This window comes from Salmo salar, chromosome 04 (assembly GCF_965601325.2).
Source record: "Salmo salar chromosome 04, fSalSal1, whole genome shotgun sequence".
NCBI classification, from domain to species: Eukaryota; Metazoa; Chordata; class Actinopteri; order Salmoniformes; family Salmonidae; genus Salmo; species Salmo salar.
In genome coordinates, this window is record NC_138294.1 from 41,851,054 (window position 1) to 41,923,142 (window position 72,089).

At 42.0% G+C, this 72,089-nt stretch overlaps 1 protein-coding gene across 1 annotated transcript; it reads right to left on the reverse strand.

Moving 5' to 3' along the window:
- Positions 1-3,034: 3,034 nt before the first annotated feature.
- On the reverse strand, positions 3,035-55,176 carry LOC106602896 (eukaryotic initiation factor 4A-I). The gene is made up of 11 exons (XM_014195878.3): positions 55,041-55,176; positions 41,831-41,888; positions 41,457-41,589; positions 40,696-40,835; positions 39,835-40,003; positions 37,872-37,981; positions 14,089-14,232; positions 10,127-10,264; positions 8,335-8,424; positions 7,883-7,962; positions 3,035-3,811 (listed from the first exon to the last, which is right to left on the reverse strand). Exons 1-11 carry the CDS (start codon positions 55,061-55,063, stop codon positions 3,667-3,669), a joined length of 1,230 nt encoding a protein of 409 aa, XP_014051353.1. The 5' UTR covers positions 55,064-55,176; the 3' UTR covers positions 3,035-3,666.
- Between the last annotated feature and the right edge of the window lie 16,913 nt (positions 55,177-72,089).

Genomic DNA, 72,089 nt, shown 5'->3' on the forward strand with positions numbered 1-72,089 from the left:
ACTTTGAAAGTTTCTTCAAGTGCAGTCACAAAAAACATCAAGCGCTATGATGAAACTGGCTCTCATGAGGACCGCCACAGTAAAGGAAGACCCAGAGTTACCTTTGCTGCAGAGGATAAGTTCATTAGAGTTACCAGCCTCAGAAATTGCAGCCCAAAGAAATGCTTCACAGAGTTCAAGTAACAGACACATCTCAACATCAACTGTTCAGAGGAGCCTGCGTGAATCAGGCCTTCATGGTCAAATTGCTGCAAAGAAACCACTACTAAAGGACACCAATAAGAAGAAGAGACTTGCTTGGGCCAAGAAACACGAGCTATGGGCATTAGACCGGTGGAAATCTGTACTTTGGTCAGATGAGTCCAAATGAGATTTTTAGATCCAACCACCGTGTCTTTGTGAGACGCAGAATAGATGAACGGGTGAACTCCGCATGTGTGGTTCCCACCGTGAAGCATGGAGGAGGTGGTGTGATTGTGTGGGGGTGCTTTGCTGGTGACACTGTCTGATTTATTTAGAATTCAAGGCACACTTATCCAACATGGCTACCACAACATTCTGCAGCGATACGCCATCCCATCTGGTTTGCGCTTAGTGGGACTTTGTTTTTCAACAGGACAATGACCCAAAACACCTCCAGGCTGTGTAAGGGCTATTTGACCAAGAAGGAGAGTGATGGAGTGCTGCATTATATGACCTGGCCTCCACAATCACCTGACCTCAACCCAATTGAGATGGTTTGGGATAAGTTGGACCGCAGAGTGAAGGAAAAGCAGCCAACAAGTGCTCAGCATATGTGGGAACTCCTTCAAGGCTGTTGGAAAAGCATTCCAGGTGAAGCTGGTTGAGAGAATTCCAAGTGTGCAAAGCTGCTATTAGGTCAAAGAGTGGTTACTACATGATTCCACATGTATTATTTCATAGTTTTGATGTCTTCACTATTATTCTACAATGTAGAAAATAGTAAAAATAAAGAAAAACCCTTGAATGAGTAGGTGTCCAAATTCTTTGACTGGTACAATATAAGAAAATGTTTGAGCTTTGCCGATATGAGTGTGTGTGTGATACTTGTTACCGCTCCATCCCTTCGCACCTTACCTTGCGTTCGTCTCTGTGTGGGTGTGGGTGGCTGTGTGTTGTGAGCGGAAGAGAAGGCCTTTCATTACCAGGCCATCCCTTGTGTACTCCCTTCGGCCTGCACAATCGTCAGAGTGCCCCCTTGCTCTGACGACCGCCAAAGTGATCTCCCAATCGTGGTTGGGGTTTTCGTTGTCAGGAGTACCAAGGAATGTCAAACCCACTTGACCTGATGTAGCCCCGGGTGGTTTAAGCACCCTCGTCACTCAAAGCCTTTTCCTCGAGCAGATCTATGGAGTACAGCAGGACTCTCTGGCTTACCAGCTTTGCGAAGGCTGCCCTTCGGGACTGCTATACTCCCATGGGTCGCAGCACTTGGTTGTTACGAGTGGGCCACATGGCCCTGGTCCCTACCGGGAAGCCAAATGTTTCCTTGTTGACTCCCGGAAGCTTCTCTAGGATTTCTGGGGCAGTATGGAGATGTGCGTGATCTTTTTAGATCTAGCCAACTCAAGAGTGTCAAAGGCGAATTCGTATGGCACTGTAACATTGACCACCAAAGCTGCAGCTTTTTTCACGAGTCTGGTTTCCTCAGTTTCCCATTCTGGGAAAAGAAACGTATCTCCTTGATAACGTTCCATCCGTTGCTTTCGGCTTCGGTTACTAATAGGTCAATTACCTTGTTGTGCCTATTTATGCAGGCTCCTTGGATCGATGGGCATCGACCCAAGATGTGTGAACAAGATTCGTGTCTGGACAGCGCCTGCATGAGGAATCCATCTCTGGCCTTCCTCTTGCAAGCATCTCCGGGGTGGGATAAATGTTGGCCCTCAACTTAAGCCCTTTGATGTACTGTCCTTGCTTGAATCCCACTGAGGAAGGATTAGCCAGCCAAGTATTGCTGGTCTGCCATTACCAAAGGCCCTATACCTTGAGTTGCCAGGCTGATCCATTTCCGCATTTCCTCTTACTTCCAATCGCACGGTATTAGGCGCCGTGTCGTCACTAAGCCGGTTAAGTTGTCTTCGAGGGAGGCCCTCCCCGTGTCACTCCCACCGGCTTTCAGCCATGTTCCCTTGAACACTGATTCCTCAACCGTGCTGCGAGTTATCCTCCGGGTGCACTCATCAGAAGAGTTCCACAGCCGGTGGATCCTTCTGGCCTGGATCGATGGAATCTGGCAGACCAATATTATTTTTATTTGTCAAACGGCAGCCAAGCATCAATGATCATGTCACCATGAAGACCTTCGATATTGGAGAGGAGCATCAAGCTCATCACATTGCACTTTTACCACCCTGTGAAGTTCATCGTCATTTATTTCATATGTAGCCTAATAAACGGCACGCTTTCACGATGAGTCGTTGTGGGAGGACAACACGTCATCACGTGACACCCAAGTTTACTTCAATATGATGGTTATTTGGTAGACACAAAACGATCCCACCTTGTCTAGCGTATTTTGTTGTCGGCATTTGGAAAGCTAACCGGAAAATGTTCTGTTTCCATCAGGCCTGTCATGACATTTTTTACTCGCATAATAAGGTTGGATGGAAACCTGGTTAGTGTTGACAAACAAACAAAAAATCACTGGACAAGTTAATGGAAACATAGCTACTGATTATAATAAGATGATAAATAACTGGCAAAACAAACGCATTATTTATTTGGTAACTTTATTGAAGTCACCCCCCTCCCCCAATTTGTAAAATGAAACCAAACTAATGAATAAAAAAAGGTGTGGAAAATAAATAAAATGTTATACTGGGATTTCATTCCATGTAGTCCATTAAATGTCTTTGCACCCAAAGCAAAACTCCCAATAGCCCCCTCTGTACACCTTCAGTTTCTTCCCCCAAAATGCCAACCTTTGTGAAATGTAAATTATACACTTTAGAATTAAATATTGGTAGTTTTATATATTCAGTCAAAATATCTACCAATATTTTGTGTCTTACCACTCATTAACAGTGTTCAAATGAATAGCTCTACTTTCAAGGAGGCACATGGAGGATTTTCTTTATTTTTTATAAACAATGTCATCCTTTGTTTGTTTAAAAACTCTCCTGCAGAAAATCTACTGCATATCAGCAATGGAGAGTGATAGAATATAACAACTCCAATGCAAATAACAAAGACTGCAACTGCATAGTGCAATCCCCATTCCCCAAAGAAGTTACCATTTCCTATTGAAATGGAGTCCCAAGGGGTCCTTGTATACATCATAAGGACATGAAGTCTGCTGCTAATGCAAACGTACTGATCCTCGTCTGTGGCCAAGTAAACATAAAATTCTAGGTTTTTATTATGCAAGGCTAGCAGGAGAGGTGGTCTCTTTCCTTTAAGCCATAGAGAACCAAATGAGTGGGGCTGAGCTGAGGGACCGCAGAGGGCATGGAAAAGGAGGGAAACCGGGGGTTCCCCTACCCCATTTAAGAGCGCAAAATTGGGGTACACGGGAGAGGCTTGGATAGGTGGGAATATAGGCGGGTGATAGGTAGGAAATGGGAGATTTTAGAGAACAGTGAGATGATAATAGTGGTATGTAGACCACCAGCAGGCAGGGCGCCAGGGGCAGGGTGCTCTACTCTAGATCAGGTCAGCCACATTCATGGGCATCTCTTCTACTGTGGTGTTGTAGAACGTCTCAATGTCCCGGAGTGTGCGCTTGTCCTCCTCAGTCACCATGTTGATGGCAACACCCTTTCTGCCGAAACGGCCTCCTCTCCCGATCCTGGCACACAACAATTAAAGACAAGTTTAATATGAACCCTGCCGATCTGCATTTAGAATTAAAACAGTAGTGAAATAAACATGAAATGAACAAACCAGGAGGAATGTGAGCAGATCAATATAGAAAATTCTGGAAATGTAAAAAACCCCCCCAGGAATTCCTGATTAATGTGCTTCATAACTAGTGCATGACCTTAGGGTGGCAACAAATTCTACGGGTGGAATTCAAACCCGAGTTAAGCACATGTAAATTAAACATAATTCCCTTTTTATGCACTTCTCTCTGCGCATATTCTGACCTTTAATTTAAGCATGAGAATAGCATGCTATTCACACGCTATTCATTTTGGGGTGGAGATCCAAAAAATGAAGTTGTGGAAAAGGTGTCTTTATACGCCGTATTCTGACCTCTACCTAATTCCCTCATAATTCCACTACCTTTACGCACGATGAATAACGTCGAGCAACTTGTCAGTTCCAAGTGGAACATCTGTCTTTTATCCAACAGAAATAACACCATTCTCCATGCACTATTGATTAGAGCTAGGTAAATTAGTAAGCCGTTTGGATAAGGGGATTGTAAATAAATCTAAATAAATGTGAAACCAGTCATAGGGTAGCAAACTGAAGCATATCAACATATCACCTTTTCCAACAGTGAAGTTCATGAAATGCTGGCCTTATAACTTGGGGTGAAATTTGTGGAACCGAGCTATAGGCTTCTGTAGCCATGCACAAATGACAGTATAACGCCAAACCTATAGAGTTTATTTATGATTTCTAGAATGTTTTAATTACAGTGAGCTCCAAAAGTATTGGGCCAGTGACACATTGTTGTTTGGCCTCTGCACTTTGGAATTGAAATGATACAAGAAAGTTAAAGTGCAGACTATCAGCCTTACTTTTAGGGTATTTTCATCCATATCGGGTGAACCGTTTAGAAATTACAGCAATTTTTGTACATAGTCCCCCCCATTTTAAGGGACCAAAAGTATTGGGAAAAAATCACTTGTGCCTTGATTACTTCTGGAAGTTCGTTTTGCACAAAGTTTGTTTTGCATTTCCGGCATTGTTCACATGCCAACATCAACTTATTTTTGTTCTAACCTATTGTACAACTTTCTCACCTTCTAATATTTCATGGATTGAACAATCAGAGTATCAAGATCAATGTATTTTAAATCTACCAATTGGTGCTGAAAAGGAGACAAACGTGTGTATTTACATGGTTTTCTTTCATTGATCCCTAATATTCTGAAGCGTTAGTGAGTGTCGAAAATAAAATAAATAAAAAGGTACAGCAAATTCAAAGGGATGGCTTTAGATAAATGTACTGAAAACCTTATTGACAATCGTTTCAGCGGTTGAATTAAATGTATTTAGAATGTGCAACGGGGGGAGACAAGTTTTTTTTCTTCTGGTTAGGCCATCCTGATCTCTGGCTTCCTCGAGACATTTGTGGGTCTTAATTATTTAATCAAACAGCATGCTTAAAGCATCAGACAAGTTCAGTAGATATAGTTGATTTTATTAAAACACAAAGTGTGTGTCTATATATGGGAAAGTACACGTTTAACATTTAAAAATTTCAACCAATCGATTGGTCGAAAGAAGAGACTATGTTCGGTCAACCAATATTTTTGGGGGTCGGGGACAAACCTAATCCATACACCCAGTCACTACAAAGAAACAGGCGTCCTTCCTAACTCACTTGACAGAGAGGAAGGAAATCACTCAGGGATTTCACCAGGAGGACAATGGTGACTTTAAAACCGTTAGAGTTTAATGGCTGTGAAAGGAGAAAACTGCGGATGAATCAAAAACATTGCAAGAGCTTTGCACACCTGGATTGTACAATATTTGCACATTATTCTTAAATTCTTCAAGCTCTGTCAAGTTGGTTTATGCTAGGCAGCCATTTTCAAATCTTGCCATAGATTTTCAAGCCGATTTTAAGTAAAAACTGTAACTAGGCCACTCCGGAACATTCAATGTCATCTTGGTAAGCAACTCCAGTGTAGATTTGTGTTACGTCCGTCGTTCAATGAAGACCAGCGTGCAGCGTGGTAGGCGTACATTATCTTTAATTTTAAATGTACCACCAAAAAACAATACAACGAACGTAAAGCTAGGAGTGCAAACACATGCAACACAAAAGACAAGATCCCACAACTGAAGGTGGGAAAAGGGCTGCCTAAGTATGATCCCCAATCAGAGACAACGATAGACAGCTGCCTCTGATTGGGAACCATACTCGGCCAACAAAGAAATATAAACATAGATTTCCCACCCTAGTCACACCCTGACCTACCAAATAGAGAATTTAAAGGATCTCTAAGGTCAGGGCGTGACAATTTGGCCTTGTGTTTTAGGTTAATGTCCTGCTAAAACGTGAATTAGTCTCCCAGTGTGTTGGAAAGCAGCCTGAACCAGGTTTTCCTCGAGGTGCCCTTTTTATAGCCTACTTTCTGAAGGCACTGTAAATGTATGCGGGTATACCTGACAGTGGCTACTGATTGTGGCTATTTAACACGATACAAATTGTAAAAAATACAGTGAAAAGTCTGGGTATAATTAAAACATTCTAGAAATCATGAATCAACTCTGTAGGTTTGTTGCTATACTGTAATTTGCGCATGGCTGCAGAGGCCTATAGCTTGCGTCTCCAAATGTTATCCCAAGGCCAGCATTTCATATAAACTTAATTGTGGAAATTGCTGCCATATGACTGGTTTCACATTTGTCTTCATCGTTAAGGTAAAATAGATCTAAAACAATTGTAATTTATATTTACAAATGCCTTATTTAAACGTCTTACTCATTTACCTAGTTCTTATCAATAGCTCTTATCAATTTGCTTTTATCAATTACAATGCATGGAGAATGGTGTTCTCTATATAAAAAAAAAAAAATCCACATGAAACTGACAGGTTTCATCGTCCGTAAAGGTGGTGGAATTATGTTGGAAGTATGTCACAGTGAGAATACAGTATCTGTAGACGCAGCTCCGCCAAACCATTTCTTTGATATTCAGCCCAAACGAAAAGCGGGTGAATAGCAGACTATTCTCATGCTTAAGTTTAAGGTCAGAATACGCATAGATAGAAAAGTGCATAAAAAGGGAATTCTGTTAAATTTACACGCGCTTAACTCGGGTCGGAATTCCCCACTAAGTGATTTCAATGGGGCTTTCTCCATTCTGATTGCTTAATATTGTTAAATCAAACTAAATACTCAGCATTTTAATCAATTTCTGCACTCCTTTGAGATCATTTCTACACTGCTACATAGGGCTGCACGATATGTGCCCCAAAAAAATCTAAAATTTACCAAAACATTGTAATTGCGATTTAGATCAAAACACTTGCGTGCACTGTTGGAATCAAGGCAATAGATGGATTATTCAAATTCTATAGTTACAATACAATAGTGAGCACTTTGAATACAGTGTTGTTTGACATGACAATGAATGAAAAAGCCCAGGAATTATTGTGACAGGGTAGGAACCAAAGTGTTGGTCAGTGTTACCTAGGGGACCCTATAATCTAGCTACATTAAATGTTTTCTCTTAGCTACTTCATATAGCTAACATTTTCATGCTTCGCCTATTCCTCTTTGATTTAGAAGATACTGTTGCACAAAAACAATGATGACTTAGGCCAACACCAGCACTGGTATCAGGCTGTATTAGCTCGTTACGTTTGCTCCGACTCAGTAAACGTATTAGCTAACTGGCGATTAGCATTAGCAGCTAAAACTATACAATTTTAGCAACAACTTGCTAAAAAAAGACACTAGCTGTTTGCACACCGCAAGACACACAACCTAATAGTGCAATTATAGAACGCTTGTGGATTTATATTAAGAAGCAAAGTGGAAATGAGCATCGTTGTCATCAACATCTTGTCGCAAGTGCTGTATTAACCATGCAGACTGAGCGCAAGTGGTCGTAGCATATCACATTTAGCGGAGTAGCATATCACATTTAACAAACCAAACAGTCAGGCTTCTGCATCAATACCAGTATATAGTAAAATACGCTATACCGCCCATCCCTAAGGGTCCCTCCTACCTGTGAATGTAGTTCTCACGGTTGGTCGGCAGGTCATAGTTGATAACCAGAGACACCTGCTGAACATCAATTCCTCGGGCCTGGAAGGAGAAACATGATCAGCACTCCTGCAATGCCTGACCTCTAGCTGCCATTGCTTTATTACCCTGAACACTAGTGCAGGCTAGCTTAGTCCTGTGTGGGTCAGTTGGTAAGAGAGTGTGGTGATAGCAATGCCAAAGGTTAAGGGTTCAGATCCAACAGTGATCACATACTAAAAATGTATACATGTTGCCACTTGATTCAAACTTTGTCATCACTGTTCATTAAGAGTAGGCTAATTAAATAAATCATATAGAGCCCACTTGCACATTCGATGAATATAATAAGATAATAACATCATTTTACATCCAACATATGAAAAGATTCAGGGCACAGCGTGCTCTACCAAGGTAGTCCTGAACTCAACTCACCAGCAGATCTGTGGTGATGAGGACACGGCTGGAGCCAGAGCGGAACTCCCTCATGATCAGGTCCCTCTCCTTCTGGTCCATGTCACCGTGCTGGGGAGGAAGGACGACATTACATTTAGCAGACACTCTTATACAGAGCCACTTATAATCAGACAAGATAGTTAGCCTGGATCTGACATCACCTTAGTGAATGAACGCCACAAGCATTTCATGAATCTCGATACTGTACCAAGATCAAACAGTTACAAAAATCATAAAAAAGACACAACAAATGCTGATCTATGGAAATCATACAAATGCTGATCTATGGGAATCATACAAATGCTGATTCATGGGAATCATACAAATGCTGATCTAACCATATCAATGGGATGTTTTCTGCACAAATAGAGGCACTAAGAAGTACAGGAGGAACTTTGTGACAAAGATAGGAACTATACTGTGGAGATCGAAGGCTGTGGCTTCTGTAGATATTGCAAACTAATGTGTTTAATGTAAACGATGACATCTCAATAGGATAAATTACAGACACTTCAACCCTGTGTCCGTATTAAGTGTCCAACTCAATGACGAGTTTGTGCCGATAGCATGTACCAACCCGTTGCTCACGGCAGAGTCGGTTGGGATGAATATGGCTTTGTCGCTCTCCCCCTGGCAGATAAGACTCAGTGCCACTCAAAAGACAGGGGTGGAACTAACCACTTTAAAAAAATCAACGGCCCTCTCCCAGACACAGATTAAGCTAGTCTGAGAGATCATGCTTTTAATCCAGGACTAGGCATAAATCGGCACCTGGAAACCCAGCTCATAAACTGTTATCAGAAGGTATTCACACCCTTTGACTTTTTCCACATTTTGTTGTGTTACTGCCTAAATTTAAAATGTATAACATTTAGATTTCTTTGTCACTGGCCTACACACAACACCCCAATAATATCAAATTGGAATTAAGTTTTTCCAAATTTTTCCAAATAAATTCTAAATGAAAAGCTGAAATGTCTTGAGTCAAAAAGTATTTAACCCCTTTGTTATGGCAAGCCTAAATAAGTCCAGGAGTATCAAATCAAATGTATTTATAAAGCCATTTTCACAACAGCATGTCACAAAGTGCTAATACAGAAACCCAGCCTAAAACCACAGAGAGCAAGCAATGCAAAGGTTTGAATATTTGCTTAACAAGTCACATAATACAGGGCCTTCAGAAAGTATTCATACCCCTTCACTTATTCTACATTTTGTTGTGTTATAGCCTGAAAATGATTGTCGAGCAATGATCAACAAGCAATTTGACATAGCTTGAAGAGTTTTTTAATAATAAATGGGAGACTTACCCAGAAAGACTCACAGCTGTAATTGCTGACAAAGGAGATTCTAACATGTATTGACACAGGGGATTGAACACTTATCTAATCAAGATATATTAGGGTTTTATTTAGCTTGTCTTTTTTTATATACAAATGTTAGAATTTTTATTCCACTTTGACTATTTTATGTAGATCGTTGACAAAAAATAACAATTAAATCCATTTTAATCCCACTTTGTAACACAACAAAATGTGGAAAAAGTCAAGGGGTACTTTCTGAATAGTTTCTGAAGGCACTGTATGCCTTTGTTCATCATCATCCTCCACATACCTGAGTGGTATATGACAACATATTATTAGTAAAATATCAAAGCACATAACACTAACCATTATCAACCCATATGTCCATCACCAAACACATACCTGGGTGTTAGGTATGACAACACTGTGGGACATGGACACAGAGCTGGAGGTGCAGGAGCTCTTACCAGGGCAGAGACAGTAAAGTCCCTGGCATGCATCTTCTCAGTCAGCCAGTCCACCTTCCTGCGGGTGTTGATGAAGATCACAGCCTGGGTGATGGTCAGGGTCTCGTACAGATCACACAGGGTGTCCAGCTTCCACTCCTAACAATGGAAAGGGGGTTGAATTGAGACTGAAGACATGGGAGTAACGTTGCTTTAAAGCTAAGTAGTGAAGAGGGAGAGATCCCAGCCACGGTGGAGAGCAGTCTGCTTTCTTTGCCAAAGAACACCGTTCCTCTAACAGCTTGGGAGACGGAGGGAACTTGGGACCCCAAAAACATTTAAAAGGGTGCTTAAAAGGATATAGCTACACATTATTAGTATCACTGTAGAAAGATATTTTCATACAAAATCAACCATCTTGATAATCAAATAATCAAGTACTACAAGTTTAACGAAGGAGAGGCGATCTCTAAACTCATCACTAGCTATGTTTTCATTAACCTTTCCAGTGATGGTCAACATTTAGATTGCTTGCACAGAAAATACATGCGACAATTGCCTGCTACGGCGCGTTTCCACTGAGATATCTTGTATCGATAAGCTCAGCTGGATGTAATGACGTCACACTTGACGTCACACTTTCGAAAAAACCCTACAGTGTCGGGAAAAAAAAGTGGTTAAAGTGTTGAGATTAAATTTGGCATTGCCGACAGCCTGTATGCCCTCACACCAGCATGCATAGAATGCAATAATTGACTAATATTTGCCATATTCTAATAATTCTCATGTGTTAACGTATGCCATGGTCCGTGGCATGGTGAAACTTGCACTCCTGTAGCGGTGAAACTTGCCAGCCAACCAGAAAAGAAAAGTGAAGCAATTCCGGCATTCTTGAAAGTCAGGACAATCAATGTCCTGCAAAAAACATTTTTATAGTTCGAAAAAATTATTTTGCAAGCAGCATAATTTAGAATTAAATGTGGAGCTTTATAGTTACGTGATGACACCACGTGCCCGACGAATTCAAAATTATTCAGCAAAAACAGTTTCCAGCATCATTTGTCACAACAAAAGTTCCACAAAAGAAAAATCAACCCCTGTTGAACGTATGTAAAAACATTTTTTTTTAAATCTTTAGAAAATGTTTTCTATCTGCCATTTCCATTACAGATGTCGCTAAGATTTTAGCTTTTGTCTAATAAACCTGGGTCACTGGAAACCTGCTTACTGATTAGTATTCTACATTTGAAGTCGGAAGTTTACATACACTAAGGTTGGAGTCATTAAAACTCGTTTTGCAACCACTCCACACATTTATTGTTAACAAACAATCGTTTTGGCAAGTCGGTTAGGACATCTACTTTGTGCATGACACAAGTAATTTCTTCAACAATTGTTTACATACAGATTATTTCACTTATAATTCACTGTATCACAATTCCAGTGGGTCAGAAATTTACATACACTAAGTTGACTGTGCCTTTAAACAGCTTGGAAAATTCCAGAAAATGATGTCATGGCTTTAGAAGCTTCTGATAGGCTAATTTACATTATTTGAGTCAATTGGAGGTGTACCTGTGGATGTATTTCAAGGCCTACCTTCAAATCAGTGCCTCTTTGCTTGACATCATGGGAAAATCAAAAAAAATCAGCCAAGACCTCAGAAAAACAATTGTAGACCTCCACAAGTCAGGTTCATCCTTGAGAGCAATTTCTAAACGCCTAAAGGTACCACGTTCATCTGTACAAATAATAGTACGCAAGTATAAACACCATGGGACCACACAGCCGTCATAGCCGCTCAGGAAGGAGACGCGTTCTGTCTCCTAGAGATGAACGTACTTTGGTGCTAAAAGTGCAAATCAATCAACAGCAAAGGACCTTGTGAAGATGCTAGAGGAAACAGGTACAAAAGTATCTATATCCACAGTAAAACGAGTCCTATATCGACATAACCTGAAAGGCCACTCAGCAAGGAAGAAGCCACTGCTCCAAAACTGCTATAAAAAAGCCAGACTACACTTTGCAACTGCACATGGGACAAAGATTGTACTTTTTGGAGAAAAGTCCTCTGGTCTGATGAAACAAAAATAGAACTGTTTGGCCATAATGACCATCGCTATGTTTGGAGGAAAAAGCGGGACGCTTGCAAGCCCGAAGAACACCATCCCAACCGTGAAGCACGGGGGTGGCAGCATCATGTTGTGGGGGTGCTTTGCTGCAGGAGGGACTGGTGCACTTCACAAAATAGATGGCATCATGAGGTAGGAAAATTATGTGGATATAGTGAAGCAACATCTCAAGACATCAGTCAGGAAGTTAAAGCTTGGTCGCATATGGGTCTTCCAAATGGACAATGACCCCAAGCATACTTCCAAAGTTGTGGAAAAATGGCTTAAGGACAACAAAGTCAAGGTACTGGAGTGGCAATCACAAAGCCCTGACCTCAATCCTATAGAAAATCTGTGGGCAGAACTGAAAAAGGGTGTGCGAGCAAGGAGGCCTACAAACCTGACTCAGGTGCACCAGCTCTGTCAGGAGGAATGGGACAAAATTCACCCAACTTATTGTGGGAAGCTTGTGGAAGGCTACCCGAAACGTTTGACCCAAGTTAAACAATTTAAAGGCAATGCTACCAAATACTAATTGAGTGTATGTAAACTTCTGACCCACTGGGAATGTGATGAAAGAAATAAAAGCTGAAATAAATAATTCTCTCTACTATTATTCTGACATTTCACATTCTTAAAATAAAGTGGTGATCCTAACTGACCTAAAACTGGGAATTCTTACTAGAATTAAATGTCAGGAATTGTGAAAAACTGAGTTTAAATGTATTTGGCTATTGTGTATGTAAACTTCTGACTACAACTGTATGTGATCAGAACAGTTACTAGTGAGGGGGGTTGCAAAAATCGATAGTTACATACAGTATCAAAACTGGAGTTCTAACCAGTTTTAGGAGGGCGTGTCATATTTTTATGGTTCCCCCCGTTGCCCCTCCTTCTCCCGACAGTAGGGCCTGCTCCGCTCCTTCTCCCGACAAGTGAAAGTGCATTTCCCAGCTGATAATCACCCCGAAACTCAACCTAAACAAAAATACGTTTTGTTTACTCTCTCAATACATTTGGAGCCCATTATAATGCCATTATTGCTTTTGTTCTGATTTTAACAAGGCTACTTGGCACTTATAATGATGTTTAGGTTACAGATGTTTTCATCATTAGACGGCTCGTGGTTGGGGTATTTTTTAAAATGTTGTCATTATAAAAAGCTGTTACCGTGTTCCAACACATATGCTTTCTGTTTCATACTGTAGTTGTAAAACAGGCACTCAACCAATAAAATAGATTGAACACTTTAATGAATTTGTTTGTTTGTTTTGTTTTTACATATAGCCTACAGTAACAAACTAATAAAAATGCTATTGTGTTATTTTAAATTAAATACAAATCGTATTCCAATGCTATCCAAGGCCTTCATAAACACAATCAAATTAATATTTTTGAGATAGCATATATGACATTTATTAATTACACTGTTAGAATGTTGCAGTCTGGTGTTAAATAGGGAGCCAATTTGTTTTGAGCATTTATTTCCATAACTGATCAAAACTTGTTTTCTCATGGCTCTCTCTTGTCCCTCTGAAGCAGACATATGGTGAGCAATATGTTTGAAACCTCGAATCGCAATAAAATCACAGAATTGCATATCGTATCTTGAGATCCCAGGCAATTCCGAGCACAAAGAGTTACTGTGTTGTATTGACAAAATGTGTCTACTTCATGACCTTTGTTCTTCTTTTAGATACCTTTTTTAAAATGTTAAAATCAACTGTTTTAGTTATATAGGCTGCCCATGACTTTATTTATTACTAGTAGAGCAAAGAGCCTCACGAAACTCTTGTATCACAAGCATATATAAAGAGCCATGTATTTTATCTATATATACTTTTCTAGAACAAGCATCTAGAACAGCAATACCTCTTTCTCCACGTTAATGTAGAACTGGCGAATACCCTCCAGGGTGAGCTCCTCCTTCTTCACAAGGATACGGATTGGGTCACGCATGAACTTCTTGGTGACTTCCAGCACATCCTGAGGCATGGTGGCAGACAGGAGCACCACCTGGAAAATAGGGTTGAGAAAGATATTAGCTAGGCTCTATAGAACAAAATACCTGACAGAGGAAAGTCTCTCTCTCTCTCAGAAATAAATATTCTATATTCACCAAGATGATGCTTAATTCTGTTGCGATATTTGTCAGCAAAACAGTCTCAATTAAAAGTCCTGAATTTCCAGAGGCAGCAGGAAGAGCATGAAATCAAATCAAATTTATTGGTCGCATTCACAGATTTGCAGATGTTATCACAAGTGCAGCATAATGCTTATGTTTCTAGCTCCAACAGTGCAGTAATCTATATATCAGGAATCAAGGTAAGACCCAAGTGCAGACTGTGTGAAGTAACAATGTTTATTGTAACAACAGGGGTAGGCAAATGACAGGTCAAGGAAGGCAGGGGTCGATAATCCAGAGTAGAGGCCATGGTACAGGACGGCAGGCAGGCTCAGGGTCAGGTCAGGCAGAGGTCGGTAATCCAGAGGCGGAGCAAAGGAACAGGACGGCAGGCAGGGTCAGGGACAGGCAGAGTGGTCAGGCGGGCGGGTACAGGGCCAGGATTGGCAAGGGTCAAAAACCAGGAGGATGAGAAAAGGAGAGACTGGGGAAAAACAGGAGCAGAGACAAACGCTGGTTGACTTGAACAAACAAGACGAACTGGCACATACAGACAGAAAATACAGGTATAAATACCCAGAGGATAACTGGGGAAGATGGGCAACACCTGGAGGGGGTGGAGACAAGCACAAGGACAGGGGAAACAGATCAGGGCGTGACAGTACCCCCCCCTAGGGACGCCACCTGGCGTTCCACCTGGGCGGATACCTGGTTGACTGGGGTGCCGGTGATGAGGGCCCGGGTCCAGGATGTCTTTAGCGGGAACCGAGCACCTCTCCTCCGGGCCATAACCCTCCCAGTCAACCAGGTACTGGAAATCCCTGCCCCAAACCCTCAGGAGGCGTCTCACCGTGTACGCTGGCTAGCCACCAATGACACGGGGGGAAGGGATGGGCCTAGAAACAGAAGACAAGGGGCAATCAGACATGGTTTTGACTCTAGACACAGAAAAGGTAGGAAAAATACGGAGGGTAAGGGGCAACAGAGGATGAACAGCAGAGGGGCTAATGATCTTGGAGTGGGGGGGAGAGGCCTCGGCTTCTGGGGTGTAGCCGCGGCACTATAGCGGCATGCCAGCGCCTCAGGCTTGACCTTCTTGGATACTGGTCGGTGCTGCGGAATCGAAGTGGCCCGGGCCTTACTGAACCCCTCCCGGAGGTCCTGGTACTCTGCGAAGCTGGCGGGGAGGTCCGGGGCAATTTCCAAGCCCCCAGGAACACTTCCCAGGGCAGGCAGAGCTGACTTCAGGCAATGAGTGTGGCAGGACAGGCTCCAGCCCACAATGGCACCAGTAGCCCAGTCAATGGAGGGATTGTGTCGCTGGAGCCAAGAGAATCCCAATACCACGGTACCCTGCGGAGACTCAACCAGCAGGAATTGAATCGTCTCGCTGTGGTTCCCGACACTCGTAGGTTGAATGGGGTGGTCTGGTGGGTGACCCGGCCTATAGACCGCCCATCCAGCGCTCTAACACCCATGGGAATGGAGAGGGGTTGAGTGGGGATGCACAGCTTGGACGCCAGGGTAACGTCTATGAGACTCACATCGGCCCCTGAGTCGATGAGTACCTGAAGATACTTGGACTGGTCACCCCACAGCAGGATGGCATGGAGAGGGGGGTGAGTAAGGGGAGAAGAACAATTATCTTCAAGACCCACCAGTGTACTCACTCCAACGAATGAGCTAGGTCTCTTGAAGGGACAGGTAGACACAAAATGACCGGCAGTACCGCAATTCAGACAGCTCTGGGTATCAAGTTTGCATATGCGTTCAGCTGGAGACAGCCTCGCCCTGCCGAGCTGCATCAGCTCGGGAAGAGGTGAATCGGCAGTCTCCGGAGGCTCTTGGAGGGACTCAGGTAAGCTCGGTTCCTCTCGGGGACGTAGACGCCGGGGACTTTCAGAGTTAATCAGATGCAAGGTGGGATTCCTGAGTGAGCAATTGGGACCGTAATCGCACCTCTTCTCCCTCCTACATTCCCGTAGCCGACCATCGATCAGGATGGTTAAAGCGATGAGTGAGTCAAGATCCATCGGTAGTTCTCGGGCTACCAGCTCATCCTTTACTTCCTCCGATAATCCGTGCAGGAACGTGTCGAACAGCGCTTCCGGGTTCCAGGTACCCTCCGCTGCTAGTGTGCGGAACTCCACCGTATAGTCTGCCACACTGAGGGTGTCCTGCCAAAGCTGGAGTAACTTCTGGGCAGGCTCTCTCCCGGACACCGGAGACTCAAAAACTTCTCACCTCTGCCACGAATACCACCAGACTGAGGCAGACAGCGGATTGTTGCTCCCACACTGCCGTGGCCCAGGCGAGTGCCCTCCCGGACAACAGTGTAATAATGTACGCTATCTTCGAGCGGTCCAAGTGGAACGAAGAAGGCTGCAGCTCGGAAGCGAGAGAGCACTGGGAGAGAAAGGCCCGACAGGTTCTGGAATCTCCACCGTAGCGCTCCGAGGGAGGCATGCTGGGTTCCCGGGAAACCGGGGTGACAGCGCTGCTACCAGTCGAGTTACAGAGGGGCTGGGAGGTTACCGTCGTGGTAGGCTGCCTAGTAGACAACCCATGGAATTTCTCCCGCAATGCGTTCAAGGCTAGGTCGTGACGTTCGGCCACAGCCTGGAACCCTTCCATCAGACCGGGAAGCAACTCCTTGTGCCTCCCAATGGTGGCTTCTTGGGAGGAGATGGCGTTGCGGAGCTGGTCAAAGTCTGCTGGGTCAGTCATAGCCAGTTCTCACTATCAAGAATCAAGGTAAGACCCAAGTGCAGACTGTGTGAAGTAACAATGTTTATTGTAATAACAGGGGCAGAGGATAAGTGGGGAAGATGGGCGACACCTGGAGGGGGTGGAGACAAGCACAAGGCCAGATGAAACAGATCAGGGCGTGACAGTACAGCAATATACATATAATCCAAAAGTAATTAAGACAACAAAAAATGTAAACATATTAGAACGAGCAATGTCAGAGACCAGAATATAAATATGTAGTATATAAATATATAGTATATAAATGGTGTATATAGACAGTATGGTCAGTAAATTAGGGTTGACCCCATTTAGTCGACTGGTCGATAGGCTGTGCAATAAACACTTGCTGTGCTGCCATTTTTCTGCAGTAGGAAGGAGAGCGAGACAACGTGTGCCAGTCACACAGGCACTCGCTATCATTTTTATTAACAAAGTGTGAGTGTTACGCTCTTTGAGTCATTTGTGTGTCTTAATTATTTAATCAAACAGTGTGCTTAAAGCATCAGACAAGCTCAGTGCATATGACATTTATTTTATTGAAACACCTGTCTATATATGGAAAAATAAAGTTGAAACATTTCGACCAATCGAACTTTTCGACCAATCGACTGGTTGAAAGAACAGGGCTTTTTAGTCGGGGACAGCCCTAATATGAATAGAAAAGGTGTGTACAGCAGTAGTTATATAGGATGAGCCATGACTAGAATACAGTATATACACACATAAAGTGGGCAAGACAGTATGTAAACATTATTAAATTGGCCAGTGTTCAATTACTATGTACATAAAGCAGCAGCCTCATGGTTGAGGGTGGGGTACAGGACAGAGGCCAACTAGTGATTAATGATGAACAATGCAAAAAAATATATAATAATATATTAATTTTAAAACAAAGGACATCAAGGACAACTAAAATCATAACAGCAATGCCAACTGTATATGTTTGTGTGCATGTCTGGCACTATAAAATGTATGTGTGTGTTCTTGTATGCGTTTATTTGAATGAGAGTGTGTATATGCATGTGTACAAACACATGCACGGCATCAGCCTCAAGCAAACCGGCATTAGTTGTAAAAACACTGCCCCTCAGTGTCATTCAAACGTACTTTTTATTATGTTTTATTTAGACTTTAATTTTTTTTTTTAAATCTTTGACAAACATTCTATCTCCCGCACAGCAACTCCACTCCCACTTGTCTCCAATTCCACATCCCAACCCTCAGCTTCCCTCAGCCCATCCCATCTATCTCTGCTGGCCATCCACTTCGGGTTTCTACGCAACACATATCTTTCAACTATACTGTGATGTTTAACGTACAATCGAATCCACAGATTGCGAGTTGAAGATAAATATTTTTACTAAGAACATTAGTATATTAGTAATTGACTGACCCAGTCTCTCCAGATCTCCTAACAGTACTATTTCTAGGGTCAATTTTAGATCAATGCTATGCATTTTCAGCCATTCCTGAACCTGAGACCAGAAACAGGCTACCAGAGGGCAATACCAAAATAAATGGTCTATTGATTCTGTATCCTCGATGATTTTATGCACCAAATATTCAACATTTTGTTGGTGGCAAGAATTCTATATAATAATTTTAGCTGAAAAGCACGAAGTCTTGAATCCTGCGTTGTTTTATATATCAACTCATGGAATCGGTACATTAAAAATCTCCATGAAGGACATAACTCTACCATTACAATTTACAATATAATTTAAGAACAAAATAACCTTTTCAAACATCTTTCCCATAAATACAGGTATTCTATCAACCAGCACATTTGAGTTCAGCCATAATATTGGTTCTATCTTTTCAGGGGGATGAAATTGAAATAGTAGCCAGCTCTGCAATGCTTGTTTGAAAAAGAGAGATACTTTTAAAAAAGTATAATTTTCTATTAATCGAAAATGAGACATGGCAATCTGCACAAAGGCAAAAAGGCAATTATTAAAGAATGGATGAGCTTTTCTTAGTTATCTACTTGAGAACCGTTTAGGGTTCAAATAAAACTTTTGAATGAGTGAAGCTTTTAGAGAGAGGTTTAGTGCTTTTATATTTAATAATCTCAACACACCCAATTCATATTCATTATATACAGTTGAAGTCGGAAGTTTACATGCACAATAGCCAAATACATTTAACCTCTGTTTTTCACAATTCCTGACATTTAATTCTAGTAAGAATTCCCAGTTTTAGGTCAGTTAGGATCACCACTTTATTTTAAGAATGTGAAATGTCAGAATAACAGTGGAGAGTGATTTATTTCAGCTTTTATTTATTTCATCACATTCCCAGTGGGTCAGAAGTTTACATACACTCAATTAGTATTTGGTAGCATTGCCTTTAAATTATTTAACTTGGGTCAAATGTTTCGGGTAGCCTTCCACAAGCTTCCCACAATAAGTTGGTTGAATTTTGGCCCATTCCTCCTGACAGAGCTGGTGTAACTGAGTCAGGTTTGTAAGGCCTCCTTGCTCGCACACCCTTTTTCAGTTCTGCCCACAAAGTTTCTATAGGATTGAGGTCAGGGCTTTGTGATTGCCACTCCAGTACCTTGACTTTGCTGTCATTAAGCCATTTTGCCACAACTTTGGAAGTATGCTTGGGGTCATTGTCCATTTGGAAGACCTATTTGCGACCAAGCTTTAACTTCCTGACTGATGTCTTGAGATGTTGCTTCAATATATCCACATCATTTTCCTCCCTCATGATGCCATCTGTTTTGTGAAGTGCACCAGTCCCTCCTGCAGCAAAGCACCCCCACAACATGATGCTGCTACCCGTGCTTCACGGTTGGGATGGTGTTCTTCGGCTTGCAAGCCTCCCCCTTTTTCCTCCAAACATAATGGCCAAACAGTTCTATTTTTGTTTCATCAGACCAGAGGACATTTCTCCAAAAAGTACAATCTTTGTCCCCATGTGCGGGTTGCAAACCGTAGTCTGGCTTTTTTATGGTGGTTTTGGAGCAGTGGCTTCTTCCTTGCTGAACGGCCTTTCAGGTTATGTCGATATAGGACTCGTTTTACTGTGGATATAGATACTTTTGTACCTGTTTCCTCTAACATCTTCACAAGGTCCTTTGCTCTTGTTCTGGGATTGATTTGCACTTTTCGCACCAAAGTAGTGTATGTAAACTTCTGACCCACTGGAATTGTGATACACTGAATTATAAGTGAAATAATCTGTCTGTAAACAATTGTTGGACAAATTACTTGTGTCATGCACAAAGTAGATGTCCAAACCGACTTGCCAAAACTATCGTTTTTAACAAGAAATTTGTGGTGGTTGAAAAACGAGTTTTAATGACTCCAACCTAAGTGTATGTAAACTTCCGACATCAACTGTAGATAGGCACGTTTTATTTTGTCTGGTTTAGCGTCCCAGATAAAGCGACATATTTTTTTTTCTCATATGATTTGAAAAACGAATCATCAGCAGTAGGCAGCGCCATAAGTAAGTGCGTAAACTGAGATATGACTAAGGAGTTAATCAGGGCAATTTTTCCATAAATAGACAGCTATTTACCTCTCCATGGTCGCAGGATCTTGTATATTTTTACAAGTTTTCTATTGAAATTCATTGTGGAGAGCTTATTTATATATTTTGTGATATGAATACCAAGTATGTCTACTTCCCCATCAGCCCATTTTATAGGTAAACTGCAGGGTAATGTAAAAGTTGTAGCTTACGGACTTAATATAAAACTTGAGTCATCGGCATACATGGACACCTTTGTTTTTAAGACTTGGATTTCTAATCCTCTAATTGTCACAGGCTTCATAGTGAACAGACCAAGGCGCAGCATGTTGAGTGCTCATCCTTTTATTTTCGAATGAAAAAGGCACTTCACAAAGAAAAAAACAAACGACAGCCAAACAGTTCTGTCAGGTATACAAACATACTAAACAGAAAGCAAACACCCACAAAACCCAAAGAAAAACAGGCTGCCTAAGTATGGCTTCCAATCAGTGACAACGAAAGACACCTGCCTCTGATTGGAAATCATACTCGGCCACACATGGAAAATGAAACATAGAAACAGAAAACTAGAACAAATCCCCTAGAAACAAACCAACCCCAAAACACACAAAACAACCCCCTGCCACGCCCTGACCATTCTACTATGGCAAAATGACCCTTCTCACTGGTCAGGACGTGACACTAATGTTGTTATTGGATCTGATTCTTATAGCTAGCATTTCAATGGCCATAACGAATAGATATGGTGACAGCGGACAACCTTGTTTAACTCCTCTTGACAATTCAAAACCCTCTGAGAAGTAGCCGTTATTTAGTATTTTACACCTGGGGTTGCTATACATTAATTTTACCCATTTTCTAAGAGAATTACCGAAATTTTTAAAATCCAGGCATTTATAAATAAAGTCCAGTCTTACTTTATCAAATGCCTTTTCAAAATCCGCTATAAATACCAGGCCTGGCTTCTTAGACGTTTCATTTCTAGTAGTTGTCATATATTATCTTCAATGTATCGTCCATGTAAAAAACCTGTCTGATCAGGATGAACAATACCTGGTAAAACCCTTTTAATTCTGAGTGCTATGCATTTCGCTTGTATTTTTGCATCACAACATTGAAGTGTAAGGGGCCTCCAGTTTTTTAGATAGACTGGGTCTTTATATTTGCCATCTGGGTCTTGTTTTAATAATAGAGAAATCAGACCTTCCTCAGAGTACCTGACAGACTACCATTTCTATAGGAGTAGTTAAAATAATCTAACAATGGAGCTTTTAGTATATCAAAAAAGGCTTGATATACCTCTACCGGTATGCCAGCAAGCCTGGGGTTTTTCCAGACTGAAAGGATTTAATAGTCTCAAAAAGTTATTCCTCTGTAATTTGGCCTTCGCATTAACCTGTTATGGCTAGGGGGCAGTATTTTCATGGCTGGATAAAAAACATACCCGATTTAATCTGGTTACCACTCCTACCCAGTAACTAGAATATGCATATACTTATTACATATGGATAGAAAACACCCTAAAGTTTCTAAAACTGTTTGAATGGTGTCTGTGAGTATAACAGAACTCATTTGGCAGGCAAAAACCTGACAAGGTTTCAGGCAGGAAGTGGCCTGTCTGACAAGGTGTCGTTCTTCTTGTCTCTGTTTATTGAAGAGTGAGGATCTTAGCTGTCCCGTGACACTTCCTACGGCTGCCATAGGGTCTCAGAAGGCGGTAAAAAGCTGAATCGTGGCTTTGCAGGCTCTGGCTGAAAAAAAGTAGCGCGTTTGGGTAGTGGCTGGTTACAGTACTGTGAGACTCAGGCGCGTGCCCGCGGCGACCGAAAGCTTTGTTTACTTTCCTCAGTTTAGCTAAAAGGAGATTCCCGGTCGGAATATTATCGCTTTTCTACGAGAAAAATTGCATAAAAATGGATTTTAAACAGCGGTTGACATGCTTCGAAGTACGGTAATGGAATATTTAGATTTTTTTTGTCACGAATTGCGCTATGCGCACGACCCTGATTTACCATTTCAGATAGTGTCTGGGACGCACGAACAAAACGCCGCTATTCGGATATAATGATGGATTATTTTGGACCAAACCAACATTTGTTATTGAAGTAGCAGTCCTGGGAGTGCATTCTGACGAAGACAACAAAAGGTAATGAAACTTTTATAATAGTAAAGCTGATATTGGTGAGTGCTAAACTTGCCGGGTGTCTAAATAGCTAGCCCGTGATGCCTGGGCTATGTACTTAGAATATTGCAAAATGTGCTTTCACCAAAAAGCTATTTTAAAATCGGACATATCGAGTGCATAGAGGAGGTCTGTATCTATAATTCTTAAAATAATTGTTATGCTTTTTGTGAACGTTTATCGTGAGTAATTTAGTAAAATGTTAGCAAATTCCCCGGAAGTTTGCGGGGGGTATGCTAGTTCTGAACGTCACATGCTAATGTAAAAAGCTGGTTTTTGATATAAATATGAACTTGATTGAACAAAACATGCATGTCTTGTATAACATAATGTCCTAGGGTTGTCATCTGATGAAGATCATAAAAGGTTAGTGCTGCATTTAGCTGTCTTCTGGGTTTTTGTGACATTATATGCTAGCTTGAAAAATGGGTGTCTGGCTTGGTACTCTGCTGACATAATCTAATGTTTTGCTTTCGTTGTAAAGCCTTTTTGAAATCGGACAGTGTGGTTAGATAAAGGAGAGTCTTATCTTTAAAATGCTGTGAAATAGTCATATGTTTGAAAAATTGAAGTTTTTGTATTTTAGAGGAGTTTGTATTTCGCGCCACGCCCATCATTGGATATTGGAGCAGGTGTTCCGCTAGCGGAACGTCTAGATGTAAGAGGTTAATGTTTCTGTACATTTGTTAATTTTCAATTTTTTATAGTATTTGGAAAGAATTCCTTACCGTTAACTTCATTCAGTGGGAGAGGATGAGACGGAAAAGAGAACATCTACCTAAAATAATTAGCCTCCTCTTTTAAAATATAATTCAGGGAATCAAAGTCTTAAGTAACGAGTTTCTGCAAATTATTTTTGTTAGCGTTCCTGTATTGGAGATTCATGAGGAATTTTGAGCATTTTTCTCCATATTCCATCCAGTTTGCTTTATTTTTGTAATATATTACATTAGATCGTTCTTGAATAAGTTCAAGTTATTTTTGTTTTTCCTCTAACTTATTTTGTATCTCTGTAGTAGTGTTTTTATTGCTGTCTACCTGTACTATTTAGTTCATGGATTTCCCTTGTTAGTCTTGTCTCTTTAGCCATGAACTGCTTTTTTTATTATTGATGAATATTGAATTGAATGACCACTAAAGTTATCCCAAACAATAAGGGGATTTGCTGAACCTATATTATACAGGAAAAATTCAGTTATAAATTATTTTGTCTTAGTTAAAAATAAGTTGTCCTCCAGTAAACTTTGATTAAATTTCCAATATCCCAGGTCCATGTGGAAAATCTGTGAATGCCAATGAGATGATGATCCAATCGCATTCTGTCCCCTATTAAAACTTTTTTAACCTTTGATGCAAGAGAGAAAGACACAAGAAAGTAGTCAAGACGACTAGCTTGATTAAGTCTCCTCCATGTATATCTCACTAGATCAGGGTTTTTTAGTCTCCAAATAGCCACTATTTCTAATGTGTCCATAATATTTGTGATTTCCTTAAGGGCACGGTGATGATAGTTTGAAGAGTGATTACCTTTACAGTCCATTGAGGCACTTAACACTGTGTTATAGTCTCCTACCATAATGATTTGATCATTTGTTGCCTGTAAGTTCAATAAATTGGTATAAATGTTTCGAAGAAGTACGGATAATCCTGATTTGGACCATTTGATTAATGAGCCAAATCTCATTTTCGTCCACTTTGATATTCAAAAGGATCCACCTTCCATGCGAATCATTCCTGACTATTTGCACATTCAGATCGGAATATTTGTTAATTAATAACATCACACCTTTTGAGTTCCTTTGTCCATGACAGAAAATTATTTCACCACCCCATTCCTTTTTCCACGCAACTTCATCTAAGGATGTAGAGTGAGTTTCCTGTAAACAGTATTTGTTATTTTCCTTTTCTTTTAGCCACGTAAAGACTGATCTTTTTTTTAATAATCTGCTAAACCATTACAATTATAACTGGCTATACTTATTTCACCCCTTACCATAACTAGGTACTATTCTCAGTCTAAATTGACAATAATTAGTGCTTGTAAAGTTACTGCCATCACAGGTATTATGACGGTCAAAACTAGAGCTTTCAAATGTCTGATATTTAGAATTCAAGAAATAGGTTCTAGCAATATTTGTTTTATTCCCTTGCCTGTTTGCCTGTGAGCCAATGCCACAGATGTTAGAAAATTGAGACAAGATATTATGTGTTGTACATCTGAGTATGTTGATGTGTATGATATTGGATGTGATTTAGTGAGAGTGTGTACGATGTCTGTATAAGAATAAGACTATAATGTGTGATGTCCAAATAAATAATAACTTCTTGATGGTAGCGGGGTGAATAGGCCGTGGCTCGGGTGGCTGAGATCTTTGATGATCTTCTTGGCCTTCCTGTGACACACGGTAGATGTCATTGAGTGCAGGCAGTGTAGTTGCCGTACCAGGTGGTGATACAGCTCGGCAGAATGCTGTCGATGGTGCATCTTTAAAAGTTTGTGAGGGTCTTAGGGACCAAGCCAAATTTCTTCAGCCTCCTGAGGTAGTACAGGAGGGGGCTGGGCACACACCCCTGTGGGGCCCGTGTGTTGAGGATCAGCCTGGCAAAGGTGTTGTTGCCTACCTTCACCACTTGGGGTCGGCCCGTCAGGAAGTCTAGGACCCAGTTGCACAGGGAGGGGTTCAGACCCAGGGCCCTGAGATTAGTGATGAGCTTGGAGGGCATTATGGTGTTGAACACTAAGCTGTAGTTGATGAAAAGCATTCTTACATATGTATTCCTCTTGTCCAGGTGGGATAGGGCAGTGTGCAGTGCAATGGCAATTGTGTCATCCGTGGATCTGTTGGTGTAATATGCAAATTGTAGTGGATCTAGGGTGTCGGGTAAAGTGGAGGTGATATGATCCTTAACTAGCCTGTCAAAGCACTTCATGATGACAGAAGTGAGTGCTACGGGGCGATAGTCATTGAGTTCAGTAGCCTTTGCTTTCTTGTTGGGGTGTAATGGTACACGAATTCGTATCGAACCGTTCGGTACGGACACCTCGGGTCGGTCTGCACTGAACCTGAATGATTACATTAAAAAAAGATGTACAAAATAAAAAAACTCTAGGAATAGGCTATGACTACACTGCGCTGTATGCCTTGAGTAAATCTGAGCTGAAATAAACATGGTCTATTCCGTTAAAACAACTAAAGCCTATTGCACACGATGTAATGAGAATTCAAATGTTCATTGGGGCATTCCAAACTGTACTTTAGAGAGGTGCAGCCGGGAACTAGTTCTGTGCAATGACTAGTGTTGGGGGTCGATAAACCAGGAGGATTTTCCCTCATCGTTTAAAATGTTTGAAAAACATTTTGGCTTCCCAGTAGATTACAACGGCGATGGACAGATAGAGTATGTCGCCACTGCTCAACGAGAATAGCCTATGCAGCTGCCAACACCTCAAACATGTTGACACATTTACGCCAACACCACCCCAGTATTCATACCAACGGAGCAAGACGGAAATGCAAAAAAAAACAACCTTGTCTCCCGTCTGCATTCAAGCAGCCCTTCACAGCAGATTCTGACCGGGCCAAAGACATTTGAGAGCGATATGTTTATAGCCGCAGATATGCTCACATTCTTGTTCATTGAGAACAACATTGTGTTTCGATCCACGTTACGAACTTCGCCCTCTCACACCCATTTCAGCAAATAGGTAATACCCGCTCTACAGTGCCTTCAGAAACTATTCACACCCTTAGACTTTTCCACCTTTTGTTGTCTTAAAGTGGGATTCAAATGGATTTTATTGTACATTTTTTTCTCAATGATCTATACAAAATACTGTCAAAGTGGAAGAAAAATTGTAAAGTAAAACAATATTTTGATTAGATAAGTAGTCAACCGCCTGAGTCAATACATGTTAAGAGCTCTGCAAACCTGGATTGTACAATATTTGCCTATAATTAAAAAAAATTGTTCTTAAAGTTCTGTTAAATCATGCCAAAATGTAAGCAAATTTAAGTCAAACTGTAACTAGGCCACTCAGGAACATTTAATGTTGTCTTGGTAAGTAACTTGTGTATATTTGGCCTTGCATTTTAGGTTATTGTCCTGCTGAAAGGTGGATTTGGTATTTGGTATTTTATTAGGATCCCCATTAGCAGCTACTCTTCCTGGGGTCCACACAAAACATGAAACATAATACAGAATGACATCATACAAAACATCAATATACAAGAACTATTCTAAGACAGAACTACATAAAAAAAATGTAAAGGCACACGTAGCCTACATATCAATGCATACACACAAACTATCTAGATCAAATAGGGGAGAGGCGTTGTGCCGCGAGTTGTTGCTTTATCTGTTTTTTGAAACCAGGTTTGCTGTTTATTCTGTTTATTTTTATTATAATACTGTACGCTTTCTTGAATTTGTTCTGGATTTGGGGACTGTGAAAAGACCCCTGGTGGCATGTCTGGTGGAATTAGTGTGTGTGTCAGAGCTGTGTGAACGTTAACTACGCAAACAATTTGGGATTTTCAACACATTGTTTCTTATAAAAAGAAGTGACAGTCAGTTTCTCCTCAACTCTTAGCCAAGAGAGACTGGCATGCATAGTATTTATGTCAGCCCTCTGATTACTATTAAAAGCTAAATGTGCCACTCTGTTCTGGGCCAGCTGCAGCTTAACTAGGTTTTTTGTTACAGCCCTCGACCACACGATTGGACAATAATCAAGATTAGACAAAACCAGAGCCTGCAGAACATGCTTTTTGGAGTGTGGTGTCAAAAAAGCAGAGCATCTCTTTATTATGGCTAGACCTCTCCCCATCTTTACAACCATTGAATCTATATGTTTTGATCATGACGGTTTACAATCTAAAGTAACACCAAGTAATTTAGTCTCCTCAACTTGTTCAACAGCCACACCATTCATTACCAGTCAGCTGAGGTCTAGAATTTAAGGAATGATTTGTACCAAATACAATGCTCTCAGTAATAGAGGTGTTCAGGACCAGTTTATTACTGGCCACCCATTCCAAAACAGACTGCAACTCTTTGTAAAGAGTTTCAGTGACTTCATTAGCTGTGGTTGCTGATGCGTATATGGTTGAATCATCAGCATACATGGACACACATGCTTTGTTTAATGCCAGTGGCAGGTCATTTGTAAAAATAGAAAAGAGTAGAGGGCCTAGAGAGCTGCACTGCGGTACACCACACTTTACATGTTTGACATTAGAGAAGCTTCCATTAAAGAAAACCCTTTGAGTTCTATTAGATAGATTGCCATATCATGGATTCGGAGCTGAGGTTGAAAAGCCATTACACATACGTTTTTTCAACAACAGGTTATGGTCAATAATATCAAAGGCTCCACTGAAATCTAACAGTACAGCTCCCACAATCTTCTTATTATAGATTTCTTTCAACCAATCATCCATCATTTGTGTCAGTGCAGTACATGTTGAGTGCCTTTCTCTATAAGCATACTGAAAGTCTGTTGTTAATTTGTTTACAGAGAAATAACATTGTATTTGGTCAAACACAATTTTTTCCAACAGTTTGCTATGAGCTGGCAGCAAGCTTATAGGTCTGCTGTTAGAACCAGTAAAGGCCGCTTTACCACTCTTGGGTAGCGGAATGACTTTGGCTTCGCACCAGGCCTGAGGACAAAGACTTTCCTCTAGGCTCAGATTAAAAATATGACAGATAGGAGTGGCTATAGAGTCAGCTACCATCCTCAGTAGCTTTCCATCTAAGTTGTCAATGCCAGGAGGTTTGTCATTATTGATCGATAACAATCATTTTCCCACATCTTCCACACTAACTTTACAAAATTCAAACTGGCAATGCTATTCTTTCATTATTTGTTTTTTATGCATGAATACAATTGCTCACCGTTCGTTGTTCACATTTCCTGCATAAATTTGCCCACTTTGCCAATGAAATAATCATTGAAATAATTGGCAACATCCAATGGTTTTGTGATGAATAAACCATCTGATTCGATGAAAGATGGAGTTGAATTTGTCTTTCTGCCCATAATTTCATTTAAAGTACTCCAAAGTTTTTTTCATTGATCTTGGCTTCATAATACAGTTCCTTCTTCTTTTTGTTGCGTTTCTCAATTTGCAGTAAGTATGCCAGTCAGATGTGCAGCCAGACATATTAGCCACTCCTTTCCCCCCCCCCCATCTCTTTCAACCATACAGATTGGTCTCCCAGTGTCTGGTGGAAAGCAGACTGAACCAGGTTTACCTCTAAGAATATGCCTGTGCTTAGCTCCATTCCTTTTCTTTTCACCCCCCCAAATAAACTCTCGTTCTTGCCGATTACAAGCATACCCATAACACGATGCAGCCACCCCCATGCTTAAAAATATAAAAAGAGTGGTAACTCAGTGATGTATTGGATTTGCCCCAAACATAATACACAAAAATATCATTTCTTTGCCAATTCTTTTGCAGCATTACTTTAGTGCCTTATTGCAAACATGATGCATGTTTTGGAAAAATGTTCTTCTGTACAGGATTCCTCCTTTTCACTCTAATTTATGTTAGTATTGTGGAGTAACTACAATGTTGATCCATCCTCAGTTTTCTATCACAGACATTTAACTCTGTAACTGGTTTAAAATCACCATTGGCCTCATGGTAAAATCCCTGGGCAGTTTCCTTACATTCCATCAAACAGGATCCCTGTAGATCTTTGTAGCAACAGGGCATATTAATAAACCATCCAAAGTGTAATTAATAACTTCACCATGCTCAAAGGGATATTCAATGTCTGCTTTTATTTTTACCCATCTACCAATAGGTGCCCTTCTTTGCGAGGTATTGGAAAACCAGCCTGTCCTTTGTCGTTGAATCTGTGCTTAAAATTCAATGCTCGACAGAGGGTGTCACGACTTCCGCCGAAGTCGGCTACTCTCCTTGTTCGGGCGGCCTTCGGCTGTCGACGTCACCGGCTTTCTAGCCATCGCCGCTCCATTTTTCATGTATCCATTTGTTTTGTCTTGTTCCCTGCACACCTGGTTTTCATTCCCCAAACAATCTACATGTATTTATTCCTCTGTTCCCCCACATGTCTTTGTGTAAGATTGTTTGTGTGATATGTGTTTTTGTACGCACTAGGCTTGCGTGCGTTTTCTCTCTTGTTATTTCACAAAGACTGTTTGTATACATCTGATGGTTGTGACTGTTTTTGCGCGTTTTACACTTTGCCTTGTTGGCTGGAGGTTTTTGGACGCAGCTGCGTCCGTCTGTATATTCTCTCCTGACTAAATAATGTGTGTGCCTGTTCACAATTCTCTGCTCTCCTGCACCTGACTTCAGCACAAGTACGCACACGCCTGACAGAGGGACCTTACAGATGATTGTATGTGTGGGGTACAGAGATGGGTAGTCGTTAAAAAATGATGTTATACACCATTATTGCACACAGAGTTAGTCCATGCAACTATCTGACTTGTTAAGCACATTTTTACTACTAAATGATTTAGGCTTGCCATAAAAACAGGTTGAACACTTGACTCAGTTTTACATTTTTTATTAATTTGTAACTAATTCTAAAAGCATTATTCCACTGACATTATGGGGTATTGTGTGTAGATCAGTCACACAAAAACTAAATGTAATCAATTTTAAATTCAGGCTGTAACAAAATGTGGAAAAGTCAAGAGGTGTGAATACTTTCTGAAGACATAAGCAATGAGCAAGCTAAAGCCGAAGTTGTCAATGAATTGGCCACTACAAGCTTACTACAGATGGATAGACCCCCAAGGCTACAGAAAGCTACTTAACAGTGACAGCCCATCACATTAGCCTGGAGTGGGAAATGAGAAGTACTGTACTACAGACATGCCCTTTGAGTCACACAAGTATGCATATTTTTCTCTTTGTAACAAAACATAGCATAAACCTATACAATGTCTGAAACATGTTTACATATTGATTTCAAATGCATATAGCACTTTATTTTAGCGTTGTAGTTTGCGTAATCGTGTGTTTTATTTAAGAAAATACAAAGTGTTGGTATTCCTTATTGTGCTCTCATGAGGCATTATATTACATGATCATATACTGTATGGAATCAGGAATACCAACACTTTGTATTTTCTTAAATAAACAAAAATGAACTAGTACGGAAACTAAGGGTGGGAATGTTTAAACATTAAACATTTTTAAACAAAGTTTGGACCCTTAACATTAAGAAAAATCCCTAACCGAAAAACATATTTCTTTGTTTTTCCCTCCCACTTAATTAAAATCACAGCTCATTTATCACAAAACATTTTCCGAGATACAGCCGATAGGCTATAAAGGCCTGGGGAAGTTGTGTAACTTAAATAAAACTAAAGAGGAAGAGGTGAACTTTAGGCTACTTGGTGAATTTGGAAGTCATGCAAGACAGACATTGCGAGATGCAGATTACCAAAACATAAGAGCAAGCTTCTGCCTCTCTCTTCCTCAAGCTGGCCTGCCTGCTCTACTTGCTCTGTCTCATTGCTAATGATGCAAGTGTGTGTTCAGTCTTCGGGCTGTTGCATTTAGAATATCCTAATCCAGTGGTCGCCAACCGGTCGATTGTCGATCTTCAAGGCATTCCTAGTCGATCACCAAATATTTCTGTAGAAAAGCCAACGAACAATAAAGGCTTGCACTCCTTTATTTAAATAATGTTGAGCTGTTGCCGGTAGGTGCACTTGATTCGAAAGTCCTGCGCACCGGGTAAGCAAAGCGTTTCCATGAGACAAAATCTGCCTACCCGGCGGACCGGCAAATCTGTGACTAAATCGAGTGCACCTACTGCGCTGCCCAATCGGATAGCTCAAATCACCGTGGCTACAGAACTTCCATGACCCTGGCCACTGCCAAATTTAATAGGCTACTAGCCTACGTAAGATTTAATAACTTTTAAAACCATGACCACAGAGAGACTGTCAACGAATACAGCAAAGAGCTGCTGTTTTTATGAGTGAGTTCATGTTTAGATTTATAATCAGCACTGTCACTGTTTTTATTCAACAGTATTACAAAATGCGCATCTCCGTACTCGCTCGGGCTGCAGCTGCAATGAATGAGTAGCCAAGTATCGATAGCCTTGCGTTTTATTATTATTAGCAGCTCGTCGTGTCAAATTTTAATATTAAGGAATATTTAACTTTCTTTGGTCATAGGAACAACATGAATTTGTACATGAGGCAGATGCGGTGCGACTCGAGTTTCGCCTTCAGGTGGAAGACGGTGTCCCCTCTCTCTGGTCAGTCTCACCGGAGGAAAGGAAGGAGAGAGCAGGGACTGTGAGAGGTAGTTGGGAAAAATAGTTTTGAACGGTCATCCAACTCGGAATTCCAAGTCGGAAACTCTGACTTTTCGACCTGAAGATCACTGACGTCGTGCTTTGACCTCGTTGACCATCAGATGCAGGTACCATCAGTCCAGTAAAATAAAAAAATTAAATTATTTCTATTCATGCTCCACAGTGCCTCACAAGTGCTAAACGAACTGATCTATTTTGTTATCAAAGCTCGAGTTTTGAAATTGAATATGGTCTGATTAACAATATTGGCAGGCCAATCACTTAGCCAATATGATGTGATAATGTATTAGGCCTACTGCCCAAACCTTATTCCTACTAACCTGTTTGCGTGAGGTTAATGTAAAAAAAAATCTGAGCAGTAGATATCAGCTTGCTTTTTGACTGCGAAAGTGATCTTGACTCAGAAAAGGTTGGTGACCACTGTCCTAGTCTATTCATGGAACTGATGTCTTCAGGCCAGTCTTGCGAGCACGGGTTGCCTACTCTTCGGTTTTGCCACATATTAAATTACAGTAGGCTACCTGTAGCCTGTATTGATTACACGTTTCAGCCTTGGCTACGGCATGTTTGTTTGTTTATCTGTCTGTTAGGGTAGGCTACACTACAGTTTTTAAATGCCGACATGGAACCTTCTTTGGTGATATGAATGGACATTTTACTTGTCTGTAAAGGAATGCCACTTCTGAAGCGGGACTAAAGTCCATCAATAGGCAACCAGAACTGTCAATCAAATAATCTTGAGCTGCTGCTGTGTGCAGCCTGCTTGCCTGCGCACAGACCACACTCTGCTAAAAAATAACTTTGTTTGTTAAACACAAGTTACAGTTCATATAAGGAAATCAGTCAATTGAAATGAATTCATTAGGCCCTAATCGTAGGATTTCACATGGCTGGAAATAAAGACATGCATGTGTTGGTCACATATACAGTACCAGTCAAAAGTTTGGACACACCTACAGATTCCAGGGTTTTTATTTTCTACATTGTAGAATGATGGTGAAGACATCAAAACTATGAAATAATACGCCATCCCATCTGGATTGGGCTTAGTGGGACTATCATTTGTTTTTTCAACAGGACAATGACCCAAAACACACCTCCAGACTGTGTAAGGGCTATTTCACCAAGAAGGAGAGTGATGGAGTGCTGCATCAGATGACCTGGCCTCCACAATCACCTGACCTCAACCCAATTGAGGTGGTTTGGGATGAGTTGGACCGTAGAGTGAAGGAAAAGCAGCCAACAGGTGCTCAGCACATGTGGGAACTCCTTCAAGATAGTTGGAAAAGCATTCCAGGTGAAGCTTGTTGAGAGAATGCCAAGAGTGTGCAAAGCTGTCATCAAGGCAGAGGGTGGCTACTTTGAAGAATCTCAAATACAAAATATATTTTGATTTGTTTAACACTTTTTTGGTTACTACTGTACACTATTCCATATGTGTTACTTCATAGTTTTGATGTCTTCATTATTATTCTACAATGTAGAAAATAGTAAAAATAAAGAAAAATCCTGGAATGAGTAGGTGTGTCCAAGCTTTTGACTGGTACTGTACCACATCTCCGTCACAGAGTTAATCAAGCTGTTGATTGTGGACTATGGAATGCTGTCCCACTCATCTTCAATAGCTGTGCGAAGTTGCTGGATATTGACCTGTGTAATGATCATGCTGTTTAATCAGCTTCTTGATATGCCACGCCCATCAAGTGGATGGATTATCTTCACACAGGAGAAATGCTCACTAACAGGGATGTAAACACATTTGTGCACAAAATTTGAGCGAAATAAGCTTTTTGTGCATATGGAACATTTCAGGGATCTTTTATTTCAACTCGTGGGACCAACACTTTACGTGTTGCATTTACATTTTTGTTCAGTATATAACTTCATTGCCTGGCCCTAGCGGTCAAACAAAAGTAACAGGACCATTATACTGCATTGTAAGTTCACCTGGAATTGTATGACTTTTTTATTATCGTTTAACACACTTGAAGGCCTTACTCACGTTGGCCACAGAGATAGGGAGCACACAGTCCTCGTTAGCGGCGGTGGCCCAATTTGCTTGTTTTCCTCAAAGTGGGCGAAGAAAAGGTGTTTAGCTTGCCCAGGAGTGAGGCATCGGTGTTCGCGACGTGGCTGGCTTTCCCATTATAATCTGTGATTGTCTGTCTGGAGTCCCTGCCACATGCTTCTTGTGTCTGAGCTGTTAGATTACAACTCCACTTTATCCCTGTATTATAATTTTGCCTCATTGCCTTACGGAGGTCATAGCTGTTCCCAGTCACCGTGTCGTGGTTAAATGTGGTGGTTCACGCTTTCAGTTTTGCGAATGCTGCCATCTATCCATGATTTTTGGTTTGGATAATTGCTAATCGTCAAAGTAGGAACAACATACTCTATGCACTTCCTGATGAATCCAGTCACCAAGTCAGTGTATACGTCAATACTATTCCCAGAGGCGAACCGGAAACATTTCCCAGTCCGAGTGATCACAACAGTCTTGAAGCATAGATTCCGATTGGTCAGACCAACATTGAACAGCCCTTACCACGGGTGCTTCATGCATAAGTTTCTGTCTATAGGTGGGGAGGTGCAGGATGGAGGTGTGATCTGATTTGCCAAAGGAAGGGCGGAGGAAGGCCTTGTTCTCTCCATGTGTAGCACAGGAGATGGGCTGGTAGAATTTCGGAAGCATTTACCTCAGATTTCCTTTATGAAAGTCAACAGCTACAATAAATGCGACCTCAGGATATGCGGTTTCTAGTTTGCACAAAGTCCGGTGTAGTTCCTTGAGAGCCATTGCGGTGTCTGCTTGGGGGGGATATACATGGCAGTGACAACCGAAAAAAATTATCTCTGAAGGTAATGCGGTTGGCATTTAATGGTGAGGTATACCAGATCGGGAGAACAAAAGGCCTTGAGTTGGTGTACGTTACCACAATCACACCATGAGTTGTTAAATCATGAGACATACCCCTCCACCTTTGTTTTTACCAAATGGTTATTTCTTCCTGTCCGCGCGATGAACAGAGAACCCTGCTGGCTGGATGGAGACAATAAATCCAGAGAGCCATGATTCTGTAAAACTCAGTATGCTACAGTCCCTTATGTCTCTCTGAAAGGAGATCCTCGCCCTGAGCTCGTTAGCAAGTAATACACTCTGAAGCAGTGGATGATTTGCTCGCCGACTGAGCCTGACTAGAACCCCACTTCTCCCTCTCCTCCAACGTCAACGGTTTGGTGTAACACCCAGGATGAATGGGGCTGCCTCGGGAAGGATCCAGGTCAGAGAAGTCAAATTTCTGGTGAGTGGCCACCGATTGAATGTCCAAAAGTTATTTTCGGCTGTAGGAAATAATACTACAAACATTCTGCACTTGTGAAGGTGGTAAATGACCTTTTAATGACGTCAGACCGAGGCTCTGCATCTGTCCTCGTGCTCCTAGATCTTAGTGCCGCTTTTGATACCATCGATCACCACATTCTTTTGGAGAGATTGGAAACCCAAATTGGTCTACATGGACAAGTTCTGGCCTGGTTTAGATCTTATCTGTCGGAAAGATATCAGTTTGTCTCTGTGAATGGTTTGTCCTCTGACAAATCAATTGTAAATTTCGGGGTTCCTCAAGGTTCCGTTTTAGGACCACTATTGTTTTCACTATATATTTTACCTCTTGGGGATGTCATTCGAAAACATAATGTTAAATTTCACTGCTATGCGGACGACACACAGCTGTACATTTCAATGAAACATGGTGAAGCCCCAAAATTGCCCTCGCTAGAAGCCTGTGTTTCAGACATAAAGAAGTGGATGGCTGCAAACGTTCTACTTTTAAACTCGGACAAAACAGAGATGCTTGTTCTAGGTCCCAAGAAACAAAGAGATCTTCTGTTGAATCTGACAATTAATCTGGATGGTTGTACAGTCGTCTCAAATAAAACTGTGAAGGACCTCGGCGTTACTCTGGACCCTGATCTCTCTTTTGAAGAACATATCAAGACTGTTTCAAGGACAGCTTTTTTCCATCTACGTAACATTGCAAAAATCTGAAACTTTCTGTCCAAAAATGACGCAGAAAAATTAATCCATGCTTTTGTTACTTCTAGGCTGGACTACTGCAATGCTCTACTTTTTCCGGCTACCCGGATAAAGCACTAAATAAACTTCAGTTAGTGCTAAATACGGCTGCTAGAATCCTGACTAGAACCAAAACATTTGATCATATTACTCCAGTGCTAGCCTCCCTACACTGGCTTCCTGTTAAGGCAAGGGCTGATTTCAAGGTTTTACTGCTAACCTACAAAGCATTACATGGGCTTGCTCCTACCTATCTTTCCGATTTGGTCCTGCCGTACATACCTACACGTACGCTACGGTCACAAGACGCAGGCCTCCTAATTGTCCCTAGAATTTCTAAGCAAACGGCTGGAGGTAGGGCTTTCTCCTATAGAGCTCCATTTTTATGGAATGGTCTGCCTACCAATGTGAGAGACGCAGACTCAGTCTCAACCTTTAAGTCTTTACTGAAGACTTATCTCTTCAGTAGGTCCTATGATTAAGTATAGTCTGGCCCAGGAGTGTGAAGGTGAATGGAAAGGCTGGAGCAACGAACCGCCCCTGCTGTCTCTGCCTTGCCGGTTCCCATCTTTCCACTGGGATTCTCTGCCTCTAACCCTTTTACAAGGGCTGAGTCACTGGCTTACTGGTGTTCTTCCATGCCGTCCATGGGAGGGGTGCGTCACTTGAGTGGGTTGAGTCACTGACGTGGTCTTCCTGTCTGGGTTGGCGCCCCCCCCTTGGGTTGTGCCATGGCGGAGATCGTTGTGGGCTATACTCAGCCTTGTCTTAGGACGGTAAGTTGGTGGTTGGAGACATCCCTCTAGTGGTGTGGGGGCTGTGCTTTGGCAAAGTGGGTGGGGTTATATCCTGCCTGTTTGGCCCTGTCCGGGGGTATCATCGGACGGGGCCACAGTGTCTTCTGATCCCTCCTGTCTCAGCCTCCAGTATTTATGCTGCAGTAGTTTATGTGTCGGGGGGCTAGGGTCAGTCTGTTACATCTGGAGTATTTCTCTTGTCTTATCCGGTGTCCTGTGTGAATTTAAATATGCTCTCTCTAATTCTCTCTTTCTCTCTTTCTGTCTTTCTCTCGGAGGACCTGAGCCCTAGGACCATGCCTCAGGACTACCTGGTATGATGACTCCTTGCTGTCCCTAGTCCACCTGGCCGTGCTGCTGCTCCAGTTTCAACTGTTCTGCCTGCGGCTATGGAACCCTGACCTGTTCACCGGACGTGCTTGTTGCACCCTCGACAACTACTATGATTATTATTATTTGACCATGCTGGTCATTTATGAACATTTTAACATCTTGACCATGTTCTGTTATAATATCCACCCTGCACAGCCAGAAGAGGACTGGCCACCCCTCATAGCCTGGTTCCTCTCTAGGTTTCTTCCTAGGTTTTTGGCCTTTCTAGGGAGTTTTTCCTAGGGAGTTTTTCCTAGCCACCGTGCTTCTTTCACATGCTTTGCTTGCTGTTTGGGGTTTTAGGCTGGGTTTCTGTACAGCACTTTGAGATATCAGCTGATGTACGAAGGGCTATATAAAAATAAATTTGATTGATTTGATTCTGAGCAAATAATGTATGAAATAACACTCCGAAAATGTCTGCAAAGTTGTCTAGGAGCTAGAAACAGGGTGACCGTGTCTGTCGGCGCAATTTTGTCATGATCATAGCTTTCTAACGGACTGTTTAACAGTCTGTGCCCTTACTTGTGCGTGTGGTCCTCTTACCTGTGTGCTGGTACCGAGCTTCTGGAAAATCTCATAGATCTGGTCCTTGAAACCCCGGCTCAACATCTCATCAGCCTCGTCCAGGACAAACATCTTGATGTACTTAGCAGCTGTAGGGGAAAGATGAGCACTTAGTTCAGATAACTTGAACCCAAAATAGTCCAATCCCAATACTCCACTCAGCAAACAAATAATTTAATAACACATACTGATGTAAACAACAACTTGAGAAAAGTATGACATAAACAGTTATGTTATCTCCAGAGGTTAGAACCGAGATTATTTTCCAATCGTTTCGTTCTGAACAGAACAATTATTTTGTTCGTTCCGTTCCACTGTTCCAACCAGTAAAATAAAGTTCTGAAAAAGTAACAGTTTATATCGTTCCTTTCAGTTCCTTTTTAAACTTGTGAAATATCTTTTTTTTTAAACATTTAGTTTGCCATTACATTACCTTACCAATCAGTGGGGATAGAGCAGCTTAATTGCTATGGAGCAGGCAAGCTATTTACATGCATTGGACAGATGAGTGTTGGGTGTGAGATGTGAGATGTGCCAGAAATGTTGTGGGTGGGGAGAGAGCGAGAGAGGGTGGAGGAAGAGGCTTGAAGTGTTGGGCATGTTGTTGTTGTAACAAGCATTTATACAATTATACCAACGCAGGAACAGCTTCTATGAAGGAATTTTGAATGTCTTTGAACTTCAGAGTTGGCTTAACGTTGGACCAGCTAGCTAGCAAGAAAGCAAGCATGTGTGTGCAGAGCAGCACCAGAATTTTAATTTAAAACAAGTCTTACCTTTTTGTAGTTAATAAATCCAATGTGAATCATGAAAACGATAGTACCCTTAACTAGCATTGAATAAGTTAATCTATTCTCAAATTAAAAATCTCTCACCTCGTTTCTGAATCACGCTAATACTGTCAGTAGGCTACGAGACTATGCTTTGGAGGGGGAGGGGCAGGTTGTCTACACTGGCAAAGATTTTCAGCTGGCAGGCAGGCAGGCAGACACGGGAATACATTTCTGAGTGGCAAAGTGTGGGCTTTGCATAGGCACTTTGTTGCGCTTTTTTGTGGGACTGGAAAAAAATGCCCGAGAACGTAAAAGAACATTATTAAAAAAAAAATTGAGTCGATTGATGCACCCGTGCTTCACATCTGTAAAACCTAATATGTCACCAATATCGAAAGTGGAGATTCCCACGAACACGATAGTCTCTGTTGTTTGGGTCTATGATATCCACAAGCTTTACGGCAGTTGTCTGAACTCTGTCGCGGATGTCCTCATTTCGAAGAGGTCTTCTCAAAACACTGACTGTCCAGACCGAACCGTTGGAGCTACAAACTAATATGCCACCAATATCAAAAGGGGACTCTCACAAACAAGAAGGTGTCGGTTGTTCTGCTCTACGCCAGTACCGGGCTGTAAAAATGGCAAAAAATGCATTAGGGGGTAAAATGTGCCAAAAGGTAAAAAAAACACTTCAAAACCTTGTTCCTTATGATTTATCTTTTTACTTTGTGTTTTGCCATTTATGAATGGTGTTATTCAATGCGTTTCTATGGGTTATAGCAGTAAAGTCTAAATTCAATGTTTCATCAAATATATATTTTCTATACCTACAGAGGTCCTAAAATTCTAAATCAAATGGCTAAATTATACATTTTATGATCATCTTAAAACAATTTCATATGTTAGCATAGTAGATATTGCGATCTAAGGGCTTAGACCTACAGGGTTAACCAGTACCCATGCTTTTAAAATAACCGTTCTGTTCCGGAACAGTATAGATCACTTTCGTTCGCTGTTCTGATTCTGTTCTCCGGAAAAAAAATATTTTCCGGTTCTGTTCCCTGAACCGGTTCCAACCTCTTGTTATCTATACAAATCTGGTCACAAAAAAAAGAAAATTAATGCAGAATAACACTAAAGTAAACAAAGACCCTGAGGTCATTACTCACAGAGGAACTTGCGGTTCAACATGTCAAACACGCGGCCTGGCGTTCCAACCACTATGTTCGGAGCCTCAGCCTGGAGCTTTGTCACCTCGTTACGGACGTTTGTGCCGCCAATACAGGCATGGCAGGAGGCTCCCATGTAGTCACCGAGGGCCAGGATCACCTTCTGGATCTATTGAAGAAGAGAGGGAGTCAATACTATTTATTAAAACCCTTTTTCACATCCGCAGTTGTCACAAAGTGCTTTTAGAGTAACCCAGCCTAGACCCCAGAGAGCAAGCAGAAGCACAGTGGCAAGAGAAAGCTCCCCCTCTGGCACACATTTTACTACATTTACATGCACACAATACTCATGAAGAACCACATTACAATTCTATTCCATATGTTCTTAGTCGAGGTAATTCCATGGTCAAGATACTTTTAGCTTTTTCATAAAAATTTGTATTACTTTGGCAAGCAACAATATTCATAAGGAATCAGATTTTTGCAACTCAATTATGAGTTTGTGCCCATAGCTTGAACCAGCCTGTTGCTCACTGCACCGAGTCGGCTGGGATGAATATGGCATTGACCCTTTCCCCTTGTCACTCAGTGCCACTCAAAGACACTTCCTTGCCCAGAGACAGAGATGGCACAATACAGTACATGGTTTGATTCACACTATGGAGCAGAGCCGAGCCACGCTTTACTGTGCTGGTCTGGTTACTCATCCACCATAGTTGCTAGAACCGTACTGGAAAGGACCATGTCATATTAAAATACCAGAGGCACCATGGTACAGTATCGGTACGACTGTGTAAAGGGTACAGGAGTTGCATTCACAGTTAACTGTTTTTAGGGCAATTTAATGTTTGTGCAACCTGCCTGCTGAGCCAGCTCTCGGGTGGGAGCGAGGACCAAGGCCTGGGTACCCTTCAGCTCGATATCAATCTGCTGGAGGATGGAGATGGCGAACGTGGCAGTCTTCCCTGTGCCGGACTGGGCCTGTGCAATGACATCATAACCTGGTGGGGAATGAAGGGTCGTATTAATTTGTTCACACCGTAGCAAAACATTTTGTAACAGAAAACAAAAACAAGTGTTTCTAATTGGACAAATTCAGGTAGGTCCCTCCCAGTTTCATCCCATTTGCTTCCTAGTTGCTAAGACCAAGGATACACTTTAAAGGCATTTGGGTCAATCTGTTCTGAAGCTTAGGAAATGTGTACGCTTAATCATTAACTTGCATGAAAATAATAAAAAATGAAAGATTGAGAACATCTCTAAACCTGACCGGTAGGATACTCTGGAATAAATAAAAGCCAGTATAGTATGATCTCTCAAGAAAACAGGAATTAAGAGGATTAAGTAATTAAATAAAGGTTAAATAAAGGTTAAATATTTTTTTAAATACAATTTTTAAGTAAGTAAGTATAGATGCTCATGCAACTTCAGTCAGCAACAATTTAGGCTAGATCATCTTGAAGCAAAAAGCAATGTTCAAGAATCAACACATAATAGGCATTTTGGAACTTTAGCTTATACCCATCTTGAAAAAGGTCTGACTGAAACGTGAACAAAATAAACAACTTGCAGAGGTTATATCCTGTGTGTGTGAGTTTATATTTTAGGAAGCTTGTACTTACCCTTGATACAAGGGAGGATAGCCCTCTGCTGAATGGCAGACGGTTTCTCAAAACCATAGGCATAGATTCCTCTCAGGAGAGTCTCACGCAGGGCCATCTCATCGAAGCTGTCCACGATCTCATTCCAGTTACTCTGTGGAGAGATAAAATGATCGTAAAGCACGGTCAGTATAAATAGCACGCCAGTACTGTACTTCTTATACACAAACCCCAGTACTGTTTTTTTAGCCAGCGGAGACAGAAAACCAAGTGTGAGATACATGCTTCTTTTCTTCCATTCCATTAGACAACATGCCATTCGATATTCAACAATGCAACCTGTCCTTTATCCAACATTTAACAAAGTGTTGCTTGACACACACACAAACACTTACCTCAATGATGCCATCTGGCTCCATGCCCTCTGGGCCATTGTCTCTGTTGGAGAGGTCTCTGTAGGAAAACGTTCAATGTTGATACTTTATGATACATGTCATGTTGCATACATTTGCTAATTATAATGATATCTTGGGAGAAAAAATATAATTCTAACCAAAAATCTATAAGGGGTCTGCCAGAACGTGATTGGCTCATTACAATGATTGCATTGAGGCAGCCATGTTCAATAAACTTGCATATCGTTGCTGACGAACAGCAATGCAAAAGCTGGTGCACACACCTAACTTGCGTGATACATTCTGAGGACGAGGTGAAGCGAGAAGCTCCACTCCCATCAATCTGTCAACACGAAAATACAGCAATAAGCAGACCAATTGGGATTTTTTTTTTGATGGAGGTCTATGAGTGTCAGATTTAGTCAACAACATTTTTTATTGCTAATTTGCTAAGTGAGGCTTATTTGATCTAATATAAGTTTCGTAATGTTTAGTTTGTTATGAACGTACTGATATAAGTGGACGCACATGGTATTTCCGCAACTTTGAGAAAAACTATTTTATATCGTAGTTGTCTGTTGTTCACATCCGTTATCTGCCCTCTCATTGGCTAGAATGTTCATGCCTGATCTCGCCTCCTTCCGCTGGACTTTCTGCCAACAACTACTATTGTTATGGCGCAGATAAGATGATCTTGTCATTAACTAAAGCAAGGGTGCACAATTAGAATTCAAAGAGGTCCAGTGATTAACAACAGGTCCAAACCATTAAAATGTCTAACGTGCGCTATATTTTGGGGGCATATGTAGTTCTTGTATATGTATAGCTAATAAACAAAGTAATACATTTCAATAGCATTTCAACAATATTTATTGCACATTTTCAATGTAGACACATTAAACATGTGGTAAAATAAATAGGCAGCGTAATCAGAAATAAAAGTAGGTTATCACAAATGTTTTCACTTCAAGCCAAACAAGACTGCATCTTCACAAAAAAAATAACAAAAGTGCCTGTTTCTGAAAAAAGTGCTTTGATTTTTGAACAAATAAGAAACCACAGGTTTAATATGTATCTTTACGACTCTCTCCCACTCCACTTCTCCATCTCTCTTCTTTAGTGAGAGAAATGGGCTTTTGCTTGCCCTGCCAGTAATTTGAACCTTGGCTGGAATGGAGTCAGTGCCATTCTCATGCACATATGTAGGTGCTCATTGGTGAGTCTAGAACGGTACTTATTTTTAATGATGTTCATAGTGGAGAAAGAAGACTCACAACTATATGTGGAGCCAAACATGGTCAAGGTGTGTAGTGCTACTTTGGTTAGACCAGGGAAAACAGTCTCAGGCACAGCCTGCAGCCAGAAAGTGTCATGATCAGTTAGTTGAAAGTGCTCTCTTAGTGCAACATTTGCTTGCAGATCAATCAGTTCCATCTGTAGAGATCCAGCATGTGCCCACTTGAAGGTCTGTGTCACCTCCTTTGCAAATACCCTGACATCTGTGATGAGGAATGGATTCTTAATTAGAAGGAGATGCTATCTAAGGCTGAAGCTGTCAAAGCGATTTCTGAAGTTTCCAACCAGCTTATCTATGAGGTCAACATGAGGAGAAACATCTCTCTCACCCTGAATCTGTTTCTGCACTTTTGAGAAGTGTGCACAGTCTCCTTGAAGATCTTCATTTCCTCTGGAAGGAGAGGACAGATGTCATCAAATCACAAACTGAATTGTTCTTGCCCTGTAGTTTCACGTTGAGCTCATTAGGGTGTGATGTGATGTTTACCAAAAAAGCAACAATATCCATTTTGCTCGTCTTGCAAAAAAAGTGAAAACTGTGTTGCCTTCTGACTCTTGAGCTGTACTAGGAAAGCTGTTATATCCTTTCGAATGGACCATAAAGCATTTCAACACCCTGCCTTTACTGAGCCATCTTACGTTGTTGTGCAGCAGTAGGTCATTTGCATTTGCCTTGACTTCTTTCAGGAATTCTCTCAGCAGGCGATGTTGATGAGACGGGGATGCCCTGAGGAAGTTAATGAGTTTCATCATTGTATTCATCACTTCAGCGTACTCTTCTGACAGATTGCTGTGAGATCAGGGTTTTCCTCTTTCAGCCGTGCCCCACAGCTCCTCTCTCTCTTCCTATCATGGCAGGGGCCCCGTCTGAGGTGATAGAGACCACTTGTTTTAGATCTATTCCCCTCGTTCTCGCATGTCCTTTATGGCCATGTATATGTCCTTTCCTCTTGTATGTGTCTCGAGTGGTGTTACACCTAACAGGTCTTCACAGAATTCCTTCTTCTCTGTGTGGTAAAATCTAACATACACCAGAAGCCGGTCATTATCACTCACATCAGTAGATCCATCAACAGCTAATGCTATGCATGGTGCACTCTGAATAGCTTCATCAAGCGGTGTTAATACATCCTCTGTTTGTATTTCACTCTTTCTTGCTGTTGTTGTACGTGAAATTGGGATTTTCTTCATATTTTCACACAGCTCGTCTTTTTGTTTACCGTCAAGTAAAATTTCAGCAACAGCATTCATGCACTCCATCGCCACTCCCCCGTCAGTAAAACGGCCAGGGGCGGAAATCGCGGGGGGGACGGGGGGGACACGACCCCCCCATCCTGGGAAAAATATGATTTGTCCCCCCCAATATATCACTGAAACATAACTATGTAATTTAAATAATATTAATAATACGCGTTTTTAAGTTTCAAAAGATTGCGACCCCCCCACCCTTTTCCTCACAATGGTTTGATCCACTGGCAAGGTAACAGAGGGGTCGTAGCCACTGTCTGAAAGGCACTCAATGAACATAACTGACGTGAGGTTAATCCAGTCAATCGCGCACACACACTAGCTGAATATGCAGAGCTAGCGCGCAAATATGAACTATTAAGCTAGCTAGTACCTATTCCATTTATGTGGCCTCGTCAAAGATGGAATCTTTGCTATCGTCAATTTATTCCGAGATCAGCATGCAGATGATGTAAGTTAGTGCTTCAAAGTCCCTGTGATAAGGTTAGCGATAAACTGAAGTCCAAACTGAACAGAACTACACTCTCTTCTACCATTGTCTTAAATATATTTAATGGTCTCGTTGCAAAAGCTAAATTGTCGCAAGGGAACTTTTATTTATTTATTTTATTTAACCCGGGTAGCAAAGATTATAGCAAACTCCACTGAAACTGAATTGGTGCTCGCTAGCTTTGCAAATTCAGCTATTGTTGGAAGCCAGCCAGTATGAAACAAACTATTAAAATTACAAAAGGTTGCAGCATATGTTGTGTAAATGGTGAACTCATACAGCTGTCAACTCTTGTCATTTTAATCCGTTTCACATTTGCTAGCTACCTTTTAGATCGAAGCCCAAATAGAATGATAAAAGATAAGATGATAGAAGCCCATCTCCTACTGTAAATAACCTACACACTGTGTGTGTGTGTAGCCAGCCAGCCAGGTAGAAAAATGGCAGAAAAATAAAAGACGGACATCAGAGTATTTTTCAGTACACCAAAATGCAAAGTAAGAACCCTAGTAGCCTAATATCTCAAAGACTAGTTGATAAAATGTTCATAAGAAAGAAATGAAATTCTAATGGAAATGTTTCACAATTATGTCATTAGGCAGAGCAGGCAACAGATGGCACACAGACAGCAGAGTTGGGAACAGATATGCAGGGACAGACTGGCAGAGACAGGGAGTCTCAGGTAAGTTTGTTGAGTCTTTGTTTGGCAACATTATGAAAGGTTCTCCATTTTTTTTAACTTGTAAAATAGGAACATAATTGGAAAATGCCATGGATACCCCCAATCTCAACTTAAACTGGTGACTGAACTAAGATTTGTTAAAGGCAATGGTATTGCTGTTGTGAGTAGTTGTGTAGTTTTGGGTACCGGTAGTTAGGAGTACGGCAAACACCTTATTTCTTTGGTTCCTCAATATACATTTACCATATTACAATGTAGGCTATGTGTTACAGCACTACTTTTGGTGTCCCCCTCAGGAATTGCTCTTGAGAAAATTTCATGTAATTGTCCCCCCCAAAGTTGATATCAGATTTTCGCCCCTGAAAACGGCATTTGGTGTTGACCCAAAATCCAAGCTATTTTTAGTGAACATTCATTTGCACGTTGTTGGGCAGTGAATGCATGGGAGAGGACTCTGGACCAATCATACTGGGCTTTGAGTTTGTTTATTTTGCGTGCCTTCACCTCAGACTGCTGTGGATATGTTTGCTCAACAGATCTGTGCTTTGTCTCGTAGTGGAGCTTTCACGTTGGCACTTTTTATTAGAGCCACGGTCTCTGAACATATCAAGCAGTGTTTGGACACTCGCTGCGGGAAGGATAAAGGCATATTTGTCAGTCCAGTCCTCTTTGAAAGCTCGATTTTCTGTATCGACTTTCCTGACTTTTGCGCACGACATTCCTCCTCTCGCTTCTGTGTTTTCTTCTCTTGCAGTCTCTCGCTCTCTGACAACATCAGTCTCCTAACATGCATTGTAAACATTCGCTTTGATTGGCTAAGTTTCGTGAAGTGATTTAAATAACGCACGCAATTGGACAACACACAGTAGTATGGGGCGCTGTCTGGGACCTTCCAAGCTGCGCTGTATGTGTACATTGAAAAAAAGGGTTGCTTCATCATTATTTAATTTAACAATCATTTATGAGAAATGTGTCGAGGTCCAGGTAGAACCTTCACTCGGTCCGGATCCGGACCGAGGTCCGCCAACTCTGATATAGAGTATCACTAGCTAGGTTGCCATGCAATTTACAACTATCAGAAAATGTGCATTACATTTTTTTTGCATTTCCCCACCAGAGGTGTGTTTCCATCAGATAAAAGGCTTTGCGTGATGATGCAAAATAAGGGCTGTAAATACATAGGCCTACCGGTAGGCTGAAACATGGGGCTTGTCCATCTGCATTTACCCCATTGGAAACATCCTGATTATTATTATTATTATTCGCAAAAATATTCTAACTTTTTAACCATAAATGGTAGAGACATGGGGTTTGGACTATTGTTTTTCTAACCTAATGTTCTATTGAGTGGGCATATTTTTTATAAACCTTGAATGAATTTATCATTTTATGGGTGTACACCCTACAAAGTATGTCACTGCCCTTCTAAGACACCAATGTCCCTTTAAGAGCTCTGTTGGCTGAAAAACCAATACACGCCGTGACGTTTGGGTGGAGTCCGTTTTTTGGAGCAACGCGCAACTTTTGGTAACATGAAACCCTAGCCGATCCATGTTTCCATGACTCTTATTCACAAGGGGGCGATAGCTAGGAAGAGTCATCTTGCCTTGTTAGTAGTAGTTAGCTGGCTTTAGCCTTTTCAGCGTCCCACATCTCAGATTTATAATGAAATAATATGACCTGGCAAATGTTCGTATAGTTGTCAGTGTAACCTACAAAATGATCCTAGTTTGATATGCTGTTTGTATGTATTCACTCCCATATTAGCTACAAATAGAATGTTGTGTTTTGGTCAGAGAGGGAGAAAAAGCACACGGTAAGAGCAGGTTTTACCGTTTCATAATAGCCTGGAATCATTAGTTATTATTTCTAAACAAAATACCTTTTGGGGGGAATTCTAATAAGCAATAACCAATATTGGTTGGTTTATTGTTTGAGCAGTTGCTGAGATTATATTGAGTTATCAATGCAAAATAGGCTACTTTGATGCATAACATATAGTTCAGATCAAGGACCAATGCGACATGGCAATAATAGTAGCACCGGAAAGTTACGTCCTGAATGATAAAGTATAGGCTTTGAATTACTTTGCCAGCAGCTACAGCAAAGATTGTAAACTCTTGCTACAGTTGCCTACACACTGCTGTTTGAGCATTAAAGACGACTTAATTCCCTTCATTTGAACATCGGAGTGTGAGCAATAACCATGCATGTCAGTTGAGTGCACAATGCGTAACAGAGGAAAATAAAACATTTCGGCTTCTGATCAAAATCGAAGTAAGCATACACTGATTAAAACACCTGTTTTTCTGAGCAATCTTTCAAATGATTAATAGGAGTTCCAGTTGTGTATTTGATCTGCACATGTTCTAGCACCAGCTGAGCGAGCCTCCCTCTTTAGCGCGAATGAAGTGAGTTTGGAACAACTGAATGGCTGTTTCTCAATATGCTACACCGTGCGCCACACTCTCCGAGTGCATTCTCAGAGGACGTTCTGAGTACGTTCTTGTGAGGACGAGTGTGGAGAACGCATGAAACATTACATTTGAAAAGCACTCTCACTCCCCCTACTGTATTACCTCACGCTGCACCTCCACATTCACTGAACCTTCTTCTATCCAGGACAACAATACAGACAAAACAAGATATACACAAAGCAAGGTAGATGTAAAAAAAAAAAATGTGTGGGTAGCTAGCTACCAATTCTTCGTGGCTAGCTAACTATAACTTAGCCCTATTGACTTGACTATGGCCTTACCCATTCACTGAACATTCTTCCAGCAATAGAGTTTAAACAAGCGTTTTACTTCATAACTATCAGCTAGTTATATGTGAATCATAATAATGTAGCTAAAATGACCTAAAACGAATGTTATGCAAGGTAGATAGCTAGCTAACAATTATTCATGGGTATCTGGCTAGGTAACAGTAGTAGCTAGCCAGTTAGCCCTATTGAATTATGATGGGCTTGCAATCTACGATAAGTGGGCAGGTAAACATGCCAAAATTAGCATAGCAGGTATTTATTAACATGTCAATTTAAAATATTGTAGTCAGCAAATAGGGCTGTCTTGTTCAACCGAAAGTAGTCTGTACTTTCGACCAATCGATTGGTCAACATTTTTAAACGTGAATTTTTCCATATATACAGTGCCTTCGGAAAGTACTCAGACCCCTTGTCTTGTTCCACTTTTTTTTTTTTTTACATTACAGGCTTATTCTAAAATGTATTAAATAGTTTCCCTCCCCCTCATCAATCTACACACAATACCTCATAATGACAAAACAAAACTGTTTTTTAGATTTATTTGCTAAAAAAAATATTAAAAAAATATCACATTTACATAAGTAAGTATTTAGACCTACTCAGTACTTTGTTGAAGCACCTTTGGCAGCGATTACAGCTTCGAGTCTTCTTGGGTATAAACGCTACAAGCTTGGCACACCTGTATTTGGGGAGTTTCTCCCATTCTTCTTTGCAGATCCTCTCAAGGTCTGTCAGGTTGGAAGGGGAGCATTATGCACAGCTATTTTCAGGTCTCTCCAGAGATGTTCCATCAGGTTCAAGTCCGGGCTCTGGCGGGCCACTCAAGGACATTCAGAGACTTGTCCAGAACCCACTCCTGCGTTGTCTTGGTTGTGTGCCTCAATCCTGACTAGTCTGGTAGACTAGTGTAGCAGCTGAAAAGCAACCACACAGCATGATGCTGCCTACACCATGCTTCACAGTAGGGATGGTGCCAGGTTTCCTCCAGACGTAACGCTTAGCATTCAGCCCAAAGAGTTCAATCTTGGTTTCATCAAAAGAGAGATTCTTGTTTCTCATGTTCTAAGAGTCTTTAGGTGCCTTTTGGCAAACTCCAAGCGGGCTGTCATGTGCCTTTTACTGAGAAGTGACTTCTGTCTAGCCACTCTACCATAAAGGCCTGATTGGTGGAGTGCTGCAGAGATGGTTGTCCTTCTGGAAGGTTCTCCCATCTCCACAGAGGAACTCTAGAGCTCTGTCAAGAGTGACCATCGGGTTCTTGGTCACCTCCCTGACCAAGGCCCTTCTACCCCGATTGCTCAGCTTGGCCGGGTGGCCAGCTCTAGGAAGACTCTTGGTGGTTCCAAACTTCTTCCATTTCAGAATTATGGAGGCCACTGTGTTCTTGGGGCCCTTCAATGCTGCAGAAATGTTTTGGTACCCTTCCCCAGATCTGTGACTCGACACAATTCTGTCTCGGAGCTCTACGGACAATTTCTTCGACCTCATGGCTTGGTTTTTTGCTCTGATATGCACTGTCAACTGTGGGACCTTACATAGACAGGTGTGTGCCTTTCCAAATCATGACCAATAAATAGAATTTACCATAGGTGGACTCCAATCAAGTTGTAGAAACATCTCAAGGATGATCAATGGAAACAGGATGCACCTGACCTCAATTTCGAGTATCATAGCAAAGAGTCTGAATACTTATGTAAATAAGGTATTTCAATTTATTTTTAATTCTAAATGTGCAAAAAAATCTAAAAACGGCTTTCACTTTGTCATTTTGGGGTATTGTGTATAAATTGATGAGGAAATGTGTCACGTCCTGACCATAGAGAGCCATTGGTTCTCTATGGTGTTGTAGGTCAGGGCGTGACTAGGGGGTGTTCTAGTTGATATATTTCTATGTTTGGGTTTGAGTATGGTTCCCAATTAGAGGCAGATTATCGTTGTCTCTAATTGGGGATCATACTTAAGGTGTCCCTGTTCCCACCTGCATTTGTGAGATATTGTTTTGTGTATGTGCATGTAGCACCACTACTTTCACGTTTCGTTGTTGGTTTATTGTTTTGTAGAAGTTTCACTTAACTAAATGATGTGGAACTCTAATCACACTGCGCCTTGGTCCGTCCATTTTCACGAGCGTGACAGAATATCCCACCAAGCAGCGTGTGACAGAGGTAAAGGAGTTTTGGACCTGGGAAGAAATCATGGGAGGACACGAGACCCTTCCTTGGCGGGTGTCGCAGATGACTCAGGAAGGACAGCGACGACACCGGGGACTGTGGCCACAGAAACCCCAAGATTTTTTTGGGGGGGGGGGGGGGGGGGGCACGAGGGGTGGTCGGCCGAGCCAAGGAGAGAGCCAGAGCCCGCCTGGGAGTCGATGGAGCAGTGTGAGGAGGGATATCGGAGAATTATGTAGGCTAGGAGTATGCTGCAGCGCAGGCGTGCTGAAGAGCGTGACACCAGTCCGGTGCCATTTGCGCCGGCTCCACGCACCAGGCCTCCAGTGAGCCTTCTCAGTCCGGTGCCATCTGTGCCAGCTCCCCGCACTCGTCCTGAAGAGCCACAGACCGTCAGGGAGGCGATGGAGAAGTTGGGGGAGAGAAAGAGGAGAGAAATGTTATGTTGGTGTGTTCTCCACGGCATTCGACCTGAAGAGCCTGTCAGCAGTCTGGTGAGTCCTGTGCCAGCTCCCCGCACCCTTCCTGAAGTGCGTGTCAACAGTCCGGTGCCACCTGTGCTGGCTCCAAGCACCAGACCTCCAGTGCGCCTCCCCAGTCCGGTACGTCCTGTGCCTGCTCCCCGCACTCGCCCTGAAGAGCGTGTCATCAGTCCGGTGCAACCTGTGCCGGCTCCACGCACTAGGCCTCCAGTGCGCCTCCCCAGCCCGGTACATCCTGTGCCGGCTCCCCGCACTCGTCCACCAGTGCGTGTGTACGGTCCAGAGCTTCCAGCAACGGTTCACAGTCCAGAGCTTCCAGCGACGGTTCACAGTCCGGAGCCTCCAGTGACGGTCAACGGCCCGGAGCTTCCAGTAACGGTCAACGGCCCGGAGCTTCCAGTAACGGTCAACGGTCCGGAGCTTCCAGTGACGGTCAACGGCCCGGAGCTTCCAGTGATGGTCAACGGTCCAGAGCTTCCAGTGACGGTCCACGGCCTGGAGCTTCCTGCGCCAGTGCCATGGCCTCCAGTCCCACTCCATGGCCGGAGCCTTCCTCTGCACCGGTGCCCAGTCCAGGCACGGCGTCCAGTCCCGCTCCAATGCAGGAGCTTTCCTCTGCACCGGTGCCCAGTCCAGGCACGGCGTCCAGTCCCACTCCAAGGCCAGAGCCTACCTCTGCGCCAGTGCCCAGTCCACGCACGGCGTCCAACCCAGCTCCATGGTCGGAGCCTTCCTCTGCGCCGGTGCCCAGTCCAGGCACGGCCTCCAACCCAGCTCCATGGCCGGAGCCCTCCTCTGCGCTGGTGCCCAGTCCTGGCACGGCATCCACTACTTTCACGTTTTGTTGTTGGTTTATTGTTTTGTAGAAGTTTCGCCTAAATAAATGATGTGGAACTTTAATCACACTGCGCCTTGGTCCGTCCATTTTCACGAACGTGACAAAATGTTATGTAATTCATTTTTTAATAAGGCTGTAACATAACAAAATATGAAAAAGTAAAGGATTCTCTGGTCTGATGAAACCAAGATTGTACTCGTTGGCCTGAAAGCCAAGTGTCACATCTGGAGGAACCCTGCCACCATCCATACGGTGAAGCATGGTGGTGGCAGCATCATGCTGTGGGGATGTTTTTGAGCGGCAGGGACTGGGAGACTAGTCAGGATCGAGGGAACAACGAACGGAGCGAAGTACAGAGACAGGACCTCAGACTGGGGCAAAGGTTCACCTTCCTACAGGACAACAACCTTAAGCACACAGCCAAGGCAATGCAGGAATGGCTTCGGGACAAGTCTCTGAGTATCCTTGAGTGGCCCAGCCAGAGCCCGGACTTGAACACGATCAAACATCTCTGGAGAGACCTGAAAATAGCTGTGCAGCAACGCTCCCCATCCAACCTGACGGAGCTTGAGAGGATCTGCAGAGAAGAATGGGAGAAACTCCCCAAATACAGGTGTGCCAAGCTTGTAGCATCATGGCTGTAATCGATGCCAAAGGTGGTTCAACAAAGTACCGAGTAAAGTGTCTGAATACTTATGTAAAATTTGATATCAGATTTTTTTAAATAAATTGGCTAAAATTTCTTAACCTGTTTTCATTTTGTCATTATGGGGTATTGTGTAGATTGATGAGGGAAAAAATGCTCTAACAAGTCAAATATATATTACAGCTCAACTAAAACAATCTCAGTCGACCAACAGCCAAACAATGGATTACCAGTCGACTAATTGGGGTAAGCCCTACCGGCATCATATGAGATGTGAATAGGCAACATTTCATTCCTTAGTCAGAGTATATTTGATCTCGCTTCAGCTCAAATAATGGCCCCATTGATTTCAATAAATTTTGCCTTGTTTTTTGCTTGGTTGCGTCATAATTCTTTGCATACTTTCCGTTGAAACGTGCATCGATGCAAGCTTCAAAATATGTACAAACTGAGTATGCATTCGAGAACTACCCTCCGTGCTCCGTTTCGCCCATTTTGATTTGGACTCATACTCCAACCCTCCAGTGCTCCAATTTGCATGCTTGTAGCACAGTAATATGCATTTTGAGAAACACCCAATTTATGATGTAAGACCACACCACTCACGTTATGTGCGCGTGTTGCAAAATAAATGTACACATACATGTTATTCAATCATTGCATCCAAACTGCTCCGCATCAACGAGCATCCGCGTTGCCAGGCACTACAATAGAACTTTGTTCTATTTGTGAAGCTTCATGCGCTGCAAGTCCTGCCCCTCCCATCTCCTTATTGGTTTTGATGAGCACATGGGTGATTGAAATATTTACTGAGGTCCACACTCAAGTCCAGTTGGGTGGTAATGCACATTAAAGTTTGTTGCCAACCGCCATATGAAGTCCAAAGAAGACTGAAGGAGGAGCGATTACTAGAAACTAACTTGGTTTACCCTTTTATCTGTGGATTTATTGTCGAGTAGAGGACTTGGTGCATTTCAGGTAAAATAACAACCCAATGTTTATATCCCAGGTCAAATTAGCTAGCAACAGCAAGCTAGCTAAATTGCCATGAATGTTTAATGCCTTTCGACCTGTCCCCAAATTAATATAGTTTGTTCGGAGTTCGTTTTGATATTTCAACCAGTGTGTCCTGATCGCGTCTGGTGTGGATGGACAAACTCAACATGCGCGCGATGGCACACGCACGCCCCGTCTAGACAGCATGTTAGAGTAGTTTTCACATGCAAACTTTATGTCTAAACTCAATCAAATATGCTTCCCAAAAATAGCATGGTCGCTGTGGTAGAACGTTTATTTGCACCGGCATCCATCATGAACATCTGAAAAGATGCGTCCATGTAAATATGATTATTAGGGAAATCGTTCTTGCAAAGCATGTACACGTTTTAATCGAAATATTATATTAATCCGACTATCCACAATAATCTCATTGTGTGCATGTAACCGTACACAGTGACAGAACCATAACCCCTGAAATGTACCTACACATGGTTATTCTAGCAACAATTGTGAAAGAAAACGTTTCCACCGCAATTCGTCACACGATACATTTTACAGACACAAAATATTGGTAGTCTGTTGACATTTATAACATTGTACCAACACTTCCTGTTTCCATCACACTTGTGTTTTTTTATGACTTTACTCTGTGGATCGAAACGTGTTTTCTGATACATTTGCTCACGTCTTCCCAATGCAGACGATTTAAACACGCCCATACAGTTTATTGTGTTCAGACAGAGGTTTTGAAGAGAACAGTACGAGTGGTCATTGTGGATAACAAAATTGGTGGGGGTTCGCTGGCTAGGCGCTAACGTTAGTGGACATTTAAACCCTGTGATTAAACGCCTAGCCTACTACTAGAAGCTAGCTAGCAAAACGGCACTACTACACATTCAGCAGGGATAACCATACTCATTTAGCTGGAATTAGCTAAATACTAGCAACAGTCAATCAGATAGCAAATCCTTCCATTTTGTACAAGCTCGTACACATAACGTTAACATTTGGGGTAGCTAAGAAATGTAACGTTAGACACTCAATTATCTAGCAAATTAGGGTCCGTTAGCTAACGTAGCTAAACATGACTAAAGACACTCACTGGGGCAGAACATAATTTGTGCACGGTTGCGGGGCTTGCTGGTGGTGAGACAGGCCACCATTTTCCCGCAACCTCTGGTGTTCGCCTGCCAAATTATAGCTAACGTTAGGTAGCTAACTATTTTAATTAACCGATTAGCAGCTCGCCTGCAAAGTCAGTCAATTCGTGAGCTGACCAGCAAATCAGTGTTTACAATTCATGGCACAATATTCGCTAACAAGCTAGTTAACATGTTATAACGTGATAAAATGTGCAAAACGGCTTGGCGTTAGAGACATGGCTAGCAACTCCAACCAGACTACAAGAAGCTAGTTTACAGTTGCTAACGTTGCACTAAAACGACAGCACAAGGAAATCGCTAACGCAAGCTAGATAAAATTGCATGCTGCATTTTATAACGGGGGGAAAAAATCACGGAATTGCTGGACTGACAGTGTTATCATATCAACGTATAACTGTTTATAATAAAAAAATTGCTGGGCTCTTTACCTCTCTTCATAATCTGCCGACATTGTCACAAAGGGCGAATACGCCGAAAAAATGTTTTAGGTACCACAACGTGATCTGGAAAGTACAGTTTTGATTGCAGAAGGGGACTATCGTTCAATGTTGGCCACACCCATTGGGATATTTTATTGGGTATGTAAGACGTCATTAAACTTGTGGTCTACGCCTTTTTCAACATCATAGGAGTGAAATGACGCGTCTTTTCGTTCCTCCCCTGCAACAACACCATTGAAGAAACATAAGGAAAAATACATTCATCGAATTCTTAACTATGACGCAGTAGACATCATTTTGAGTCCGGCGAATGACAAAATACAGTGCTGTCAGTACTGAACCTGGCAAAAGATATTCAGGTGCTGAAAACAGTAATATTCTGGCTAGATTTTTTTCTCTCCAGAATAATGAAATAAATATTTTAAAGCCACACCATGAGAGAGATGTGCATACTGTCAAAGAGTGGGTCACCAATAAAACCGAAAATGTGTCAGAAAGATCCGTGAATACATTTAATAATTTCGTTATTTTGAATTCCAACTCAAAACAGAGTGGAAAAACTTGTGTTCTAATGTATTGTGTCAAAATTGGAAATGTAATAACGAAAACAAATAACTATATTTGTTAATAACTAATAACTATATTTTTTATACACGGCTCCTAATAGAATATTCACTGGGTTTAGGAGGTGTGTTTCCTGCCTAGGTTGGCAGCACAAATAAATAATTATAAACTGGGTGGTTCAGGCCCTGAATGCTGATTGGCTGACAGCTGTGGTATATATATACCACCTATGACAACATATTTATTTTTAGTTCTGTAATTACGATGGTAACCAGTTTATAATAGCAATAAGGCTCTTTGGGGGTTTGTGATATATGGCCAATATACCACAGCTAAGGGCTGTGTCCAGGCACTCTGGGTTGCGTCGTGTTTAAGAAGAGCCCTTGGCTGTGGTATATTAGCTATATACCACACCTCCTCTGGCCTTATTGCTTAATTATACTGTGAGTGTGACAGGACAATAAAAATGATAATGTTAGCTAAGATACATAACTGATATTGAAGTTAGCATGCCAATAGAACAAACTTAACAACAACTGAACAAAGTTGGCTTGCACTACCTGGTTTGTGGTTATTGACACGCTAGTAGTAGCTAGTGGAAGTAAGTTAGTCCCTCAACCTGCAATAAGATGAAGCTGCCCGACCAGAGCTACAGTGCATTCGGAAAGTATTCATACCCCTTGACTTGTTCCACATTTTGTTACGTTACAGCCTGAATTCAAAATGGATGAAATAGTTTTTGTCTTCTCATCAATCTACACAGAATGTCCCATAATGACAAAGCAAAGCAGGTTTTTAGATTTTTTTGCAAATGTATTAAAAATACAAAAACTGACATTTAACTTTTACTTAAGTATTCAGAACCTTAACTCTGGACTTTGTTGAAACACCTTTGGCAGCGATTACGACCTTGAGTATTCGTGGGTATGACACTAACAGCTTGGCACACCTGTATTTGGGGAGTTTCTCCCATTCTTCTCCGCAGATCCTCTCAAGCTCTGTCAGGTTGGATGGGGAGCGTCGCTGCACAGCTATTTTCAGGTCTCTCCAGAGATGTTCGAAGGTGTTCAAGTACGTGCTCTGGCTGGGCCAGTCCATGACATTCAGAGACTTGTCCAGAAGCCACTCCTGTAATATCTTGGCTATGTGCTTAGGGTTGTTGTCCTGTTGGAAGGTGAACCTTCACCCCAGTCTGAGGTCCTGAGCACTCTGGAGCAGGTTTTCATCAAGGATCTCTCTGTGCTTTGCGCCGTTGATCTTTGCCTCAATCCTGACTAGTCTCCCAGTCACTGCCGCTGAAAAACATCCCCACAGCATGATGCTGCCACCACCATGCTTCACCTTAGGGATGGTACCAGGTTTCCTCCAGACGTGATGTTTGGCATTCAGGCCAAAGAGTTCAATCTTGGTTACATCAGACCAGAGAATCTTGTTTCTGGTGGTCTGAGAGTCTTTAGCTGCCTTTTGGCAAATTCCAAGTGGGCTGTCATGTGCCTTTTACTGAGGAGTGGCTTCCATCTGGCCACTACCATAAAGGCCTGATTGTTGGAGTGCTGCAGAGATGGCTGTCCTTCTGGAAGGTTCTCCCATCTCCATAAATCAATTCAAATGTTTTTTGTCACATGCGCCAAATACAACAGGTTTAGACCTTACCCTGAAATGCTTACTAACAAGCCCTTAACCAACAATGCAGTTAAGAAAATAGAGAGATGAAAATATTTGCTAAATAAACTCAATATTGTTTTTTTTAAGTAGCACAATAAAATAACAATAATGAGGCTATATACAGGGGGCACCGGTTCTGATTCAATGTGCGGGGTCACAGGTTAGTCGAGATATGTACATGTAGGTATGGGTAAAGTGACTATGCATAGGTAATAAGCAGTAGCGAGTAGCAGCAGTGTAGAATAGTCCGGGTGGCCATTTGATACATTTTTCAGCAGTCTTATGGCTTGGGGCAGAAGGAGGATCAGACCCTTTTTTTCAATTTTCGCCTGTAGCTCAGGACCTGAAGCACTGATATGCATACTATTGATGCCATTTGACAGGAAACACTTTGAAGTTTGTGGAAATTTGAAATGAATGTAGGAGAATATAACACATTAGATCTGGTAAAATATAATACAACAAAAGAAACAAGTTATTTAAAAAATAGTCAGCTTTGAAATGCAAGAGAAAGGCCAATATATGATTTAGGAATCTAGGTGCAATTTAGATTATCGCCACTAGATGGCAGCATTGTATGAGCAAAGTTTTAGACTTATCCAATTGCATTTCTGTTCAAAATGTTGTATCAAGACTTCCCAAATGTGCCTAATTGGTTTATTAATACATTTTCAAGTTCATAACTATGCACTCTCCTCAAACAATAGCATGGTATTATTTCACTGTAATAGCTACTGTATATTGGACAGTGCAGTTAGATTAACAAGAATTTAAACTTTCTGCCTATATCAGATATGTCCTTGTTACTTAAAACGTTATGCTAATCATATTAGCGCACGTTAGTTCAACCATCCTGTGAGGAGACACCGATCCCGTAGAGGTAAATGATGGTGTTGGAGTCGTGCTTGGCCATACAGTCGTGGGTGAACAGGGAGTACAGGATGGGACTAAGCACGCACCACTGAGGTGCACCCGTGTTGAGGAGCAGTCTCGCAGATTATGTTGTTGCCTACCCTTACCGCCTGGGGGCGACCCGTCAGGAAGTCAAGGATCCAGTTTCAGAGGGAGGTGTTTAGTCCCAGGGTCCTTAGCTTAGTGATGAACTTTGTGGCCACTATAGTGTTGAACGCTGAGCTGTAGTCAACGAACAGCATTCTCACATATGTGTTCCTTTTGTCCAGGTGGGAAAGGGCAGTGTGGAGTGCAATTGAGATTGCACCATCTGTGGAGCTGTTGGGGCGGTATGCGAATGGGACTGGGTTTAGGGTTTCCGGGATGATGGTGTTGATGTGAGCCATGACCAGCCTTTCAAAGCACTTCATAGCTACCGACGTGAGTGCTACGGGGCGGTAGTCATTTAGGCAGGTTACCTTCGCTTTCTTGGGCACAGGGACTATGGTGGTCTGATTGAAACATGTAGGTATTACAGACTCGGTCAGGGAGAGGTTGAAAATGTCAGAAGACACTTGCCAGTTGGTCCGCTGTCAGTGTGACCATCAGGTTCTTGGTCACCTCCCTGACCAAGGCCCTTCTTCCCGGATTGCTCAGTTTGGCCGGGCGGGCCAGCTCTAGGAAGAGTCTTGGTAGTTCCAAACCTCTTCCATTTAAGAAGGATGGAGGCCACTGTGTTCTTGGGACCTTCATAGCTGCAGACATTTTTTGGTACCCTACCCCAGATCTGTGCCTCAACACAATCCTGTCTCGGAGCTCTACGGACAATTCCTTCGACCTCATGGCTTGGTTTTTGCTCTGACATGCACTGTCAATTGTGGGACCTTATATAGACAGGTGTGTGCCTTTCCAAATAATGTCCAATCAATTGAATTTACCTCAAGTGGACTCCAATCAAGTTGTAGAAACATCTCAAAGATGATCATTGGAAACAGGATGCACCTGAGCTCAATTTCAAGTCTCATAGCAAAAGGTCTGAATACTTATGTAAATAAGGTATTTCTGTTTTATTTAATTTTTATAAATGTGCAAACATTTATAAAAACCGGTTTTCGCTTTGTCATTATGGGATATTGATTGATGAGGAAAATGTTTTATTTAATCAATTTTAAAATAACGTTGTAACATAACAAAATGTGGAAAAAGTCAAGGGATCTGAATACTTTCTGAATGCACTGTAGATCTAACCCTCAAGTAAATTTCCGCGCCCCCGTGGAAATCGAATTAGTGTTATATATATTTATTTTAAACGGTTCATCTATTTTTTGCATGGGCTGCGTCTAAATCCACCATATCCGCTATTGGTGGCCTTCCGCATCTGCGGTGGAAGGTGACCGAGCTACAGAGGTGTTTGTCAAACCATGAGACATCCGAAAATCGGTCTTCTCACGGAAACGCCTTTTGCATCTGAACGTGTTGGCCTATAAACGAATATGACCACTCTATGGAAAGGTGAGACTCTCTACAACCCCCACAAGCCTCAAGAGTCGCTTGAAGGCAGCTCGGTACCAGTTTAAAAAAAGAATGGAAGTATATAACCACCTAAAAAAGTGGTTAAATATGTATATTAAAAATATATAGTTTCCTGATCTTTCTTATATCTCTCAGATATAGGACAGACACTTCAAAACAAACATTTTATCTGTTCTTTACTATCTGTTTTTCCATGTATGAATCTGTTATTCAATGTGTTTCTGTTGGCTAATAGCAGTAACGCCAAATTCAATCTTTCATCAAATATTTGTTTTATATTTTGGGGGGGATACCTAAAGGGGGTCCTAAAATTCTAAATCAAATAGCTAAATGATCCTTGATATGACCATCCTAAAATGATTCCATATATTAGCTGGAGTTCTTGGTAAGTGACTCCAGTGTAGATTGGCCTTGTGTTTTAGGTTATTGTCTTACTGAAAGGTGAATGAATCTCCCAGTGTCTGGTGGAAAGCAGACTGAACCAGGTTTTCCTCTAGTATTTTTCCTGTGCTTAGCTCCATTCTGTTTCTTTTTTATCCTGGAAAACTCCCCAGTCCTTAATGATTAAAAGCATACCCATAACATGCTGCAGCCACCACTATGCTTGAAAATATGGAGAAGGGTACTCAGTAATATGTTGTATTGGATTTGCCCCAAACCTCACTTTGTATTCATTGAATTAAGTTAATTGCATTGCCACATTTTTTGCAGTATTACTTTAGTGCCTTGTTGCAAACAGGAGGCATGTTTTGTAATATTTTTATTCTGTACAGGCTTTCTTCTTTTCACGCTGTCAATTAGGTCAGTATTATGGAATAACTACAGTACATGTTGATCCATCCACAGTTTCCTTTCACAGCCAGTCAACTCTAACTGTTTTAAAGTCACCATTGGACTCATGGTGAAATCCCTGAGCAGTTTCCTTCCTCTCCGACAACTGAGTTAGGAAGGACGCCTGTGTCTTTGTAGTGAATGGGTGTAATTAATAACTTCACCATGCTCAAAGGGATATTCTATGTCTGTTTTGTTTTACCCATCTACCAGTAGGTTTTCTTCTTTGCGAGGCATTGGAAGACTTCCCTTTGTGGTTGAATCTGTTCAACTGAGGCATTTTACAGATACTTGTATGTGTGGGGTACAGAGATGAGGTAGTCATTCAAAAATCACGTTAAACACTGTTATTGCACACAGAGTGAGTCCTTGCAAATTATTATGGGACTTGTTAAGCAAATGTTTACTCCTGAACTTATTTAGGCTTGCCATAACAAAAGCGGTGAATACTTATTGACTCAAGGCATTTTTTATTAATTTGTAAAAATGTACAAAAACATAATTCCACTTGACATTATGGGGTAGTGTGTTGGCCAGCGACACAACATCTCAATTTAATCTATTTTAAATTCAGGCTGTAACGCAACAAAATGTGGAAAAAGTCAAGGGGTGTGAATACTTTCTCAAGGCACTGTAAGTTAACTAGATCTTTTGGCTGGCTGATGGTGCTTATTGACTGAGTAATAATGAACTGCAGTTACTGTAAATTCTTAACTATCTGGCACTTTGCGTAGCTATCTTAGCTATTGCTTACACATACAACAATATCCAATGAAGTTATAGTCAGTGCTGATTTGTGTGTGTGTATTTTCAAACAGTTTGACATGAGGTCTTTTCCACCTCCTCATTAATTCACATAGAAGTATCACATTTCACTGTGGCGGACAATTTACGTTTGAGGCATGCTATGCTAATGTGAGGCGAGTACTAGATAGATGAGCCAGACGAACTTCTGTCTTCGATGAGAACCTAAGCACTCCTGCTTCCCCAGGTCAAGTTTGCAGACATTTGCGCATCTCCAGTCAGAACAAAACCTGCACTAACTTCTTCCCCTGGCGCATTTTCTGTCTGGCGCCCAAATTGCCTTCCTTGTTGTTTTCCTTACTTATAATATATTTACACATGTGTGGGTTCATATCAAAGTAAGTGCCTTATAACATTATAATAATAGTTTCTGTATAACTTATGTTGTTTCTACTGTAGCACACCGCATATACAGTTGAAGTCGGAAGATTACATACACCTTACACGGAACTCAAACCGGCTGCGCGCGTGCGCCATCGTGCATACATTTATTTTGTCCCCCCACACCAAACGCGATCGTGACACGCAGGTTAAAATATCAAAACAAAAACTCTGAACCAATTACATTAATTTGGGGACAGGTCGAAAAGCATTAAACATGTATGGCAATTTAGCTAGGTAGCTTGCACATGCTAGCTAATTTGTCCTATTTAGCTAGCTTGCTGTTGCTAGCTAATTTGTCCTGGGATATAAACATTGAGTTGTTATTTTACCTAAAATGCACAAGGTCCTCTACTCCGACAATTAATCCACACATAAAACGGTCAACCGAATCATTTCTAGTCATCTCTCCTCCTTCCAGGCTTTTTCATCTTTGAACTCATATGGGGATTGGCATCTAAACTTTCACAGTATTACCACAGCGACCTGCAAAACAGTTCATCTTTCAATCACTCACGTGGGTATAACCAATGAGGAGATGGCACGTGGGTACCTGCTTCTATAAACCAATGAGGAGATGGGAGAGGCAGGACTTTCAGCGCGATCTGCGTCAGAAATAGGAATGACTTCTATTTTAGCCCTTGGCAACGCAGACGCTCGTTGACGCGCGCGCAATTATTGAATAACATGGATTTCTACATTTATTTTGCAACGCTCGCGCACGCGACGTGTCCGGTCTGGTCAGCATGTTAGCCAAATACATTTAAACTCCGTTTTTCACAGTTCCTGATATTTAATCCTATAAAAAATTCCCTGTCTTAGGTCAGTTAGGATCACCACTTTATTTTAAGAATGTGAAATGTCAGAATAACAGTGGAGAGAGTGATTTATTTCAGCTTTTATTTCTTTCATCACATTCCCAGTGGGTCAGAAGTTTACATACACTCAGTTAGTATTTGGTAGCATTGCCTTTAAATTGTTTAACTTGGGTCAAACGTTTCGGGTAGCCTTCCACAAGCTTCCCACAATAAGTTGGGTGAATTTTGGCCCATTGCTCCTGACAGAGCTGGTGTAACTGAGTCAGGTTTGTAGGCCTCCTTGTTCACATGCTTTTTCAGTTCTGCCCACAGATTTTCTATAGGATTGAGATCAGGGCTTTGTGATGGCCACTCCAATACATTGACTTTGTTGTCCTTAAGCCATTTTCAAATCAAATCAAATCAAATTTATTTTTATATAGCCCTTCGTACATCAGCTGATATTCTCAAAGTGCTGTACAGAAACCCAGCCTAAAACCCCAAACAGCAAGCAAAGCATGTGAAAGAAGCACGGTGGCTAGGAAAAACTCCCTAGGAAAAACTCCCTAGAAAGGCCAAAAACCTAGGAAGAAACCTAGAGAGGAACCAGGCTATGAGGGGTGGCCAGTCCTCTTCTGGCTGTGCAGGGTGGATATTATAACAGAACATGGTCAAGATGTTAAAATGTTAAAATGTTCATAAATGACCAGCATGGTCAAATAATAATAATCATAGTAGTTGTCGAGGGTGCAACAAGCACGTCCGGTGAACAGGTCAGGGTTCCATAGCCGCAGGCAGAACAGTTGAAACTGGAGCAGCAGCACGGCCAGGTGGACTGGGGACAGCAAGGAGTCATCATACCAGGTAGTCCTGAGGCATGGTCCTAGGGCTCAGGTCCTCCGAGAGAAAGACAGAAAGAGAGAATTAGAGAGAGCATATTTAAATACACACAGGACACCGGATAAGACAAGAGAAATACTCCAGATGTAACAGACTGACCCTAGCCCCCCGACACATAAACTACTGCAGCATAAATACTGGAGGCTGAGACAGGAGGGATCAGAAGATATATTGAAGCAACATCTCAAGACATCAGTCAGGAAGTTAAAGCTTGGTCACAAATGGGTCTTCCAAATGGACAATGACCCCAAGCATACTTCCAAAGTTGGGATCATACTTCCAAAGTTTTGCCACAACTTTGGAAGTATGCTTGGGGTCATTGTCCATTTGGAAGACCCATTTGTGACCAAGCTTTAACTTCCTGACTGATGTCTTGAGATGTTGCTTCAATATATCCACATCATTTTCCTGCCTCATGATGCCATCTATTTTGTGAAGTGCACCAGTCCCTCCGGCAGCAAAGCACCCCCACAACATGATGATGCCACCCCCGTGCTTCACGACTGGGATGGTGTTCTTCGGCTTGCAAGCCTCCCCCTTTTTCCTCCGAACATAATGATGGTCATTATGGCCAAACAGTTCTATTTTTGTTTCATCAGACCAGAGAACATTTCTCCAAAAAGTACGATCTTTGTCCCCATGTGCAGTTGCAAACCGCAGTCTGGCTTTTTGATGGCGGTTTTGGAGCAGTGGCTTCTTCCTTGCTGAGTGACCTTTCAAGTTATGTCGATATAGGACTCGTTTTACTGTGGATATAGATTCTTTTCTACCTGTTTCCTCCACCATCTTCACAAGGTCCTTTGCTGTTGTTCTGGGATTGATTTGCACTTTCCGCACCATAGTACGTTAATCTCTAGGAAACAGAATGCGTCTCCTTCCTGAGAGGTATGACGGCTGCGTGGTCCCATGGTGTTTATACTTGCGTACTATTGTTTGTACAGATGAACGTGGTACCTTCAGGCATTTGGAAATTGCTCCCAAGGATGAACCAGACTTGTGGGGGTAACCAAATTTTTTCGGAGTTCTTGGCTGATTTCTTTAGATTTTCCCATGATGTCAAGCAAAGAGGAACTGAGTTTGAAGGTAGGCCTTGAAATACATCCACAGGTACACCTCCAATTGACTCAAATGATGTCAATAAGCCTATCAGAAGCTTCTAAAGCCATGACATCATTTTCTGGAATTTTCCAAGCTGTTTAAAGGCACAGTCAACTTAGTGTATGTAAACTTCTGACCCACTGGAATTGTGATACAGTGAGTTATAAGTGAAATAATCTGTATGTAAACAATTGTTGGAAAAATTACTTGTGTCATGCACAAAGTAGATGTCCTAACCAACTTGCCAAAACTATAGTTTGTTAACAAGAAATGTGTGGAGTGGTTGAAAAACGAGTTTTAATGACTCCAACCTAAGTATGTAAACTTCCGACTTCAACTGTACACTTGACATTATGGGGTAGTGTGTTGGCCAGCGACACATCTCAATTTAATCTATTGTAAATTCAGGGTGTAACACAAGTTGCGTCGTACTGCAGCACAGCTTGCGGGCTGCCGCAAAATTCTATGGCACGTTATTTAAGTGTCAGCCATTGTTGCCATTAATGCTAGTTAGTGCTAGTTTGCCCACCAGAGGGCATCTTTGAGAAGCTAAATTATTAAAATGACATGGATCTGTCGGCCTAAAATGCTGACCAACCCCGCCAACACTCGCATGTTGATTTTGTACCCCCACACCAGACACGATCAGGACACACAGGTTGAAATATCAAAACAAACTCTGAACCAATTATATTAATTTGGGAACAGGTCGAAAGCATTTTACATTTATGGAAATTTAGCTAGCTAGCTTGCTGTTGCTAGCTAATTTGTCCTGGGATATAAACTTTGGGTTGTTATTTTACCTGAAATGCACAAGGTCCTCTACTCCGACAATTAATCCACAGATAAAATTGTAAACCGAATTTGTTTCTCGTCATCTCTCCTCCTTCCTTCAGGCTTCTTTTTCTTCTTTGGACTTTATATGATGGTTGGCAACCAACGTTACGAACTGGATTGTGGACATCAGTTTATCTTTCTTTCACCCACATGGGTATATGCTCCTAAAAACCAATGAGGAGATTTGAGAGGCAGGACATGCAGGCGTTGAGCGTCACAAATAGAACCCGCGAGCAATGATTGAATTACATGTATGTGTAAATGTATTTTTGCAACCACGTGTCCGGTCTGGTCAGCATGTAAGAGTCAAAGGGAGCCTTGAATAGAACAGACTATATGGGATTGTTTTTTACAAATGTAGCTTAATTAATTAATTAAATTGATGAATGTTATTCTATTCCAAGAAAAATGAAAATGCTTTCCTTACAGTAGCTGTTTTAGCTGAACTTACTTATTGGCATAAAGACCTACTTAAATATACAGTAAATTAATCAATCACTCATTAATTTGTGCATGTCATCAAACAGCATACAAGTCATCCATGTCTTTAGATACAGTCAAGCATTTTAGTTATAAAACTAAATAACAAAATAAATAACAAACAAGGGAGCATTGATTCATTTTACAATCACGGTTTAAGCGATTTAATTAAGGGTTTCAGTTAGGAAAATAAGGCACTGTACAAGGTGACCGGTAGGGAGTAGGCCTAGGCTACTAAGTGACTGCGAATGAAGAGCAAAATAATCCTTACATTTCCACATAAAAATCTGATTGATTTGTAAAGACCAGTCCCCATGCTCTATCGTCCAGTTAAATTTTTTCCCATAGTAATTCGTTATGGATCCATCCAGATGTGATTTGAAAACAGTGCATTTGGTGGGCTATGTAAAAGAGATGGGAGAAGTGACATGCCTCGCAAACATCCATTAATACTGTACATTTAAAGTCCCTAAACATGGCAAGAGTCTATTGTCCTGCTGATAGCCCATCAAGGGTGGATGGCTTCTAGCCCATCAAGGACAGGTTGTTTGCAGAGTTCACAAACAGGAGGTGGAGTTCCAGAGCTCACAGATGTGTCTGGAATGGATTGTGACTCCATCTCGTTCCTCGCACACTTCAACGTGTCATTCCCCGCCTGACTCTCCGACAGTGCCGCCTGGCTCTGGACCAATGCATCAGCTGTCGCCCGTATCTCTGCCCTCAGATAATGTTTCTCTTTCTGCTGGTCTGCCTTCAATGACTCCATCTCAGTCTTCAAAGTTTGAATCTGATCCATGTGCACCTTCATCAGATGAGCCAGAACAGGTCGGCTAAAACGATTTAATTCATGAATGCATTTGAACGTTTTTAATATTGTGATAGTGAAGAGCAAAATAATCATAACATTTCCAAATAAAAATCTGATTGATGTATCGAGACCAGTCCCCATGCTCTGTCATTCAGTGATATTTATTCCCATAGTAATTCGTTATGGAGCCATACAGATGTGGTTAGAAAACAGTGGATTTGGTGGGCTATGCAAAAGAGATGGGAGAAGTGACATGCCTCACAAACATCCATTAATACATTTAAAGTCCCTAAACAAGTCCCTTTACACTTGTGTGTATAAGGTAGTTGTTGTGAAATTGTTAGATTACTTGTTAGATATTACTGCATGGTCGGAACTAGAAGCACGACAATTTCGCTACACTCGCATTAACATCTGCTAACCCTGTGTATGTGACAAATAACATTTGATTTGATTTGACTCGGCAAGAGTCTATTGTCCTGCTGATAGTTGAAATAAACATCTGCATTTTGAAAAAGTATTTTTGTCATTATTTTATTAAACGAAAGCATAAATATGTTGATGAACAAATACTGTACAGTACTGTTTATGCTTCAGCCGACATTTTGCGGTTGCAGTAGGTTTGGAGTTAGAAATGTAAAACTTTAGAGTACTTAATACATTGCAAGTTGGGGGGATTCTTTTTCACACCTAGCCAAGCTATTAGACTATCCTTTTGTAAAGGTAAAGGTAAGAGTCTATTGTCCTCCAAATAGCTCATCATGGAAACATTGTTTTCAGAATTCACAGCCTGCTACGCTTGTGAAAAACAAAATGCCTCCAGCTGTCCACCACTAGCGTAAATAAAAACACAGCATCTACAGTGGAACCAATATATTATTGAAATCGCTTTTTTTTATGCACATAATTTTCTAATTTATACTAACACGTGGTTGCCATGGTGAATAATCCAATAATAGTTGGTATGACACGGCTCTTGGAACTCATTAAGAGGCGGTTTCTAAATTAAAATACTTGCAGATCAATAAAAAGTCCATGTAGATGTAATTCAATTTAGAGGATTGGAAAATTCTAAATTAATATCTAACAGTCCTTTTTCATTAGGGCAAATCTGGTCTGTGATATTGAGTTAGAATTGTAAAACCTTACAGAGAATATCTAAGGGATTTTATATAATTATAATGCAGGCTTAATAGTAATAATAATAATCGTTGGATAACAGTTCGGCCCTCAGAACTCATTAAGAGTTTCTATCTTCAATATAATAATTCATTCAGAAGGCTAACCCATAGATTTTAGGCCTGCAGTCGATTATAATAATCCATGCCTTCTGGGAATGTTAAAAAAAAGTTATGGGTGGAATTTTAATTTTGGCTGTCAGAAGTATTAAAAGCAACCAATGTCAGCCTTTAAATGCTTTATTATCCAAATGTTTAAAGTGCGTGTGGGTGACGGAGAGAAAGAAAATGGTGTAGTTAAGGCCATGAGGCAGAGAGTGATGCTGGAGATAAAATAAATTAGTACAAAAAAAATTAAAAATAAAGCTTGCAACACACATCTTATTATTCCTTATGAATAGGATTTATTTGGTTTACATTATTCATTGTAACCACAATGTCACAAATAATTGAACACCAACATGAGCAGATTAACTTGGTGAGGTCAAAACAGTCAAAACATTGGCAGTCTATATATATTTGTAAACAACAGCTGGTGCATGAAATCTAAGGAAGTCTCAAGGTTTTGCTCGCCTGAGGTAGAGTATCTCATGATAAGCTAAAGACCACACTATTTACCAAGAGAGCTTTCATCTGTATTTTTCGCAGCTGTCTACCTACCACCACAAACCGGTGCTGGCACTAAGACCACACTCAATGAGCTGTATACTTCCATAAGCAAACAGGAAAACGCTCATCCAGAGGTGGCGCTCCTAGTGGCCGAGGACTTTAATGCAAATCCGTTTTACCTCATTTCTACCAGCGTGTTAAATGTGCAACCAGAGGGGGAAACAACTCTAGACCACCTTTACTCCACACACAGAGACGTTTACAAAGCTCTCCCTCGCCCTCCATTTCGCAAATCTGACCATAATTCTATCCTCCCGATTCCTGCTTACAAACAAAAACTAAAGCAGGATGCACCAGTGACTCAGTCAAAGAAAGTGGTCAGATGAAGCAGATGCTAAGCTACAGGACTGTTTTGCTAGCACAGACTGGAATATGTTCCGGGATTCTTCCGATGGCATTGAGGAGTACACCACATCAGTTACTGGCTTCATCAACAAGTGCATCGATGACATCGTCCCCACAGTGACCGTTCGTACATACCCCAACAAGAAGACATGGATTACAGGCAACATCCGCACTGAGCTAAAGGGTAGTGCTGCCGCTTTCAAAGAGCGGGACTCTAACCCGGATGCTTAAAATAAATCCCGCTATGTCCTCCAACCATTTAACAGGCAAAGCATCAATACAGGACTAAGATTGAATCTCACTACACCGGCTCCGACGCTCGTTGGATGTGACAGGGCTTGCAAACTATTACAGACAACAAAGGGAAGCACAGCCGCGAGCTGCCTAGTGACACGAGCCTACCAGACGAGCTAAATTACTTCTATGCTCGCTTTCGAGGCAAGTAACACTGAAGCATGCATGAGAGCATCAGCTGTTCTGGATGACTGTGTGATCACGCTCTCCGTAGCTTGTGTGAGTAAGACCTTTAAACAGGTCAACATTCACAAGGCCGCAGGGCCAGACTGATTACCAGGACGTGTACGGCGAGCATGCGCTGACCAATTGGCAAGTGTCTTCACTGACATTTTCAACCTGTCCCTGCCTGAGTCTGTAATACCAACATGTTTCAAACAGACCACCATAGGCCCTGTGCCCAAGAACACTAAGGTAGCCTGCCTAAATGACTACCGACCCGTAGCACTCACATCTGTTGCCATGAAGGGCTTTGAAAGGCTGGTCATGGCTCACATCAACACCATTATCCCAGAAACCCTAGACCCACTCCAATTTGCATACCACCCCAACAGATCCACAGATGACGCAATCTCTATTGCACTCAACACTGCCCTTTCCCACCTGGACAAAAGGAACACCTATGTGAGAATGATATTAGTTGACTACAGCTCAGCGGTGTCCTCAAAGCTCATCACTAATCTAAGGACCCTGGGACTAAACACCTCCCTCTGCAACTGGATCCTGGACTTCTTGACGGACCGCCCCAATTGGTAAGGGTAAGTAACAACACATCCGCCACGCTGATCCTCAACACGGGGGCCCCTCAGGGGTGCATGCTCAGTCCCTCCTGTACTCCCTGTTCACTCATGACTGCATGGCCAGGCATGCCTCAAACACCATCATCAAGTTTGCCGACGACACAACAGTGGTAGGCCTGATCACCAACAATGATCAGACAGCCTATAGGGAGGAGGCCAGAGACCTGGCCATGTGGTGCCAGGACAACAACCTCTCCCTCAACGTGATCAAGACTAAGGAGATGATTGTGGACTACAGGAAAAGGAGGACTGAGCACGCCCCCTTTCTCATCGATGGGGCTGCAGTGGAGCAGGTTGAGAACTTCAAGTTCCTTGGTGTCCACATCACCAACAAACTAGAATGGTCCAAACATACTAAGACAGTCGTGAAGAGGGCACAACAAAGCCTATTCCCCCTCAGGAGACCGAAAAAATTTGGTATGGTTCCTCAGAACCTCAAAAGGTTATACAGCTACACAATCTAGAGCATCCTGACTGGTTCCATCACTACCTGGTATGGCAACTGCTCGGCCTCTGACTGCAAGGCACTACAGAGGGTAGTCACTGGGGCCAAGCTTCCCGCCATCCAGGACCTCTTTTCCAGGCGGTGTCAGAGGAAGGCCTATCACCAACCCCCGGGGTAGACCTCCCGGGATACCACCCCCCTCCCCCTGACCGGGAGGGAGGCATGCTCAGGGCTCGATTTACATCCCTCCTGGAGAGGGCGTCCACATTGACGTGCTGGGCCCCCAACCTGTGGATGACAGAGAAAGAGAATTGCTGTAAGGACAGGAACCAGCGGGGGACACAGTCATTCGTGTCCTTACCTCTTGCCATCCACACAAGTAGGGGCATGGTCAGTGATCAGGGTAAACTTTCTCCCGAGGAGGTAATGCTTAAGGGTGTCCAGTGCCCACTTCACGGCGAGGCACTTCTCGACAATCGAGTACTTTTTCTCCCTCAGGAGGAGCTTCCTGCTGACATACATCATGGGGTGCTCCTCGCCTTCCTGCTCTTGGGACAAGACGGCCCCAACCCCTGTGTCAGACGTGTCTTTCTGGACCAGGGGGTGTTTTGAGAAGTCCGGGGTGACGAGTACCGGGTGCGAACATAGCGCTTCCTTCAGGTCCTGGAACGCCGCCTCTGTCCTCCGTCCATCTCACCATCTGGGGCATACCTTCGTTAGGTTTGCGAGGGGAGAAGCTAATGCGGCAAATCGACTGTAGTAGCCTGTTAACCCCAGGAATGACTTCACCTGCCTCTTGGTTTGAGGACCAGCCATTCCCTAATGGCAGCAACAACAAAAAATCTTGGGCTTGTTATCCCAGGTACTCCACCTCGGTGTAGCCCAGCTTGCACTTGTGGGGGTACGTGGTCAGCCCCGCATCCCTTAGCGCATCCACCACTGCCTGTAACCTACAGAGATGGGACTCCCAACTGTCACTGTGCATTTTTATGTCATCAAAATTAGCAGCAGCGTACTCTAAGTGCGGGCGCAGGACGCGGTCCATGAGTCGCTGAAAGGATACCAGGGCCCCGTGGAGCCTAAAAGGAAGAACCCGGTAGTGGTAGGCCACTGCCAGCGGCCCCAACCAGGTGGGTGTGGGCAAGCTACACGACAGTCCTTTCATACTGGGTGGGTATGAGTATCAAGTCTTTTGTCTCCCCATTGTGCTTTACTACCTGATACAATAAATGGTGCTTGATGGCAAAGTGGGGGTAGTGCCACTCACTTACTCCAAGTAACAGCACCCCATCCATCGCAATCACCTGGCCCCTTGCGTTCTGGAGGTTGGGGTCTTCTTTTTTATTTTTTTACCCCTTTTTTCCCCAATTTCATGGTAGCCATTTGGTAGTTACAGTCTTGTCTCATCGCTGCAACTCCCGAACGGACTCAGGCGAGGCGAAGGTCGAGAGCCGTGCGTCCTCCGAAACACAACCCAACCAAGCCGCACTGCTTCTTGACACAATGCCCACTTAACCCGGAAGCCAGCCGCACCAATGTGTCAGAGGAAACACCGTACACCTGGCAGCGTGCACTGCGCCCAGCCCATGTGACAAATAAAATTTGATTTGACTTATTTATTTTGATCCAAAGCCATGAATGAGTGAGTCACTCAGCTTTATACTGACAAATCCTTGCTTTCATTCATTTTCTTTCATTCTGTTTCTTCTTCACATCA

Bases quoted from the DNA above. Each gene is read 5' to 3' on its own strand.
- LOC106602896 (XM_014195878.3), bottom strand. From the start codon at position 55,063: ATGTCGGCAGATTATGAAGAGAG. The intron at 41,590-41,830 runs GTAAGTGTTTGT...ATCTCTCCACAG, and splicing joins AGCCAGATGGCATCATTGAG to AGTAACTGGAATGAGATCGT. The intron at 7,963-8,334 runs GTGAGTTGAGTT...TTCTCCTTCCAG, and splicing joins TCATCACCACAGATCTGCTG to GCCCGAGGAATTGATGTTCA.